The 53,496-nt window shown below is 37.3% G+C and overlaps 1 protein-coding gene across 1 annotated transcript; it reads right to left on the bottom strand.

Annotated features, from left to right (window-relative positions):
- Positions 1-17,022: 17,022 nt before the first annotated feature.
- DVR1 (SpBMP-5-8 protein) lies at positions 17,023-52,252 on the bottom strand (the record flags this gene model as incomplete). The annotated part of the gene is given in 11 exon segments (NM_214655.1): positions 17,023-17,028; positions 17,031-17,189; positions 18,863-19,007; positions 19,010-19,021; positions 19,023-19,046; positions 51,356-51,553; positions 51,556-51,562; position 51,565; positions 51,568-51,574; positions 51,576-51,582; positions 51,585-52,252. Coding segments are annotated over 11 exon segments (839 nt in total), but the record flags the coding sequence as incomplete, so codon positions are not given.
- Between the last annotated feature and the right edge of the window lie 1,244 nt (positions 52,253-53,496).

The raw sequence follows: 53,496 nt of genomic DNA, 5'->3' as shown, positions 1-53,496 counted from the left end.
GTGCACAGTACATGCGAATACATGTACATTTCGTATGGGAAGTAGCAGAGAAATCACAAGTCCACGCGCATGCGCACATGGGGTATTTGCCCTCTCGAGTACGGAAAAAAAATTCGCGGGTGCGTCTTATTTTCAAACGCTCCGATATACAAAATCGATGGGAAACTTTCTTTTCTTCTTTCTTTCAAGTGTTCTCTTTGCAAATCCACCTCTAGATCTTTATCTCCCATACCCTCTCTCAATTTTGCTAACCCTTTTTAGTTAGGATTTAGCGCATGACGGGGGAGGGAGGGTGTGTGTGTGTGTGTGTGGGGGGGGGGTGGATTTGCAAAGAGAACACTCGAAAGAAAGAAGGAAAAAAAGTTTCTCATTTTGTATGAGAGCGGGTGAAAATAACACCCAACTGAAGAAAAAGTGGGTATAATTGAGGGACAGTTGTTGATAAATCTCATTATAATCTTCAATATCACGGGCCTCGATGATGCAGTATCTCACATGTTCCTCACATCTCACATCTCAACGGAGGTGGATTCAGCGTTGGAGCATCCTCTATCTTTTCCGTAAATTTGTCTCTACCTTCAAGAGGAGGTGGCCCGATTTTGGGTTCGGCGACAACAGCTCTCATGCTTCATATCGTCAAAGATTGTGTTTCGGGTTGCAATCGGGTTTTAGTGTTGTGCGATCCTTGAACTGATTTTTCTCGGTTTTTTAAAACATTTTTTAAACAAGACGAATTTATAGTTTAATAGATCTATGAGCTTGGGATTCTCCGAACTCTCTCATGATAATAGATGAGGAGTACACCTTTTGATATAAATTATGGGTTAGCATAAAACTGTTCAAGGAGTCAGGATATAATAGTCATAATAAATTATGGAAGGCGCAATATAATTATGAATCAGAACACGGTTCTCTCGTCCATTAAAAATAATGAGTCTGAGGAGAGAGAAGGGAAGAGAGAGAGAGAGAGAGAGAGAGAGAGAGAAGGGAGGGGACTGAGAAAGGGACACAATTAAACTAATAATAGATGTACAGAAAGATAGATCGAGAGAGAGAGAGAGAGGGAGAGAGAGCGGTATTTTATGGGCTCCATTAGGAAGCCATTCAATGCATTGCCTTTATATCCTACATCCTCACTTATAATTATATTTAAAGATATGATTCTCTATTGAAAAACAAGATTTTAAAAAATACATCAATTAATCTACACTACAGCTTGAACATGTCTTTTTATAGATTGTTTACTGAATTACAGTGGCAGAGGCGGTCTTGATGGAGTGTAAGGGGGTAGCGACTATTTTCTTCGGGAGACCAGAATTTGAAATTTGGAATTCTTCCAAATGTATGATATTGCAAAAGATCCTTACAGAGAAAAACAATAAAGAAAAAAAAGAAAGTAAGTTCAATATATATTGGTTATATTTAAGTGATGGGGGGGGGGGGTCAATGTTTTGTATTATGCTTGAAGGGTAACAAATGGGTCACTATTTTGATTCACTCTCTTATTGACGATTTCTTTTTCTTTTTCGTTTGATTTTTTTTCTTCTTGAAAATTAACTTCAAGCATAATGTCGAACTTAAATTGAGAAAGGAAACAAAAGATGACTGTTGTCAACAACCACTTTGTTATAGCGACCCCAATGACAATGTATTATCATGCTCGTGAGCCAAAATATAACGCAATGACTGGCGTAACAAGACTTACTTCCTCACCTATAACTAGAGTTATAAATACATTGCAGAATATTCCTCGCGGCGTTTTTAATTGCGCGATGGCCTAATGAGATACTGCGCCTGTACCTGAAGAGTAAGAGCGTTTGATAAACATATTATACGAGGGCTTGCAGGCATGTTTCGCACTTTCGTACACATGTTGTCATCGTTTTCGTTATGTCATGCATTCCGAGAGGCAGGACATGAGCTCTAATGGCTGGGCGTAAACATAATGATTACTAGCAGTAATTAGATAACAGTCGCCTCGCATCGAGATTTGAATTTTCAATTCAGCGAGCTCGGAGTAGAGAATCTTCGAGTACGGACAAATGGCTTGTGATCAATTTTTTGTCGCCATCAACCTCCGCTTTGTGAAGATGCTTTACCTGAGAGTATTCTTTTGAGATGAATCCGTTTCCATAACTGCTGAACTTGTTTTGTATGCGATTTCCAGCGCATCGGTGGGCCATTCGTATTCTATTCGTATTATTTTTACTCGCGCGTTGTTGATTTAATTCCTCTCGACATTTTGACTTTCATGAACTTTCCTCTGTTATTTTACGTATATTTTGATGCTACTACTCTAACATGCACGACACGATGCGTCGTAGTTTAAAGTTAAAGAGCAAGATGGTTTGTAGCAACGATATGAACCAGGAGGCGACCACTGTGCGGCAAGGTGACATGATTAAAATTGGGAAGAAGAATCAAGCTGACGAGGTTTTCGTGGAGAAGTGTAACAACAAAAAACAACCTACATTGTCACCTTTGTCTCCGAAATCGTGGCCGAATGGGCGGCCGGTAACGCAGCTTCCACCGATATTCACTCCGATGCCTCATAAAGACGGGCCAAGAGGGCCACTATTTGTTACGCGCTCCATAGTTAACGAAAGGAAAAGCTCTTCCCATAAATGTGCGCCAATCATTCAAATACCGCCTGATTTGGGAACAACGGAAAACAATGGCGAAAACGCCTCACAAGTGCCGAAATTTCGCTTGAATGGTTCAAAAAAGGTATCGCTGTACATGACAAAAGACAGACTGTCTTTAGTAAACTCCACTCCAATATCCGAGCAAGGTGGACGTAAAATATCGGGAGATGGACCTAAAACGCCCCGTGTGAAGAATGGTAGGAGAAAACAAAGAGAGAATGGACATAGTATTCGAGATGAATCTGAAAAGCATCATCCTCAGAAATCAACGAAATTTCGGCTTGCTTATGCATCGCGTCCTTTCATTGAAGCTAGTAACGACGTCGCAAAAGATTTCGAGATGTTGCCCAATCCCGAAGCGGATCCGCATATTCGCATTCGAACACCAGAGAGTACTGTTAAGGATCCTCGTCTGTCTAGACATAGTCAACCACCGTTTCGTGTTCCTCCACTCCACCCCATCCTGCCGCCCATCGGCGGTCCTAAACCGGGAGACGACAAGCAACCAAAGAAGCGTGATAAGAAAAAATCTCGCGAGGCTCGACGACGGGAAAAGGAGAGAGAGTGGAAGTCGAAAGTCATGGAAGAAGACTCGAAACTGAAAGCGTTTTTCCAGTCGTCGGCGATGAATCGACGGAATGCGACATGCATCGAGGTCGACAAGCTCTTCAACGAGGGTATGCTCGTCGAATTCGCAGAGAGACTGGTTCTTCTGACAGCGATGCAATGGTGGTTATTCAACTAAAAGCACATTTTTGAAGATTACCAAAATGTAAATAACTATACTTTTTGTCAGCTGACTATTTTGTACTTATTTTCTTAAAATTTGGTTGACAAATACCAGATGTAAATAAACTATTTGTTTTTCTTTTCACTATAATTAATATTTTGTTTTTACTTTCTAAACATTGTGTCTTTGATGACTGTTCATATTATTTTCGTTATGTATAGGCAGCACAATCACACCCTCTCATTCAGTGTTGCTAGATCTGTGATGGAAATCCTTTGGCACCTCTAATGGATACATTTTGGACTTTTTTGTAATCGGATATCGAGGAAAAAATTATAAATGCGGACTGGATCTGAGGTCCTTTATTGCCTCTTATCGAATGTTACTTCTCCAACTGCAGATCTGTTCTGAGTCAGAACTTCTGACTCCCCTTATTGAACAGGTTTAGTGACACCCCTGATCCGTTTATTTCATATTAAGACTATTCGCCACAAATGAATTTAGTACTATATTGTCTCGAGTGAAATATGCAGTTGAAAATTTACATTGTTCAAAATTGTTAACCTTTTTCTTTTATAGGTTTTGGTAATCAAGTTAGAAACTCATTTGACTATACCGATTAAATACAATCCTAAATGTAATTTCATAATTTAACCTTGAAGTATTTTTTCCTTAAGACGTACATGTAATGCATAACACGATATATACCGTATGTATATTGTGTTTTGATTCAAAGATAGCATTGCAAGTACCATCGTGAAGGTTTGCTTGCAGTATCACTAGACTATAGCACTGGAAAGTCTTCAGGGTAAAATTGTTGTTATGCCTGAAACAGTAAAAACATCAAACATGCTTTTTAATTTTGATTAACCTTCGCGTAGCGAGGTTCCATTAAGGGGGGGGGGGGCAATATGTAAGTAGTCGTAAATCGTTATATTAGGGACTTTTAGATTTGCGTGGACAAGGCAGTGCATTAAAAGGACGTCGATCGTAGCAATCCCCAGTGTCTTCGTGCGAATCTAAAAGTCCCTTATACGGGGCCTAGATGGACGAAATAAGAGAGATGCAGCGCATTGCGAAAAAATATTTATTGCTTAACCTCATTCTCTCGTTTTATTTTTGTCACCCCAATTTTCTCTCACTTTCTCTCTGATTTATCTCTCTCTCTCTCTCTCTCTCTCTCAGATATCTCTCTCACTCTTTCTCTCCGTCTCTCACTATTTCTCTCTGAACTCTCTCTCTCTCTCTCTCTCTCTTTCCCTCCGATCTCTCTCCCTTTCTCTCAGATCTCTCTCGATCTTTGACTTCTCTTAATTCGCCATGTACCTTGCCCGGTCGTTGCTGCGTCATTGAATATGGTGTCAAAAACATGTTCCACAACATGAAAAGTAAATGTTGTAACGTCTTTACAATCCTTCTTGTGTTTTTATGGAGATAAATATTTTTTCATGTATTAAACTGATCTCCAAACTATCGTGACTATGTGATTACACGATGGATCAAAATTGTTTTCTAAAGTATCTTTCTTTTATAATCTCCTTTCATGATAATCAAAGCAACAACAACGGCAACACACATTTAACATCCCGTTTTGAATGTTTTTGTTTTTCTGATTTCAGTACATAGTATTAATTATATAAGTGATTTATCAGATGTAATTAATCATGGAGGGGGGGGGGCGTGAACTTGCATATGGGCCGCCCATGTAAAGTCTTCTGTTCTGTCTTGTAAAGACACATCACTGCGATTTAATATATTTTGAGCAGTATTATATTCCGCAACCAACATTCAAGGACCTCATAATCTAAGCTAAACTGCTTTTCCATTTTCGTTTATTATTACTGTGATGCAATGTTAGTTCGATGCACCAGAGGTATACCAAGAAATTGATAAGACTAGGCCGACAAAGATTAGATGATGTGTAGTATTCATGACAAACTGTTTTTTTTTAGAGGGAGGGCGTACATCGACCCCATTCTATGCTGGCTACGCCACTGCACGGTGATAAAAATAAAAAGTGCATAAACAGCAACACACCTAATGCTTCATGTAACCATGGATACCATTATGTCACCACGGTGTGTACAGACCACCTAATAACAAACGTGATAGACGATCACTGTGATTATTTATGAAGTGTAAGTAGAACGTTAGACAATACACTATTACGTAACTGCTAATTGGTTCGTAGGAGCTATATAGACCAGTGTTGAAGATAAAAAATAGTGAAGCCATCGTGTTACACCACAATGGTGTTTAATTTTGATTAAAGAATACGATCCTGGTAATCACATACAATCTTATTCTTACATACTACACTAAACATGCACTGAATAACCTTATTGGTACAACGAAGGAGAAAGTTTAAAATGAGCATTTAAAAGGATGACATTCAGATGACATCGTCCACAGCGCCACGAAAATGAAAGGTTTAAAATTTCCACGAGGTAAAGAAAGACTGAAACGAAGTAGAAAAAGTAGTATGAACAAAGAAATTCATAAATAAATATATTAAATAAGAAACATAAAAATCGAAGAAAATATCATGATCGTTAGAAAGAGAAATGATAATGAAAGCATACACACACTTAAGGATAGACATGGAAGATGATAGAAGCATTAAGGACAGAAATAACAGATGAAGATAGAGATAGTAGAGAAGTGAAAACAAAACACCCTTTTTTATAACTTTCACCTTAGATCTCAAAATACATGTACATTTCTCTCCATATCCCTGTCCTGGGTTCTATAACTGTGTGTCGTTCTCTGTGCCTCATTCATTCTCTGTGCCTTTTTGTTTACATCCTTATTTTTAAGTTTAAGATTTCAGTTCAAGATTAACTAACGCTAAACTGGGGTTCTGGTCTGGTCAAGACTGGAAATTTTATTCTCACTGAATCAAATGAAACGCATTTTGAATGTACAAGGCTACAGATTGATAACCATATGCTATAATAGTTCAACACCACATCTATTACGCAATAAAAGATTTGTTATTCAAGCCAGATTCTTTCGAGATAAAAATCAATTTCTAGGACTAAAGACTCGCTTTAAATGCAATTCGATGAGTAACAAACGTTTCTTCAATATGACTCGCATGTTCTTTCGGTCAATACCTGATATATTCTGGTCCAAGTTAATGCATGAGCTTTAAACGAATATAACACAAAATTCACTTCTTATCTTCATTGGTTACTCATGTTAATTATGTTTTCCTTTGTTTTGATTTGATTAGTTTATATTTTGATTTGATTTTGTTTTGTAATCTTTTGTTAGAGGCTTTTGTTTGTATTGAAATTCGTATATTTTCATTCAGTTCACTCGCACTTTCTGAAAAACGGCCATTTAGGCTGACAAAGTTACCGTGTTTAAATAAATAAAGGAAATTAAATTAAATGAAACACAAAATTCGCTATCATCATTTTGTACAAGGGCAAGTCTAAGCTATTCTGTCACACACGTTACAAACCACATCTAAGATTTCAGTATATCTGATGACTGTATCAAGCTGCTAGTCATTCTAGAGCTTGAATAAGACAAAACATCGTATAAAAAGATATTTTTATCAGTTTAAGTCGATTCGTGTACAAAGTTCCATAAGATAGTTCAGTAATACTTGGTAATGTTTGTGACATATAACTTGGGCTTGCCCACTAGTATATTATGCATCGGAGTGCAGACAGGAAGTCTACATTGTAATGTATACATGTATATATGCACGGATACAAGATCCGATACATTATATCGAAGACGTCTGTTCATTTTGACTTGATGGAAGGGAATTTGCAAATGAAATATAGACACGTATATACCTTTCACATAAAGAAAAATTCTATTAAGATATTGGGTAAACAAATATTTAACCAATTATTCGCCATATGTCATCTTCTTCTTTTTCACCCAAAAAATGCTTCGAGATGACATAGGATGATGATGATTATGAAACATTCGAATTAAACGTTCGTATCACAATTTTTTCTTCTTTAAATCCCCAGATTTTCATCGGTCTATTGTTACGATCTCCCTTTCTGTGTTCAATCTAAGTAAATTGACATGAATGTTATAAAAAGCTGGATGTAAATATTTATTTTATTTTTGTTGTTGTTGTGAGGGATGTCTTCGTTTTTATTTATATAAAAAGCATAAACATAAATCAACGTCCAATTTATGCATGAGATGATTGATATCCATACAGAGAGAAACTGAACGATAATTAAAAGAAAACCAATCTCTCTGAAATTAGCTCAATTTGCTCTTGATCTCGAATGCAAATTGAAAGATACAGGCATCCAATCTCTTCACTATGGGACATCAAACGAATTACCCTGGAGAAGAAATATCCGTATATACTTGTGGAGAAGCGGCTATTCTCCCGTTGCCAAGCAACGGTGATGCATTCGGATTCGTCTAGGGGTTTTCAATAAACTGGCTACTTACGATTGTTACGTCAACTGATATACATGAACTAACATACCATGATGGTTTTATGGATACTTACAAGACAAGTATAGGAGACATCATTGGAAAGAATAAGTATAAATAGGCAACAGGGGAAACAGCTCGCGGTCGTGACAACATTTTGCTTCGCTCTTGAACAGTAACATACGCACAAATCAAAATTGAAGAAGAAAAAAAAATGAAGAAGAAAATTCGTCAATTAATTTTCCCATTGTTTTATTGAATCTACATTGCGTATTATTATTTAACATACGACATAAAATATCTTACAAATCAAGACCATTTGTGAATTGTTATGCTGTATTTTAGAGAGAGCAAATTATTTAATATAAAACACGATATATTGGATGAATATTCACCCTGGACCTTTCAGATGACACAATAAAGTTGCACAGAAAAAATTGAAACAATTATTAAATGACTTCAACTATTTTCGTTTGATCATAAAGGAAGACTTTATATATTTTTTTATTGAGAAATAATTAATTCCATTGAAATTTCATGCATGCTTCAATTTGTTCAACTCATCGTCAGTGAATTATTTGATATACTAATCTCAAATCAAAGCAAAGCGATGCATACCAATATGCTTTTAAAATAGTATATAACTTTTAGCGACCAATATTTGAATTTAGGCCTACATGTAATTTGCTTAAAATTTAGTATTCTTGCAAATCAATAAGAGACCTTTTTAATCTTTCTATAAAACATACTCTTCATCATCACATTTAACCATTTTAAATGCACAAATGATCGCAAATAATCATGTTTAGAAATAAATTAAGACAGGGTATGCTTCAATCAAAGTGGCGATATCAAAATACAAACTTCGTTTTTAGAATTATCATTATTGCTTAACAACAACTAAATTGGGTAAAAAAGTATTTCGGCCAACAAATTAAAAATTCATGAATTGGTAAAAGTGAAATAGAATAAGATTTCCAAAATATATAAGACTTATCAACACTGGTGAACAGAACTACACAATACCCTTGACATTTTTGCATACAAATATACATACATCTAGACGCTTGGTAGGCCTAATCGTATTTTTATCTTATCTCTCCCTCTAAAACTGGGAGAAAAGGTCATTAATTGAAAAGTATATACAAGAGTATACGAGAGATATTATTATTCGAACGCACACTTGAATAAGTAGACCACATTGATAAGACTTTATCAATAACATTGTAACTTTTAAAAATGTTCTTCCGATATAGGTGCGCCTTGTCGAATGTCAAAAATGATAGATTATGAAATAACTATATACACAATAAATATCATTCTGTACGATAATTATACCAGACGAAAAAATATATACACGACGCCAATATCTGTATAGGGCGTATAACCCTGTGAGTAATTCATATAGGCCTATTGACAGAGATATTTTCGCCTCATGGTTAACAAAAAGGGTCAAGTAGGGGCGGCGCCACGGGAGGGGGGGGGGGTCGCCCATATAATTTACCAAATATGCCCCCGATTAAAGAAAATATAACCATTAGTGATACTGTAAGTTTCTTCAAGGAAAACGTGTTTTTGTTTTGTTTTCCTTTTTTTTTGGGGGGGGGGGGAACTGGGACCGGTTGAAACATTAATATGGCAGACAAGGCAATTAAATAAAATTAAAAAAAGTAACAATCTGGAAGACAAGATAATTTTCTTCATGAAATTAAACAGTGGTGAAAAGGTAGGTTTACTCTTAAAAATTGTCAGATTTAAAAACCTCTACATGCAGTGTCTTAAAAAAATATATACACACTAAAATATTTCCTTCGGTAATTACAGGATACAGAAGTACAACGATGACGCCATCAACATTTGTTATTTGTTTTCTTTTGTTCATTATGTTTTCTTTTTTTTGTAGTTCATCTGGGACCGGTCAAAACATTTTATATGGTAGACCATACAATAAAATAAAATTTAAAAAAGGTAACAATCTGTAGATACATAATCATTTAGATGGTAAAGACAATATGTTTTCTTCAGTTCATTAGGTCAAATCTTGACAGCGGGGCATAGGTGATTCTCTAAATGCGACATCAATATCCTACATATGGACATACTTTTGTAGAAAAATATATACATCAACAGTTGCTACAAAATTCTTACACGTTGAAATTTGTCACGGATAAACATAATTAAGAATATTTAACCCTTTTTTGTCTTTAACATGAGGAAGGATTATTTTAATCTGAACTGGTGTGAACCATCCACACAACTACAACTGCAATGGCGGATCGGGGTGGGGACTCCGGAATTCTTCTAATTTCTAATTTTTAAAGTAATTTTTTTTTGAGGGGGGAGGGGGCGGCAAAGCGAAGCTAAATGCGTTTTATCTGGGTTAAAAATCGTGAATCCACAATCTGCTAGTTATTTTAACATCACGTAAATGCACGCGATTTAAAAACGAAATCCAACATGGTTTTACATTCTTCTCACATAGACACAACGTTATTGAATATATTTTTTCTCACACTCACATCTATATACTAGTAGTTTATTCATATATTCATCCTAGCCAGTATTATTGCCGCCCACACAACTGTTTGCCCTTTTTTCTTTTTCCCATAGAAAATTATGTTTTCTGTCTCCGCGTCATGCATGCCGAATCAAGTCGTAATGCCTCATACTGATATTACATTCGCGTGCTTAATTATAGCAGAAAATTGCTATTGACTTGTTCGTCTTTGGCTAATAATTGAAATCTCTCCTGCTACTCAATAAGAAAATTAAGCAGAAATTACGATCGCCATATGAGAATTTGTCCTTAGTATAGTCACGTATACATCTTTATCCAATCCCGAGGGTAATTAACGTTTTTTTCCCATACAAATTTTCACGGATCTCAACAACTTTGATATAATCTTGTAGGCTTGATATAGCCTCGGTGTTAATGTTATATTCCCAGTTTTCTCTTGATGCGAGTATATATTCACGTACTGAATCGACAGCCGGGAACAAGTCAAATAAAATAATGTATTGCTAACTGGATCAAAGCAGCAATATGCTGCAAAAGTGATGCAGAAATAGAGAGACGAGAAGAGAGAGAGAGAGAGAGAGAGAGAGATCCATAATTTATACAAGTAAAATATCACCTATCCAAAAATGACAACCAAATTAAACATACTAAAGTAATGGGCATGAAGTGATGATGGTGTTATATATAACCTTTCGTTTTTCTAAATGATTTTTTTTTAAATATTGTATGTGGATCGGAAAACGATTTCAAGTTCGAAAAAAACAATATCAAAATCTCTCAAAAGTCTAATGTCATCGAGAAATTGATTATGGAATGGTCGTAATTCCACTAATAAAATACTTACGTACATGACATTTCCTCCATTTCTGTTTATATAAATACACATTATTTTCCCTACAAAGTTAAATCATAATCTCAGCAACTTTCGGTCATTGTCATTGTCATTGTAATTATATTTCCAACACAAGATGAATATACGGCAAAAAAGCAACAACACTTGTATATTGATAGTGGGTTGAATTATAAAATATGATTGAAAACCGATTGAAAAAGCCACCTTTGTTAAAAAAAATATTTGTCAAAGCCCTGCAGAATACTTGATCAAAAAACATTATTAAAACAAATTAACAATTATCTCTTACAACGTGTGGACGCTGGTCTTTCTTTCTTCTGATTTTATACTCCGATTAAATCAGTCCAATTGTCTGGTAGCCTCTTAAAGCCGTACTCGACGAATACAAAATCAAAGAAGAAAACATCAATCTGATGCATCTTCCGTTGCTAGAGGCAACCACATGCACGGACCACCATATTCTTGTACTTCTTAAGAACCACGTTGCGACTGTCATCGTAATAGAGTACGGTGATTGGACTGAGTTTGGTCGGGGCACAGCATGGCTGTGGTACGGTACTAGGGCTCATGTGGTGGACGAGTGTCTGCACGATAGCGTGGTTGGTGGCATTGGCGTGCCCATTGAGGGGGAAGGCGCACTCACCCTGGCAGTAGAAGGCCACGTACCCAAGGGGTGCGATGATCCATTCCTGTTTTAAAAAAAGAGGGGGGGGGGGTGAGTTAAATCATAGTTAAATGGTACATTCGAATACACTAGTTCGCAAGGGTATAATGCAAATGAAGAAACATGCAATCGACCCACAGCCCAGGAGATCGACAGCTCGGGAGACGATATTAATTTCGGTCTCAGGAACCTTCAGAAAAGTTGGGCGACAAGACCGCCACGTCAGTCTTTGGGCTGTTGGTCTCGAGGGTTACTATATTTGATAAGAATAACAGTTTATTAATATAAATTTTGATCTATTTTACATTTTGCACAACAAGTTTTGATTTTGGGCCTTTATTTGACTGGCAAGATAAGGATAATTGTCCCATGTGCCACTAATACATCCTACGACCGAGTTCACAAATCATGATACAGATCTCGGATTTAAAAATAGACATGTTTAGGTTTCTATGTCAACATCAAATCTCTCATAGCTGAATCTTTGTTTGAAATAATGAAAAACTTCAAAATTCCCCCTAAGAAGATAATGATAATAATATATCAAACTTCCAACTTAAAATGGAGGTTTAGTCAATCGTTTCGATCTTAAACTTGTACATGTTGTCAGTCATTGAGGACCTTTCTCTGATAATTGAAGAAAACACAACTAAATGCAATTTAACTTTCAGGATTCAAATTTTTAGTCGATTTGTTTGTGAACGTAAATCTTCACAATATTTTATGATTACGATCAATTTTGTGCAAATCATAAAAAGCGTGAAATTAATGTTAATGGATCTGAGCTCAATTAACAATAAAAGTAAATAAATATGAAGGCTAAACGCTCCCATTGATATCGTCCATATTATTAAACATCGAATCCACAAATCTGAAGTACATAGATATAACAACAATAATCATAGTTATTTAAAAATTAGAGGGATAAAGACGCTAGAGGGAGGGGAGGGAAAGAGAGAAACAGAGAGAGTGGGAGAGAGGGAGAGAGACAGACAGATGAGATGGAGAGTGAGGGATGAGACAGTAATGAAGGGAAGAAGAGAAGGTGGGGTGGGGGTTGTAGGTACAGTACCGGAAAAGCTTGTTTGTGTATGTGTGTGTGTGTGGAGGGGGGGGGGGGAGAGGGGTAAGGTTATCGAACATACGAAAGCTCTCAAGGTAAGGATAAAGAGATCAAGGTACTGTACACACTGGATACGACATAGAAGACAAGGGATACTATTGGGTCCCGTTAGAAGAAATGAGAAGAGATATTAAGAGAAAAACGATACCAATAAGAATGCAAAAATAACGATAAGTACTTCCTACCAAGTGAAAAAGAAGGACAAACAAAATTGTCTTTGGGGCGATTATCAATTAATTGATCACTCGATCACTCATTTTGATTCGTGCGAACTAAACAAGGTGACAACAATTAATAACCGGATGTTACCCGCGACAAAAAAATATCTATCACATCAAAGCGAATAATCCTTGCTATGTATACGAGTAAAAGTGAAAAATCCCATCTGCGATTGAGACCTAATTTCTCCTACGCAATTATTTTCTCCCACTGAGAATGAGATAACCCATCATCTTGTACAATCTTCTCATGTGAGAGAGATCGGGTGGGGGTGTTTATTCATACACCATAATTATTACTTTGTTAAAATATATGCGTATTTTTATTGTTTCTTTTGGACAGAGTCGCTGACCAGCTAAAAACTGCCTTTTTACAGATAATACTTTTCCATTTTTTCTTTATCATCACAGCATATCATACCTTATGCCAATGTTTTTCTTAAAAATGTATTTATGTTATGACTGTATACGTGTGGTTATGCGTGTATACAATTAAGACTCTCTTTATTGAAATGCGAATGGCATATTGGGAAGAAGTAAGTATGTATTATCGTGTGCCTGGCTTAAAGTATTAATATCTTAATGGAAGATGATAATCAAATTCATATTTTCTTCTTCGTTGCCATGTTCCCCAAGATCTTTCATTGAGATAATTGATCTAACTTTATGAGGCTGGCATTTTAACATAAGGTTTCACGAGAAAGCATCATGACGGCTCTCGACAGCAACAGCCCATGTGACACGTCCGTCTCACGGACCTTCTAATACCTTTTCAGAATGCTAACGAGACCGAAATTCTCGGTCCATGGGATATCGGTCTATTGGAATGTTCCCAAAATAGATTTAAGAAATCTTTGCGTCACTAACAATACTAGAAATACTTTAAGAAAACAAATTTGGCATGAATTCAAACAACCTTTTTGACGCTAACGGTCGAAAAGATTAATGACAAATGACCATGTGAGGTGTCAAATCTATGACCCGGTAGTCTTTGCTAATAACCCTTACCACATGACCTCGTATCGATCACTGTAAAAGAACGTTCTACTAACAGGCAACTAATTCATTCTACTACTTTTACCTGCCAATCTAGATCTTCGAAATTCACGAACATGGATTTGCGTTTGCAAAGACGCTTCCTTTTTCGAAGTCGAGAGTTAAAGTCTGAAAAAGGGGAAAACAAAAAAGTGCACACGAATACAAACAGAGAAATTGGTTAGTCTACCACATCGACAAAAAAATACACAAATATGGGTAAAGATCCCAAAGTGTTACCTGCCAGTCTAGGTCTTCGAAATTGACGAACAAATTCTTTCGTTTACATTGCCAATCGCTATTTAGAGATGATGCACTATCTGCATTTGAAAGGGTGAAACACAAAGATGAAATGGAAAAAAGAAATAAATAGGTGAAATGAGTTGGGGTAAATACATCAGCATACTAAATACTACGAAGGGGGAGAAATGGTTAAAATGTTCTAATAAAATCATAAATAAATGAAGGTCAAAAAACATCAGGATAACTACAGATTTGAATGATGTTGTAAACATGCGGAGAAAAATAAATAATATTTCTGAAAAAATAAGAAAAATTCAATGACTATCATGACTATACTAAGAAATGAGGTATTGTGATATAATTGGCAATAATGCATCGAAATATAGGTGAGCAATGGAAATGATTAAGATTCAATGAAAATAGACGATTTGCAACCAGTCTACATGAAAATAGCTGATATATCCATTATATGGCATAATCTTTAAAATGTAACTCAATTTCCTTGAATATGATATGCAATATCTATATAAAATTACACAGTTACAGAGATGTACGCTAAATTGTATATACAATTAATCATACTTATCATGGGAGGGGCTAAAACAAATTCATATCGTACAACAACTGAACACATTCATAAAAAACTTTGTCAATTATAGCAGGAAATTTATGTGATCATTGGTTACCTCGTGTGCTTTCTAACCTTGGACTCAATTTTATGAAAGAAGATTTTGATTTTACCTGGAAGTTTTATTCCTGAGATCAAATGACATTTCTCAAATCATTAGCTAAGGTGAATCAATAATTGATAAGGCAGGGGGGTGCAGAATCTTCGTAGGAGGGGTTTGTTGTCTTTAAAGGGGGAGGTGGTGAAACACAATCATTAAGGAGACAACGTAACAAATTCCATTCGCAATTAAATCTGAAGTTGGCCTACTAAAATTCAATGTGAAAATGATCTGGACACGTTTCTGGACTTCTCCTTATAATAGAAAATTTGTTATTTATTTATTGCAAACTTAAAATGTAAAGGCTGAAACTTTTAAAGTTTTTTACTTTCTTTTGAAAGAGAGCGGTGGTGTTTTAGGTGACATAAAAAAAACCTACCCCTGGAAGCGATGTCGTTATCTGTATCTGGTTTTCTTGGTCTCTTTCCGCCTTTCTTTTGTCGAGTCGCTGCTCGACGATTACGCCGGAGATGGGAGTTTGTCGCGATGACCTCCTCGTTGCGTTGGAAGAAGACCACCATGAAAGGCTCTCGACCCTCGTTATTGCCGACACCAACCACCCCTGCGTCCGTGGGATCGATGTTCAGACCTAACAACAGATGGGGAATGAGGTTGGGTGAAATGAGGATAAGTTGGATTAGTCATTTTCAAACAATGGCTTTCTGGCGTGGCGTGTGTCTATTTATTGTAGGGGCAAAACCTAGTGGTAGCGGTGACGACGACGACGACGATGATGATGGTGGTGATTATAATGATGATGATGATGATGATAATTAATGAATGATCGTAATGAATGATAGTAATTATGATGATGGTGATGACGATAAATGATGATGATTATGCCAACTGTGATGATGACTGATGATTATGGTGATGATGATGATGATGATGTTGAGAATGATAATAGACAGATGTTCAAAATTATGATTTGGTTGTTGATGATACTGATGATAAAGATGATGATGACTTTTATAATGAAAGTGTTGTTGTCGGTGGAATATAATAAAATAGTTTCAATGTCGCCGTTCATTACCAATGCACAATGAAATTATATAAAAACCTGCACTTCCATTGCAATGAAAGAAAAACATTTCTAAAAACAAACTTTAACGAGGTCGTATATGGCTTCCATCAGAGCAGATGTATTATCCCTAATTACAGTAACACATCAGAGGATATTACCTTGTTAACATGGCAGTGAAAAAACAAACAAGATAAAAAGCCGATCTATTAATAGGCAGTTATTGTCGGTCCTTCAATTTTTCGTTTAGGCGAAATATGAGTTTTCCATGAGAAACTTCATATCTTTATTTAAAAAAATATTTTTTAGGGGGCCACACCCGGCCCGTGCCCATTTATGAAACCATTGACATAAATTAGATACACAAGAAGAAACAAAATCCTTATTTATTATGCAGTTTTCTCGGCAGTGTGCACCCCTATTTATAAAATCGTGGATCCGTCACTGAAATATGAAGAAATCGTTCAAACCCAGTCCTAATTTTTGGAATTTAATATTAAGTTGTAAATTGTTTAAACCAGGGGCGGATCCAGGATTTGCCGATAGGGGGGGGGGGGGGGGGGGCCTAAAATGTGAAAATCGCGCCGACCAATATCTCGCTGAGTGGGGGGGGGGGGGGGTGGTAGTGAAATGTGAAAATCGAGCCTACCGATATCTCGCTCAGTGGGGGTGGGGTAGTATGCATAATTTTTTTTTTGGTATTTGACCCTGAAAACTTTTTTTTTTTTGTATTAAAAAAAAAAAAAAAAAAAAGGCCAGGGGGGGGGCGGGCCCGTCGGCCCCCCCCCCGTGGATCCGCGCCTGGTCTAAACAGCTACTACCGAATCGTTATAAGCATACCTTGTAAAGACTCAACACGGAGCTGAAGACCAACATTAGCCCCTGGGTAGGACCTCCATGTACTCGTAGCTGACGTCATATCAAAGACCAACCAGCCATGATCCCCTGCGCCAACAATGGTACTATCCAAATACACGGGTGACCTGGAACTACGACAGGAAACATAGAATAAAACGAGTTTAAGGTAAATGACTTCCTTCCTCTAAACATTATTATGAATTATATACCTCACTTAAGTAATCCAGCAATCTGATTGGTCGAAATTGCATTCATAAACTTTAACTGTTCCGAAAATTCCCGGTAACCATGGTTAAAAAACAGTTCAAAATCCCAATAACCATGGTTATTAGGAAAATAGGTCAGTCTCCATGGTTACCCCATAGGTTTACATGTTAAAAAATGGTCTGAGCGATCGAGGATACCGTACGTGTGCGAAGAATTGGTCGGTAATTTCAATACAATTGAATCTCGATCGATCTTACTGACAATTTTATCTTGCATTGTTGACATGAAGACGAAAATAAACTTCCAAAAACAAAAAAACAACGTCTGCCGATAGATCTTGATCTAAGTTCGTGCCAATATGCATTGCAAAAGTAAAAGAAGGGCCCGTTTAATGGAGCAGCGGCGAAGCATCGACCACGCGAAGCCGTTTTCAATTCATTTTAATGTATATATTAAAGAAAACTACTTTACATGGTGACAGAGCGCGCTGGCCGAGCGGATTAAGGCGCTGACTTTAGTAACTTCACCTTTGATACGCAAAAGTTCGAATCCCATCTTCGACAAAAGTTTTTTTTTTTTCGGCATATAAAAGTATTAATGACTACTTTAATATTCGAGAAATAGTTGTTTTTATACGCTCTCGGGAAGGTTACAATTGGGCTATTCCCTCGGCACGCCTCGGGTAATAGCACAATTCTAACCTTCCCTTGAGCGTATAAAAACAACTATTTCTCTCAAAGCAGTCATTAATACTATACTATATCATTCAAATTGATTTAGTATCTTAAAGTAACATTAATTTGGCTCAGAGTATTATCCATCGAAGCAGAAGCGGCGATCCGGGGGGAGGGGGGCACGCCCCCCTCAATTTTTTTGTATCGTCCCCCTCCCCCCGGAAAACACACTTTTAAGCTCTGGAGGCCGCAAGAGGTGTAGCATTTAAACTAATAAAAATGCAAAAATCTTCATTTTAAGAAAATCTTGCATTTCGCCCCCCCCCCTGTCATTAAAAGAAATCGCCGCCCCTGCACCGAAGGAACACTATAAAACATTAATTTTTTAATAACCACTTTATATTATTTAAATCAAGGGACCCCCACCCCCGGACATTTTTTTTTATCAAAGTTAACTTTAGTCATAGTTGTAAGTCAGTAACTGTACGATTGCAAACGGAAACGCATGGAATATAGATACATTCTCAATAGAATTTGCATTTCTTCATAAATAAGTCACATTGGGCGATAACCTCCCTCTATCCTCGTACGTAAACCAGGGTCCCGAATATGGATTGCAGAAACAGAGAATTTGGCCTCGTCATTGAATAGCCGAATTCGAAACTGCTAAAGACCTCGTCTTACAAGGAGTTACGAATAATCGGATAGTAATCCATCGCAAAGTTACAATCTCTAATTATGAGGCTGACAAAGATTGGTTCTAGATCTTTCAAAACAGGTCTTTCAATAATATTCTTTATAAAATCGTTATAAGAAATATGTAGTAACATAAAACACCCCTATAGACAAGTGTGGTAGTTAATTGTCGGTCACTATAAACAGATAATTGGTCTAATGAACGCGGGGGACATTCGAATGCTTACCCATCACTGCCTCGTTCTCTCAGCAGCAGAACATCGATTCGATACAAGGAGCTGCCTTGCCCCCGCGCGTCACGGAAGACGCGCAGCTCAGCTGACGTCACCGTCTCACCTTGGGGTATCCTGCCGATATCGAATCGGTACCGATGCGCTCCGTGTCTTGCGATTGCCGCGTCTTTGTAGTGGACTGCAGGAAAAAGATGAGACAGAAAAATGTTTTTATTCGTTTCATTCGATTTCATATACATGAAGTTTCACTGAAGGAAACACAGGACAAAGTATCTTTGTATTGGACTGTCGAAAGAAGAGAAAAGTGAGATGATATGAGAGAGAGAGAGAGAGAGAGAGAGAGAAGGCGGGGGGGGGGGGGAGAAAGAAAGAGAGAGGGAGAGAGAGATAGACATAGAAAGGGGATAGGGGATGGACAAACTAAAATATAGAAAAGGGGGAAGAGGACGATAAGGTAAAAATTTACATGATAAGGAAGAGCATTGGGGAAAAAGTTTCAAAAAAGTTTCAAAAAAGTTCTACTCTAATAAACGATAAATCAAAACTCAAATAGAAAAATTCGCATCAGATAATGCTACCAAAAATAGGTCTGACATTTCTAACGAAGGTAAAACCTCTCATGGGTGGACCTCGTCAGTGATTCTGCGTCCTTGTAAAGTTGGTGGCGCTATTTATGTCCCAGTGTCCTTTAAAAATGTAATAACTGCGCTGAAGTAACATCACATGTTGGCAAACAAAGTTTAGAGGTAAATATTAGAAATACATTAATGAACCATATACCTATGCTTTTCCTTCCGGTCATTTAAAAGTACATAATAATTATTTCAACTTTCCTTTCTCCACATTGAGTACCAATCATCAGTGATGTTTTTGCTTGTAATAAGATTATTTCAGTGATTATATTGCTATTGCTGAAAGCTACAACAGGTCCTGTCATCATGTTAAGGAAAGTACAAACATGATGTGATATGACCCGGATTGGTCCATTATTTGCAAACTGCTCGCACGAAACATTCAATGTGTGCATTTTAACAACCAACTTAAGTATGGGCATATCATTTGCCAGTGTCCTTCTGTGTGAATGTCGCAATAGTAAACATGACATTAAAAGATTGAGGTATCTTTGTTCGACTCACACTGTTCAATGCTACATGAAATTGCCTTTGAGCTGCTCTGCTTACATAACTACACTCAAGGCCCATCATGCCCATTATAGCTTTAAGCACAAGTTGTTATTGTTTGTCCATCCTGTTCGACGCATCATTCCAATCAGATAGAAATACATTGAGCAGCAAAGCCCTACATTTATCAAACTCTATTATGGGATGTTAAATTGGAATGTGAATCTGTATGGCAAATTGCCTTTCCGAATGCAATAACAGCCTCTTCCTCCGTCTCCCTAGTTACCAACTTCAACCCCTTAGCAACATAAATTCAATATGGCGGCATCCATCCTTAGATTACATGGTGTGGGAAGAAACAGTGGGGATGTGAAGATCTTTTTTTCATTCAAGACAAATTTTTCAGAACTTCTTTGATGGTCAGCTTTATTCAAATCGTAAATTGTATCCGGAGCTAATTATAGGTTTGCTTTCAAGCACACAAACGTGCTAATCAGAAAGTAAATTATAACATAACCGACTATTGTCTCGCATTCGAAGCTCATTATTCAATTACATTATTATCATATGCGCTAATTTGTTATCGATAATTTCACTTCAATCTGAGTTCGCCCCCAAATTGGTTCAATAGGTCTATCATGGTTAATATTATGCTAGCTTTAGATATAATTGGCGTTCTTTTCCCCTTCCTCTTTCTCTTTCTTTGCCTGCAGTTGATTTCAAACTTTCTTCCTGTCTGTTTGTCTTTCTGACTTTCTCTAAGGTCTTATATAATTCTATCTAAATTACATGTATTTATTCATCTCTCCCTCTTCTTTCTCTCTTCTCTAGCATTCCATCTTTCTGTCTCTCATCTATCTAGCTAGTTAGCTATCTGGACGTTATCTACAATTGTCTATCAATTTATCTCACCCTCTTGATCATTGTCGATCTCTTTTATTATCTCTTCCCTCCCTCCCTCTCTCCTCGCTCTATCTTCCTCCCAATCCCACTTTCCTTTCGATTCGGCTAAACCCTCTTGCTCCTCCTTTCACCAAGTCAGAAGCTATCGGTTTCATCCCATGAGGTCAACCGGCCCGGGCCCCGGTCTCTAATGATGAAATGGATACCCACTCAATAATATCCGACGAAATCCCAAGCTGTTTCAAAGCGTCTTTTTCTCGTGTCCGAACGAATTTTGATTTACCTCAAGTTCAAGAATAGCCCATAAACTTTTCAACTCCCATTTCTATCCAATTCTATCCTGGTATGTTTTTCGCTTTACATTTAATACCTGTAGGCAGCGCAATCACTGTGCAATCGTATAGGCCTAGATCCAAAATATAAACCGGTAAAATTTGATAGCATCGTCCTCTTCGAGCATGCGTTCTTGGCGACAAAATCGAGCTGTTATGTCGATGTAGAACTAGAAGGTATTGTTGAATAAACGAACAGGGATATCCCCCAAACACAAGACTTTAATTTGAGAGATCGATATATAACAAAGGAATAATTTATTTTCACATTTTCATAGGCTTTAGGTCTATTTTGTAAGTTGTAAAAGGGGGCGGGGGCGGAATGTATTTCGGCAGGTGAAGACGCACTGCAAGTAAAACGATTTGTATGTTAAGGGAGGAGGGGGTGGGGCATTTATCGGCTACATTATATTATGGATACACCATACTATCTATTAAATTCGAAATGTTAACAGACAATGACATCATCAGTCGATGGACAACAGTACGTATAGATTCCCACTTGAAATCCCAAACAGCCGATCAGACCATGGAGTTAAAAGCTAATTTAGAAACTCCATGATCAGACTCAAAGAAAGAGAGTACAATTTTATGCTGCCTATTTGTTTGCTCCATGATCTTTTGTGTTTTAATATCAAAATGTCGAGCGAGCAAAAGTTTCGGTTATCAATCTCTTTTCATATAGCCTTCTCCATTCTCAATCCTGTATTTCTTCTTCCTCATCTTTTTCATAGTTTGATTCTTCGTGAAATATTCCAATCAATATGTAAACAAAGGCCTATCAGATTCCACTTTTTTCTCTCTATTGTGACATATTTTTATCATCTTGAATATTTTAATTCTGTAGTTTCTTCATCATTCCATCTTCTATTTCTTTCATTTCGTTCTGATCAATCTTCATTAAAACCTTGTGCGACTAATAATCCCTTTTTTCTTTCTTCTACATATTATCCATGAAAAATAGAGGACGCTGACCCACAGTTACGTAATCCTCTCACTGTGATCGCGTACATTATGACCCTGACTCTTGCAAGTTATCAAAATATTTACGTCTCTCCCTCAAGCATTGGCTGAAAAATGAAAAGAAAAACCTTAGCAAGTTCTCCCCGTCTAGAAGCCTCCATTGTTACCCGATTTTGAACAGCATCCATGGATGAAAAAGGGAAACCTAACTGTGCCTGAAGCGAGTGATTCGGTTACCCTGCACCGGTGAGAGCGATTTGGTTACAATTGTAACGTCTGTTATCCAACGGGTAGATAAAGGAAACCTAGCAAAGACCTTGCCTTGGAGAAAACCGAGGAATAACAGTTTATGGAACGGAAGGAATCCGCAAGAATCCGCTGTTTGAATATTTTCTTGAGGCTCTAAAGAGTCGCAGTGGGACTTCACATGAGTATGATTCTTGAAAGTACATGTCTGGAAACGCAGGTATCCCCTGGTACTACAGGGGTGTTTCACAAAGATCCTAAGTCGAACTTAACTCTAAGCTGGACTTTAAACTTATGGAGAGCCATTTGTAGCCTTAAAAGAAATATATTCAAAAGCGAAAAATTGAAGAATTTTAGACTTTTTATAAATTTCCAAATCAAGAACATGAAATTTCCTTGATAATAGAAATTGTGAAAGATTTGAACCAACATTTTTTGCCTTTTGAAATAACTCTTACACGATGTTTTCATAGATGGCAACGGCTTTCCATAATTATTAAGTCCAACTTAGAGATAAGTTAAACTTAGGATCTTTGTGAAACACCCCTGGACTGGTATGGCTTAAAGAGCTCATATCGCTTTTACTTTGAGACTGGAAATGTTTAACCGAGTTCACCTTTCGTTCAAAATAATAATAAATCGTTGAATTTAATATATAGTAAATTAACTAAGTAAATACCATTAACAATTTCCTTATGGAGAACACCCCCATCCAGACATACCAGACTCGTTGCTCTTGCTTTGTACGCCCCTCCTCATCGGTAAGTTGATATGCCACTGTCACTTTGTTAATAATAAGACTGTAAATGCCATATTCAATGAACGGTGTCTTTGCAGTGAAGAATACCTCTCAATGACCACGCCCATAAACCACAAATGGTGATAAAGTACTTCTTAGTCAACATGATTCTTGGTCAAATTTAATATTTCCTTCCATATATACCAACCCTGACAACTTCACTCAGACTAAGCATTTGTCCGAAGGTGACGGGGACAACAATTTTCGAGGGCAGTTGTCCGGGGGGGGGGGTTCCTTGGATATAATTGTCCTGGATAGATGTCCGGACGACATTCCAAACTGAAGGCGCCTGGGTACACATCAATAGTCAATGATTACGATATGGAGAACTGCATGTACATGCTCACTACAAATAGGGGAGTGGAGACACCTTTGTTCAAATCCTACAACTGATACTGTTTCTTACTTTTTCATATGATTTTTTTTTTTAATTTAAATTTTTAATATCATGTTTTATATGAACTGACGCCTAGATAATAATAATTGAGCTGTACTCATAAGAAGTTATGAACTAAACACAACTCCTTGAAATACTTGAAGCATCAAGTGGTGTGGACGCGGCTAGGTGGAGAATGAAGGTGCATTATTGCAGTAGACAGTGTCTAATTGCAAGTGCCTGGGGCAAGTTTCACATGTGCCTTTACAGCATGTCTCAGCTGCACGAATCGAATGATGTCTTCATCATCACTTCGATGACACAGGTGAGGGGGGCTGGGGGCTGTATCATACCTGCTGTCAGGAGTGGTGATCCCGGGGGCACACGTTTAGGGGGACACGTTCCCCCTAAAAAAAATCGTCCCCCAGAGAAATTGAAAAAGTACACCAAAAAATGTATAGCAAATACTGACTAAAGAATGCTACACACTTATAGGCTCTGGCGGGACCAAGAGTGCAGCGTTTAGACTAATAGAACTTCAAAAATCTTCTCGCTCGGTCGCTACGCTCCCTCGCATAATATTCTTAAAAATGTACAAGGAAATATTGTAGAAATCTGTATTCCGTTGGTATCACCGTGTGCAACAGGCATGACACGATTAGATACCGCCATGTAATGCTGATATAAGGATCATGAGACCGAAGGTTGACCGAAGCTACGGTTTGGTCTCGCAGTCCTTCTACTCTTCCCAGCAGTGTCAACGAGATCGAGTGTGTCCTGAAGCTATCTAGAAGGTCCGTGAGACCAAACACCGTGAATAATGAGCAGTAAATTTCAGTCTCGTTTTTTTCGGCCTAGTGAATCATTTTTGTACTGTAGGTCTCGTATGCCTTAATTTTATCGGGCTTTCTGTCAAAAGGGATTTCGTCTGATCGGAGCCAGAATGCCATTAGATACAAACAAAAAAACAATTTGTAATTTATTTATTTATTTTATTTATTAACAGGATAACATTTATCAGCTCGCAGGCTGTATTACATAATGGTCCTGCATAAGGATGGAAAATACAAATACAAACTGACATTAAGAGTAGTTACAAACAAAATAAAAGTTTTATACAAATGGTAAAAAACAAAAACAACACTGAGTAGTAAAAATAAGATTAGGGAAAACGAAAAGAGGAGAAAAAAGATAAAATAATGCAATATGACATTTACATTATGACATTTTACATTAGAATTATATATAACAATGAAGTTAATAAACATTTTATGTCGAGATTAAGCCCAATGAATTGTGAATATGGTTTATATTGCATAATTATAAAGATAAATATCAAATTTAGGACGTAATGTAGGTATTTAAAATTTCTAGGTAATTGGGTTAGCACTCATTATAGTTATTGCATATAATGTTGTAGTAGTGAGGAGAAACGGCAGTGAACAAATTTTATCCATTAAAGGAATATTTTTTATATTGATATTTAAAACTCTCTACTGAATTGGCATTTTGGATATCATTGGGAAGCTTATTCCAATTAACCGCTCCAGCATACTTAAAAGATTGTTTGAATAAGGTTACGTTGGGTTTTGGCAATACTACATTAAGGGAGTTTGCATTTCTTGTGTTTAGGCCATGGCGGTCGAAATACATTTCTATTTTATTTGATAAACGAGGTGGAGCAATGCCCCTTATGCATTTAAACATAAGCATAGCCACAAAATAATCACGGCGCTGATCAATTGTTTGCCAGGACAGTTTTTTTAACAATGTGTTGCCGCTTGTAATCATGATCATAGAGGTAGCGCCTTTGTAAATCTTGTTCCCAATAGACGCTTTCCATTTATTTGAGTTACCGGTATACCTTAACTATATATTGAATTTGGAAAAGCGACAATTTAACATGATCCTCATTTTGATCGAAACACACGACTCATACATTCATGAGATGTAGATTGTATTTCAACCGTTGACAAATCCCAAGCACACATTTATCGGTGGTTTTGTAGAGATAAATACCATCACTTATCTACCTGAAGGTTAAGGTAAGAAACATCAAATGTCTTGTAATTCCATAGCTTGATGTAATCCAATCTTCCCTTCGCTCCAATTTGCTATCAAGGGACTGTGATTTTGATACAAATATGCCGATGACAGTCTAATATTTTGTTTCATATCTGGGTGTTAGTCTACAAGTACAGACCAGGCTATGACTTATCAATTCTCTGGTAATGTTAGTGATAAGTGATCATTGTCGTTTTGGTGTGAGGATGAAGAACGTTATAATAGTTAGTTACCATTGATTTGATTTGATTTGATTTATTGGTTTCTGCATCTTTTTTCTCTTTTTTCATCATACATTTTCATGAACATAATATGGTTTGATACAATATTTTAAGTGGATATAATTGTATACAGCTAATAAACACTAAATACGTTGATGCTGATTGTGGTATACACTGATGAAGAATAATGATAGCGATGATGATATTGACGATGACGATAACGATCATCATCATTATCATGATCATGAAGGCGATGTTAACTATGGGGATGACAACAATGATCATGGTTATGAAGAATGTATCATTGCGATGATGATAATGATGGTGATGAGGCAGCATTATGGTGAAGGGTGGTGGAGCCGTATTGGGCTGGGAGTTATTTTAAAGAAAAAAATGCTGGTCATAAACGTTTGGATACAACAGTGTTTTATCAAGGATCGAGTGGAGGAGGTATTAACTCATTTCAACCCCCCCCCCCGTTCGGAATCCCACAAAAAAATAATAAATTTCATATAAAAGGCTTCCAGTGAGTAAGATTGAACGTAAATAGCTTTAAACTTCAGAAATGTAATGTAGAAGCTCACTACAGACACCTCTTTCTCCACAGCCCATCAGCATTCTGCCCCTGTCCCCTCATCATAAACTGTTGATTATTGTTTTCAACAAGCCATGATAGAAAGAAAGGTGGTATTAATAAGTGGAAGCCCTTGGTGATATCGGGGTAGGTGACAATAATAATCAAAATGATTTTGTAACCAGGGAAACGAGGCCATCATCAAGAAATGATAAGCATAATAATAACACGTGAAAGATGTGTAATTATAAAGAATACTGAAGGAACATTCAATAAATCTCATTTGCAAATATACTTGTCATTATTAAGTGTATACGTCAGTATTGAAGATTATGGTTGAAGCGTCGCCGACGGGGATGGTGACCTTCGAGACAGCAGTAACCATGGTAACTAAGATGAAAGGAATTACAATAGGTGTATAAGACGTGCGTAAAAGAAATTCTATTAAAGTGTTCAGTTTGTATACGTTGCTATGATTACTAGGTGTTGCTGATCACACCTTTGATGAAATGAAAATGTATGGAGCAGCACCATTTCATCTGGGGAGTACGCCCAATTACTATTTCTTCCCACCGGTAACTAAAAAGCAGCAAGCGCACGAACAAATCTTATGTGAGTTTTATTCTATGATGAAATTTAAATGGTATCCATTTATAAAGTTGTAATGTTTCTCGATCAGGATAGGGTTTACATGTTACGAAGAAAAAAGATGATAACCAGACCAGCTCGCTGCCTGAATATTAAGTATAAATGGCTGCAAAAACATATGGAGGCTAACATTGGCAGGGGCTGCCGGGGAAAGGGAGGGGGAGCATCATGCGTTAAACAAATCATTGAATATTCAATTTAAAGTGACGGTGGCTGAAGTACCAGCCTACCTGCCCACATGTGGTAGATATACAGTGGACCTGGAAGTACTACGAACCCGCAGCGGGTAGGTAGCCCGTACTTTCGGCAAGGGACTTTGGGATATCCTAGAAGAGCAATTTCCAAAGTTCCCGCTTTCTCCCGGTAAGAAATTGAATTGTATCGGCCTTAGACTGCCATAAATTACGAATTTTAAATTCGATTATCAAATCCTATCTATATTCATTCAGCAAACGAAAAGGGGTTGGTTGTGTAGGCAACCCTATACAGTTGTGACAGCCGTTCCTTTGCTTCTTATAACATGTATTTACCATTCTCTACAAAACACGCTTATGTCCCTGCCATCCCTGGGCGTTCCTCAAATGTAAAGAAATATAAATATCATTGTAGTGTTTTGTTTACAGATGCCGCTTATAAATAATTTTAATTTCCATCACAAAACAGTCGGAAAGGTGATTTGTTTAATTATTTATAACATATTCAGTGGTCTTTCTATGATTTATCACACACGTCCAGGGAAACTTTGTAATGATCTCCATAAAGGGAGATTGACCTTCTAATAGGGTCATGACACTGACCCCTAGAATGACATCTATAATTTCTTTCAAATCGGAATCAAAATGGAGGTATTTCATAAAATGAATTTTGATTTGCATTTGGGCTTGATATTCCATTCAAAATACATTATGTATCAAATATGCCAATCCAACGAGTGCGCCTTGAAAATATCCTTATCTATTAAACAGAGTGGTAGTGCTGATAGAGTTGTAGAAGTATAGTGAGTAATCCCGTGGACTCTGAATCAGATGGCTCACGGTTCGAACCCCACCGCGGCACTAATGTCCTTTGGCACGACATTAATCTACATGTCCCACTCTCCACCCAGGTGTGTAATGGGTATACCTTAAAAAAAATCCTTGAATAACCTATGAAGTGTGCGCGTGCACAAACTGTTTTCGCAAAACTTTCAGCTTGATCAGCGAGGGAATTCGATATTACAGAACCCGCAAAGGGTAAAAGAACTAAACCGTGTCGCATCGAGATACACAGCGCCGGGTGTGTATATGACTTGTCAAAATAACCTTTTAAACAGATTTACTGCCAGTGTGATGTGTTTATCTGAGCCCGTCAAGCAACCATTAATGGCCGATAAAGAGTTGAATATTTACATGACTTGTCACGACCGAATCTTCCCAGCCATAATTTCTCCACGGTGAATCATGACAGAAAAACAAGAAGAAAAATGCAACGTAGTTTAATTTCTGTCACTCTTCCCGTTGACATTTGATCGGTGAATGGGTATTGAAACTTGGACTTGAAATCGGATACAATTGGAGAAACCCGAGAATAAGAGTATCCGATGACAATTAAGACACAGGTCGGTCACAGGTGTCGCTGTGTGGTGAATATCCGTTTACAAACCTTACTCAAATATTTTGTACAGGTATATCACAATAATGTACAGAACAAGCAGTAACATGTACTTTACTTTCCTATAACTGACGAATAAGGGAACTTGAATTGGTGCTTCGTGGAATAACATCGTACGTAAACGTGAATGTGAAATCCGATCAACCCCCTCCCCCCCCCCCCCCCCGAGAATAACGGTTTGCGCATGACAATTAAGACACAGGTCGGTCACAGGTGTCGCTGTGTGGTGAATATCCGTTTACAAACCTTACTCAAATATTTTGTACAGGTATATCACAATAATGTACAGAACAAGCAGTAACATGTACTTTACTTTCCTGTAACTGACGACTAAGGGAACTTGAATTGGTGCTTCGTGGAATAACATCGTATGTAAACGTGAATGTGAAATCCGATCAACCCCCCCCCCCCCCGAGAATAACGGTTTGCGCATGACAATGAAGATACAGGTCGGTCGCAGGTGTCTGTATCTACCGTTCTTGTTCCTGCCAGTACTCAGGTGGCCAATATCCGTTCACAAGCCTAACTAAAAAAGTACAAAGTATCACAGTCATATACAGACTAGCATGCAATTAAGAACTGACGTAACATTGCCAAAAAATGGAGGAAATTGACATGACATTTCGTAGAATCCCCTCGACCAATATCTAGATTGTTTCTAATTTCTGAAATAATGACAGGTGGAACAACGTAGATTCTCATGATTCTGGGAAGAAATAAAACTTGAAGATCGTTTGTTGATCATCGTACCCTGTGACGGTCTTGATACATTCTTAGTCATCCATCGCTACTTGAGTGCCTGGTAACAAAGATTTATCCCACAATAATGACAATCCCTGCGATAGAGGGCAAAGGCAGGGCCAAGAAAGGATGGGGAGGAGTGAGGATGAGGGTGAAATCTGATGGTGTCCTCGAGTGTTTACGCGGTAAGGTCACACGGTTTTCAGGCAATTACCATGTATTGCTACGTTATCGCGAGATTGGAACTTGCTTGATAATACCAGGGAGGTAAGAGAACCTAATCCCAGCGACAGAGCGATAAGGGCGGCCAAGAAGGTGGAGGTGGGGGGGGGGGGGGTGAGAGTGAACTCTGATGGTGTCCTCAAGTGTTTACACAGTAAGGTCAAGCTACATTCCCAGTCAATTACCATGATGTGATTCTCATTGCTATGTTATCGTGACTTGATAACAGCGAGACCTCGTAGCCCGAGGCGCAGTTCAGGGTTTACCACCCAGTCCACATTTGGTCTATCGATACAGACCCTATTCTGTGCTCGATAACTATGAATTTGGAACTGACGTGGTGTTATTGTCTAACTCTATTTCTGTGCCCAACGTAACATTATCTATATTCTAATTTTCTTTGACTACCTTTGAGTCAAATTTTGTGGAGCATTATCCAGAGTTGATTTAAGAAGTGTATTCATTTAGTCTGCAAATGTATAGACTAGCTCAGACTATGACCATGAGTATGCGCAAAGCATGGACCTACATCACAAAGCAAGTACAGAACGGTAGTAGGTCTAGGCACATACATCAAGGAGTGACTCTCAAGGATCATCCTATCCAGTGAAAACAATTCTGGATTGTGTTTTATTCAGAAGATTCAGGATTCGGACGGTGTATTGATCTATGAGCCTGTTTAAAGTTGAGCAGGGTTCTACTAGTACATGTATTAAACAATCGTTCTCCCATACCCCCACCATCTCTCTCTCTCCCTCTGTCTCCCAGATCCCAGTCTCTCCCTCTATATCTCTATTGCACGTATAAAAGGGTGAATGGTATATGAATAAATGAATAATTGCGAAAACAATGGAGAAAGGAAAACCTAAAAATAATGAGCGTAATATTATCTTTTTGTTCAAGAAGAAAAAAAAAGACATAACGGGACAAGCAGAGAGGAAGGGAAGGTAAAAACATAATGACATAATGACAATAATAAAACAGAGAGAGAGAGAGAGAGAGAGAGAAAGAGAGAATAGAATATTTTTGTTCTCCATCATTACTTGAATTGACAGTATGACTTCAGGTCACTGTAAGTATAACTGAAGTTTTAAAAGAAATTTCTTACGATTGAAAGCTTCGTATCCGGTTTTCATTCATAACGAGAAATATTGCGCCCTCATAGTTTCCCACCATGCAAAAAAAAAAGAGCCCCCTCTCCCTCAATGCGCATTCATTTCTCCAGCATCTTTGGCTATACACCTGCGCATAAATCAATCGGCTCAAGGAAACAGGTCATTAGAAATATCAGATGGAAATTTCTGCAATCCTGCGAAGACATTTATGAAGGGCTTTTGGGTTCGACATTGAACTTTCTTGAAGATTTACGAGTCTGCGGAGATTACTAACTGTAGCGTAAGCACATGGAACAAACTAATCATACTAGTACTAGGTGCAGTATTATAACAGCACGGTAGATTTCAAGGATATGCAGGTCTGAAAGTGTATTGGACTATTATGACTTATACAAAATACATGCGTTAAAAAGGTACATAAATATATGTACTCTCATTACGTCATAGACCATGAAAGAAATTGTGAAATAAGTTAGAAATGTATAATTATTCAATTAATTTCCATGCCACACTTCATCCCGGGCTAATTTTCATCCCTTTATTCTGACCTTCAATACATCAGTCAGGGGCTAATTGACCATCCTATACATATTCAAATATCTCAGAGAGAAAAGGGCAATCATTTTTAAATTGACCACAGAATCTTCTTTACACAGAGTAAGGCCTACCTGTCTTTATTTGGACTCCTTGCCCAACATAGCAACATTCGCCATTTTGGTTTGTGTCCAACTAGGAACGCGTTGGGCAGAGATGGCTCTCTCTCTCTCTCTCTCTCTCTCTGATGAGATTATAGGGCCCACTGTCTCTTTCTATGGCACAGACTTACTCCATGGAGGCAAGAGTAATGGTATTACTTCTCCACCTGAATCGAAGAGACCAACAACCAAATGAGAAGTTTCATATTCGTTTCAGCCTTTCAGGCCAGTGAAATCCATCTTTGATAAGATTAACGAAGTTTTTAATGGGATTTTCTGTACATTCTGGAAGGTTTTGTCATTCTCTATGAATAATATTGGTCAGGCCTATAGCGGTGGGGCACCCAATGGAGTTAATGGTTGACACAGCAGCGTCCAGTGTGTGGCAAAATACAACCCAGTTCACTCCCACACACCGGGGTGTTTCCCCTATCTCATAAACCAACCATCACAGCATGAAAACCTGAAATAACTTGACCTCCATAAACCAGATGTGATATTATTGGTAGTAACGTCTCACATTAACGAATTACGCAGAAGAGGCAGAGGTTGGTATATTAAAGGGGAAATAGAATAATAATTGGCAGAAAGCCCAGTGAGATAGAGATAGGAAAAGAGGAAAATGTAACGGATAGAGTACTAATCGTTCCTGCATCTAACGATTAATCCCTTGAGTTCCACCAAATTTTTAAAGTAATCATTTTAATTTAGAATTTCGACACGTCCACGTTGCCGTTTTTGTTATTGTTAAATTGGGTATAGACTACATCCCATAGGGATAAAACTTTGACATTGGGACAACCGTTTCTGCTTCTTCAAGAATACAGATATTTTAGTTTCAGCGTCAAGCACATTGTTCAACATCCAATTTCTTGGGCTTGATTGCCGTCCGCGTAACGTATGTTTTTGTTGTTATTTCGTGACATACTTGGCTAACTGTAGGTCAAGTAGCTAAATAATCTTTTCTTTCACGTGGAACAGAGCCCTATTCAGCCCAAACGAGCCAGCCACAACAAGGCTAGCGCCTACAGACCTGAGAGAGAAATACCTGAAGCAGAAGATAGCCTGATCTAATCATCGCCAGCTCCCTAGTGCGGTCATTGATCGGGTGTAAATTAAATTTGGGACATTCATGGTGCATCCATCAATTTAAAATGAAAGAATTTCCGGTTGTCAATGGATCTGTGTTGCAAAGGGTGTGTAATATAAGGGGTGTACAGGCCAGATGTGTAGAAGGGGAGGGGTAGGACTCACGAAATAAGATTTAATGACAAGGCTTCAGTAAAAGGCCCAACTCTGCTATTGACATGTTTAACATGTAAGTGGAGTGATTTAAAATATCAGATTTAACTTCTCGATCACGTTATTGCATCGTACGTGCATGAACAAACAAAATGGAAAGAAGAAGCTTCTAGGCGATGATACAATTTATCAATCCTGATGAACTAATTAGGGAAAGATGTAGGTAGAAACAAAAAGTCGGTTGACACGACAGACACAGAAGGGACAAGATAGAAAAGATGATGACCCTGTGCATTTAGCTCTGAATGTGTTATTTGTATTGTTTTCACCTTGATGAAACTCGGCAGAATATTAGTACATCAAGCAAAGCCCAAATGATAATATTTCATATATTACCGACCAGTGGCGGATCCAGCCGGCGGGAAGAGGGGGGGGGGGGGCCCAATCCGTGAAAAAATATTAGTTGCGAATCAGCCACCGGTGAATAAGCGGGGGGGGGGGGGGGGGGGTATGAGGCACTTTTTTTGGTCCAATTTTCAGGAAATATTTTGCGCCTACTCAGTCAGCCGGTGAATAAGCGGGGAGGGGGGGGGGGGGGGGTAGAGACCACCTTTTTTATTTCCACCTAATTCGTGAGAATTTTTTTTTCTAAATTCTTTTTTGTTGACCCGTCAGCCCCCCCCCCCCCCCCGTGGATCCGCGCAGAGGATCCAGACGGCGTCAAGGGGGGGGGGGGTAGCCACATCTAAATACAAAATTTAGTGCCGACTTAGCCGGCCGGCGAATAAGTGGGGGGGGGCGCTTTTGTTTTTTGTTTTATAAAGGTTAACTTTACGTTATTACCCTTTTTTATCGTTTTGGGGGGCTAGGGGGGGGGGGCCATGCCGGAATAATCGCTACGTGGATCCGCCCCTGTTACCGACACTAAAACAAAGACGCACTTTCCAAGTCACTTGCCAAGTTAAAAAAAAATAAAGTGAGGATTATCATCTTCATCATTTATTGGCCAAAATGGAACAGAAGTGAAACCCGTGCGGTAGTCCAAGCCATGATTCAGCCCTTGAATCACCCGGGAAGTCTGGGCAGAAAGTCCTTGCCATACATGTGTTGCGCATATGTACTCGCCTACCCGGTATCGTAGTTTTGTTCCCATGTAACTCCTTATACTACAATATAGTTAATCATCTCGGGTATACATATTGAGTTTCAGCTCATAGCCAGAGGCAAGCTACCATGGTTAATAATACATGTTGATATATCTATCTATTAGCCCGTCGATAAACGAAGGAGTTTATATTTATCCCCTCTTTAAATTGGGCGGAAAATCGCAAAAACGATATCGTCATGAGTAACAGAGAGCTCAAAGGTTCTTTTGCCACTGACAAGTCATATTTTTGTGACAATGAAAAGTTTGTGAAATATTATTTTAAAATCGTCCAATCGTCTTTCATGGGGTAAGAAATGCTTGAGCCATGAGTTGTTAGGTATTATCTCAAGAAATATCGTCTACGATTCTGTATTTAAATATAATAACTGATAGGAGTAAGAAATTTATATACTAACATAAACTTTTACATCAAATGATTATTATCCTATAGTAGATTGCTAGAGACAATTTTGTACATTTAGGAACCGAATCCCATGACTGTAGAATGTAGTTGATTCTACTTTACTGATTCTACCAACATAAAAATAAAGCAGTACGTGTTTTTGGCTCCAATACTTTTGCGACGCGTGAAGTGTGTGTGGGTACGCAGTTTGCGTGCGTGTTCGTGCGTGTTTGTGCGTTTGCGTGCGTATGTGAACAGTTGTGAACTTGAAATAGTTATATCCGCCTTGCTGCACGTGCTAGAAGTGCCATTGGGTCATTAATGATCCTCAGGACATAAACTTGATAATGTGGAGTGCCTGTTCCCATTTAGGCGACACATAGTCATCCCACTAACCTTGCTCTTTAATATAGAAACTATTAACCATCAACAGGTTGCGCAGTCATGGGGGCAATTTACCAAAGTACACATTCCCTTTTTTGCTCTCCCGCGGTCACTGCCCTAGTGACTGCTTAACTCAGAACGTGAGAATAATATTTAATTTCCCCCGCCACCTCGTAAATGGCCCACCACTATCCCCGTTTTTCGTCTAAAGAATGAAGATCTTACGACATGACTTGTCATCAAAAGACACTGGATCATTCGAGATTTGCATGACGGAGAGATAAATTTCTGAAACAATTTGTGGGAATTCATCAACTTGATACCTCTTGCAACTCACCGCACGATTTTTTTATGGAATGCCACTTCTGACATTGCGGATTTTCGTCGGCTCCCGCGGGATTGTTTCTAGTCACGCATGGCTTTCGATAGTTTCCTCTTTTTAGAGAAACGAGTACTTGACTGACCCAATATATTTCATTTTTTAAATCTCTCCCCTTTTCTCTATTCCTCTCTCCTTTTGTATTCTCTAGTTTGTCCATATTTTTTTTTTATTTTCTGTATTTCCTATCGTGTTAGAAACCATTCCAATATTTTGCTCATTCCTTCCATCGACGTCTTTCGTTTCTATTGTATTTCTTTAGATTTCATATTATCGCAAAACTTTCGAAAATCATCACAAGGTAATTCCAATACCATACTGTATAGCCTATGCCAAAGAAGGCACAGAAATCACATTCGGATTATGTAACATGTCATTGTAATCTTGGCACATTTATCAAGTTGATGCGAGTGACATCTCACTAAATGTGAATGCAAAATGGACATTTGTGTAGGCTACATTCCCTAATCACCTAGTTTGCAAACACAAATTGTTGTCTGTCGTATTGTGTCATAGAGTGGCTGAGCTACGAGATTACGTTTACTTCCCAGACTGCTGTCGTCTGTAGCTATTCTGACCATGTTAGGTCCATGTTCTGACAACACAGCCAGAATCGTGTTGAAGTGTCAAATACGAGTCTGTGTCTAGAGACTACTAATTGCCTATATAGGCTTGATTAACGTTGGTAATGACGCAATCTGAATAACGCCTCGTGTGCACCTGCTTTAATGATGAGATGTTGATACTGCCAAACATCTTGGTCAGATGGAAAAAGATCAAGGAATAGCAGAAGTGTATTTAGAACGTGCTTTCTCGGTGTTTTAATGAGCCGTCCGACCATGAAACGTCTTGCAAGATTCTGGAGTATTCTGGGTTCGAGGAAAGGGCACATAATTATAGTTTATACACCATAGTATCAGCATGGGCCTACTTCGTAGTAGGTCCACAGTATCAGGCATGGTCCAAAGTATTTTATTCTCAAAATGTTTCACATCCATAGTCCACAAGCCTTCATTGTAAATTTACTAACGGCATTGTTAGTAACCGTGGTAACACAATAGTTAGTTTTCCCGCCGTACTTAAATGTAACAATTTCAATGGAATTCATTCAAACTTATGAATATGTAACTCAAATTAAGAGGGAATATATTTTACCAAATTCTCTTTGAAAATCTCCCGACTAAATAATGCTGTTTTCATGTACATTGGCGGAGTAATTACGCAAACTACAAGCTGTCTAATTTTGAATTAAGGATGTTCTGATGTGATTTACTATGTCGCCATATTGTCGAAGTGCAATTAATACCAAAAATTATTAAAACCTTACCATTTAGGCGAGGCGTCAAAAATATCGATACCAGCAGGCTGCCGCCTCACGTATTGGCGCATCGAGGCTGCAATTACGGCCGAAGCCTGGCTGGGGCAATTATTTTTCACTTATTAGCCCAGCCGGCTTGCGCCAGGCTGGGATCTGAGGCTCGGTTTCCATTCGAAAGGCGGCAGCCGGCGCATGCTTTTGAATGCCATTGTCTACCGCCAGCGGTAGCCGGCTGAGCTAATTTTTAAAAATGCAGCCAGGACGCACAAGTGCAGTTAGCTGCCGCTGGCTGGTATATTTATTTTTGACGCCTCGCCTTAATAAATAATAATAATAATAATAACAACATTTATAATGCGCACATATCCACCCCAAGAGATGCTCAAGGCGCCTAACAAGGTAAGTACAATGTACATTGAACGAAAATAATTTAACATAATTAAATATAATTCAACAACGTTAATTACATCAGATTGTGAAATACACTACGTCTTAACTAAGGAATTCAGACATAAGATAGGTTTTCAGTTGTTTTTAACAGTTTAATGACACTAGATATATACAAATAGAACATTTATTAGGAATAGAAAAGAGTAATAGTTTCAGAAAAGGGGCTGCAACCGTAAATATTAGTTTTTTGTTTTTGTTGCAATCTGTAATACTAAAACGCAACAGCTTTGTGTTGTAGTAGTCATCCAGCGGTCACAGAAGTCGAAGTGAATTAGTCAATAGGAAGCAGATCTAGGTTAATGAAGGTTCGGTTTTGTCTTCATCAACTCTCAAAGGAATGCCGCCCTTTCTCTTTACATCTGATCCCATTCTTTCTCTGACTGTCTCCTTTCCTCTGGTTTGGTCAATGTACATGTACTTTATATCGTATGATTTTTAAATTGAAAAAAAAGAGAAAACACGTGACGGACCTGTAGTGTTAATTGGGATAAGGCTATAAGTTGATAAACATCAGATAACCGACAGTTTTAATAGGTTGTAAAATCGTTTGGCTGTATTTTCGTATATCTTTTTTTCTATTAATTTATAAATTTATTTTAAAAGTTGTATTGCATTTTTTTTTTGGGGGGGGGGGAGGAGGGGGGGGGGCTCCTATCAAATAAATGCTCCAATTGGGAAGAGAAAGAGACGAGAAGAGAGACGTATAGATGTTCAATATTTTACGAAACACTTCAAGCTTCGACTGCACGTAGCGAAACATAACCATCACACAGACTGAGAAGAAAATCACATATACAGAGGTGATTTGCACGTTATCAAATATGCCTTTACAATACTGTAGGCTTAGTTTTCATCACTATGATTTATTTCATGTAAGTTGTGTGTTTCTGTCATTTAAAATATTCACCATTTTCGTAGAAAAACTGCGACCATCTATTCTATTTCCAACATAATTCGTTTCTTCTTTCCACCAGAGCTTGCCAGAAATAGCTAAATACGCTATGGAGACGGGGTGCCAGTGGCTCATTCAAATTCAATAGTATGTAGTGTGTTCCATTTCATATCATACCTGTAGGTGTGAAGCATAACTTTGTAAGAATTTTTTTCAGTTTTGTGTTATCATTTACGAAGAAACGACATCCCACTTTCTGGTCAACTCTGTTGGAGTTTGGGGCAAAAATGCTCTCACGAAATGTGAAAATTGAGCTCAGTGCGACCCGCTGAGAAACAATTCAATTTGGCTAGGTTTGGAATCATATTTTCACAGGGCCACTAATTTTAGCTAAACATCATGCTGGGCAATCCTGGGTAAGCGTGTTGCGATCACAACGCAATGAAGAAGGGGTGAAGGAGATTCAGCATGATGATGATCACAAAAAATCATGGTTTCTACGAATCGACGAAGGTGATTCATACATTGTCTGAGTAATGGGAGATAAATGTCAGAGTTATGAACGCAGAATTTCTTGAAGCGACGTCTTTGTTTTGTACAACATACACCCAAATAATTAGAAAGGCATGATTTACGTTAAATAAGATAAGTTTCTAAATCTGGGAAATTCTTTTCTCCAATAATCAAATTACAAGGAGATGTACATAAACTAAATAGCGAACGTAATAAGAAATTTCGAACAACGATGCTTTAAATTAATTGCATCGATATTAAAAAAAAAGATATAATGATGATCATATCTCCTTACATTAAAGGCCTAAATATTCCATTCTGAAGTAAGGATGAAAAAAAAATACCTGAATAAGAGTTAAGTATGATGACAGCTCTGAAGAAGAAAAAAGATTCGATCAATTCTTGACAGGGACATGCCAACAAAACCCTACAGAAGACGATGGAAGGAAAAGGAATTTAAGAATATTTAGAATAAATTAAGCGACGAATGAAAAGCAGATAAGAGCAAATAAATTGGCAAAAGGGAAATAATTTAGAATCGATGGAGATAGCTGTCTGATTTGGATTTGGAGGATGAGCAATGGATATAATTTGCGATCTTGCTGACATGTTTATGACTAGACTTCAAATGAACGAAATTTCTCGTGCCTCTACAACGGATGTCTTCAGTATGTTTTATAGTCTTTGACGAACAGCCTTTCGATTATTTGTTGAAGATTAAGAATCGCACAATATTATTGAAAATAATTTTAAATATTTTAGGAAGGATGGAAACTGAAACTTATTTGTTTATATCTTTACCATCCTGACTATTTTTCTTCAGCAGGAGGCCTTACCGCGCAACGGGCTATTACACGCGAATAATTATTTCTTCAAATCACATGACTGCATGTAATCAGTAAAGACAACAACAGAGGAGTTGGGGGTAAATATTCATGTTCATATAAATAAGTTTGCAATTTGTATCATTGTAAACAATAAAAAGCCCACATGACGGCTGCATTTTAAGCTAAAGATATGACAAGCAAGACTAAATTTTGTCATCGGAGAGGACTTGAAGCCGTCGTTCCAAGGACGGAATATATACCATATAGCTCGTGCCATAACTGTTCATTATTTTGATATGTTGTAATGGAACCAATGTGAAAGGTGATTTTATTTTTCGAACAATCGTCGTTTTCAACCGAAAACCGAGCATTAAGTCACAGACTACACATCTGACATAATGAATAATATGTTGACCTGAACTTGTATTTTGGACAAGTCCAATGGTTTCCGGTCAAGCTTGTGGATCGAGTGGTTGACTTTAAGAAAATATGAATGAAAGGTCGTCAAGATTTAAGAGGACGCATTAGATTCCACAAGAAGTTACACTAGTATTATGCCGATCATTACCAAGGGGAGGAAGAAACGGGAGTCAGAGAGAGAGAGAGAGAGAGAGGAATCAGGGGGGGGGGGGAATTGTAAGGATTGCGGTATTGACGGTAGGGGCATACATATTAACTGGAGATGGTGCACAACGATATGCGCCGCATGGAAGGTCTGTGACCATACGCAAGTCATTGTACATTTAAATTATTCATCTGCCCAACTTTAAACAGGAGTACATTCATAATCTCTCAGGGTTACTACTTAGTTCGGATAAATAGGGGGCGCTTTAGAAAAGGTTTGGCATCGTTAGGGGGTTAGGGTGAGGCACAGCACCCCTTAACTCATGACATATATCGAAAAGATCTTCGTTGCGTTCATCAAATTTAGATACAAATATTATACACTTGTCTACAACTTTATCCATTTGACATGTTCAATGACTTTTATATTTCTTGGTTGAAAACTTGGTTGTCTCACTTGCCGGCAAGTTTGCCCCCTCCTTTGATAAATACTGATATATTTTTGAGATCATGTGCACGTATGTCTGTAACAATACCTGAGGATTATTAATTGTGACGTTTCAAGGGAAGTGTGTTGGTTGCACGGGCTTCCTTTATTTCATTTACAGTATTTATCAACGTGACAATCAGTCTATCTCGGAAAAAACATCTCCCAGCTGAAATCAACACGTGATGCATTTAAGTATGATAATATATATAATCTGGAAGAATGATGAAAAGTCATGATTCCATGTAGATATGGATTGCAGGATAGCAAAAACCACAATACATTACCTGCTGCCTACACCTTGAGCACATTTTGATATCCTTCTTCCACTGCAGGTAGATTATGCAGAAATTGTTATCTACATTGTACTACACTGCAAGATCATCGTGTACAATTTAATTGACTGTTATTTGAACATTTACCCTGAAAAAGATCGTTTGAGAAAGAATATAGTTCACGGAGAGGGATATCCATTTATATTTTGAATTAGTATACCACACGGCAGCACATACAATCATGTAAATAAGAATAAGACTCGTGTACAAGAAAAGGTTGATAATTTGTTTCCTACTGAGTGAATTTTCATCATGCAAGACATACATGTATCAAATTTTGTTGGTATAGTTTTGGCCTTTGAAATAATTTAGACAAAAGACAGGTAAAGAAATCACGGCAGCGAGCACGGGTTGTGATACAAAATACCCCCCCCCCCCCCCCCCTCTCCTCCGGCTTGCATGAATAGCGGGAAAGGAGAAAATCGAGCTCTCGGACAGAACAGAAAAAATTGGTCTGAGTTTTGAAGAATAGTCTATCCATCGTCGAGCGTTGATATAAAGATAAACGACACTATTATATGGATTCGATAATGATGGCGAATGAATCTGACTTGAATTACAACATCAACAAACAGAGATTGACCCGCTAGAAAGCCAAAGGCGTCCGGGTCACAATAACAGCTCAGTTTTGGATATTCACAGTGTAGCATGCACCATGAGCTTGACCGAGTCAGCGGAGATGTGGTTACACTGACAGGAACAATCGTCCGGCGTCTGAACGAATGTTCTTCAGTGTAGGTTCATTATCTATCATGTCTTTACCTGTTTCACCAAACGTTGATAATGACTGCTCTAACCATGCTTTAAGAGGTATAGCTCCTTTAATCATGTTAATTGGAACTGAATTTCGATTTCCACCCATTTAATCATTTATTGCTTAGTCGTTAAATACATGTACATGATTGTATGTGAGGATTTGTTAAAGCCTATATGCGATTTCCTTCGCTATCGGCATTCGTGCACGTGAATGATGCAAATTATGGCATGAATACTCTTCGACGAGTGGAGATGGTGCACACTTGTTTCCTGTCTTGAAATCACGTGACTATGAATTTGTCAAATGCACTGAACTATTCTCGTACTGCACCGTGCAAACTTGCAAAGAATACAAGGCTGAAACGAACAGACCGTTGTCTGTCGGAAGGGCGCCGAAGTCGTCAGTCCCTTCATATTGAAGTACATGTACATGACTATAGGACGTTATTCCTCATCGGACATATATTTCTCTTACACTTGGCCACCTACAAGTACACATCATCCTAAAGATGAAGAAGCTGAATGCGGAATTGAAAGTAATAACTGTCACACCCATCTTTTTCAGTCCTACGTCTCGGAAACACCTTTCACAATTTATTGTCGATACATTTTGAAGTCGAGAGAAAACCAAGTGTTGACAGAATTGAGCTGGATGAGACGTTGACTTCTAAATTTTCTTTGTCGAATCGCGATTTCGAAACGTTCCATACCAAAGATAACAAGTACGTGAAATTAAAGAGACGTTATATGAAATAAGATAAAGAAAATCAAATCACAATCTGACGTTCAAGACAATCCTTCTGTTCTCCTCCTTCCTCTAATGATTGTTATTTTGTGTATAAAATATTTGATACTTTTTCGTTTGAAGTTTGTATATCTGTTAACGGGTCATTTCTAAAAGGCCTTTTTGTGATTTGTATGACCCCGTCCCTCTCATTTACAAAAATAAATTGTCATTGATTTTTACAGTGGAAAATGAATGATTTGATCATTAAACGGCAGTGATACCTGGAAAATGGAAATGAAAGTAGCTATAACTTTTATTTTTAACTTTTATGTTTCACTTGAAAAGTGAAAGAAGCATAGGACCTGAAATCACATTATGAAACCCATCTATTTGCAGCACATTCGCAATATTCACTATGACATGACAAACAAAACAGGAAGCAAACAGCGACCACATTATCACGGCTATAATTAGAAGACGGTTTCGACCTAATTATATTTTCTAGGCATGGAGAACTGGGCGCTACCCATTTCCCTAAATTTATTTACCCCTCATTGAAATCGTCTAATCGGTTCAGATGAATCATGGGTATGTACAGTAATGTGTTGTATCTCCCCGTTAAAGGTACAAATCAAATTTAATTTAGCCATTTTTTAAAGGGTGTAAAAAAGTTTAGAGAAACGTATAATATTTAAATGTGTTATTAAAGGACCATTGGTTGTCATCTTGTAATAGTCCACGTGCCCTGGCTCACCGGCATATCGACAATTAAATTTTAAACCTTTATAGGAATGCTAGGAACAGTTGATGACCCCCCCCCCCCCCCCCATTAAAAAACAAACAAACTATAATTTAAACAAATAAAATAATCATACTAATGAAGAAAAAGAAGAAATCTGACTTTTTCTTGGCAATCAGAGTTCAAGCAAGCATGTACGTATACCTTGATTTGCACTCAGAAAGTGAGAATTCCGATTGGCTACTACCAAATAGTCTCTAGCCAATCACGATCAATGGATCGGTTTCATATAGTAAATGGTTTCAAATCTGATTTCCTATTGGCTGCTATGTTGAAGTCTCTAGCCAATATATAGTTCTTGGTTTAAATGGTGGTTTATGCGTGGCTAAATTTTGAAAAGCTTTGCAGAATACCCCAGCCCCAATGCAACTCTGTCAAATGTCCCATGTGATTTAAACTTTCAGAAATAGGTTCCATGCCTCTGGTAGCATAATAACAGTTCCCATTCTAGATCCAAAGATAAAGGAACCCCAGTGGTTGAACCCTTCCAACTTTTAGAGACAACTCTCATTTTAATTCGACAGGAGACAGGGAAGGGCGTTCGGTCAGGATGACGGAAAGGTTGGTTCCTTTGGTCTTAATCAACGCCAGACACCACTAATTAAAATACAAAGTATGGCGTTTATAACCTAACCATTTTCTTTTTCTTACTAGCCTTTCTTCCTATGCTACTTGGAATGACCTCGGGTATCATGACTCTGCTTATTTCACTGTTGCAATATTTAGGTTGTTTTATTAATGAAATGACAAAATAAGATAAGCATATCATCAGCTTCAAGGTCTGAGGGCTGCTAATGGTTATTACGATGTAATAAGATAAAAAGCTGTGCACTGTGCAGGTTATTACTATTATAGCAAGGCTGCACATGCATGGGTAACATTGTCTGGGATATTGTGTAATCATTAGCACAATTTGTTTTTATGTAAATCTGTATTTAGTTCACAATGTCTATATGCACAAACATGAATACTACATGTACATGTATATTGAAATAATTGAGAAGAGTCGGTTACAAATCCAAAACTTAATTGAAACCAGACGTCATAGCGTTTTCACAAAATAGATGTAAGGTGCTGGTAACTGTTACAGAAAGACATCAAAGGTAGAAGACCCGTCAATATGAGAACTCGGTCCAAAGTTATTTGTACGGACCTTATGATACTGACGTCTTTGGTTCCGTTACCATTCTTCTTTCGTCATTACGTCATGATATTTTGCTCGGTTTCATATTTATATATATGTATTTATTTAATTACTTAATGGTCGGAGACTACATTTGTACACCCCTGCGATGATGAAGTTCGTTGGCTTTGTTGATGCATATAGCAAGCCATATGTGTTTCCATGACAGGCTACATGCATGGAGCACCCCGTTAGAACAACGTGCGTCGCACCACGACATTTGGCGAACAGAAGTAGAGAGAGTTTGACAGAGTTATTAGAGAACCATAAACAAATCAGGACTACCCTTTTAAACTGGAGCAATAAAATAAGCTAACCTTAACTTCCGGAAGGTCGAAGAGAGAGAGAGAGGGGTCGACCAAAGTCAAGTTGGTCTTTTTCTTCTTCAAGGGATCGGTATCGGTATGCGAGCTATCTTTGGAATTGGTGTGGCATTGAGCGGGAATGGAATTGGGTCTAATTATTGGGTTAGTCATTTGTAGACAAAAGAAATGATACATAACAAAGCAGTGATTGGCTATAGTACACGGATGCATAACCAGATAATGGATAGTCTGTTTCTGCTGGAAAAATCTAACATATTTGGCTTCTTTTTTGTCTTCTTTGTGCATTGTGTTTCAATTTCAATTTCAAGATCTCTATGTTCTTTTAACAAAAATTCATGAACAAAAACCCATAATACGTCCAAAATCGACGTAAATCAGTAAATTATTCATATTTGTCAATATGAAAAGTAAAAACAAGAATAGTTTAATGATGTATCATTATACGCTGGAAATAAACAAATTGAAACAAAACAATAAACAAACAAGGTCGATTGTCGCAAACAATCGATGTGACCTCTTCTGGAGGTTTTGTCACCACAGCAAAGCCTTCACAAATCGAAACGGTTTACATCATAACAAATATAATCTATGTACATTATATCCATTCCAACTCCCTGATTAATTGTTTATACACAACGTTTTCCCATATCATACATTTATTTCTTTTCCTGAATGACCTCCCCAAATCACGATTCATAGTATTCAACAAATTATAATTTACAACAGATAAAACAAATAAAAAATAAGAGAAAAAAATTGATCGGAAATATTCATCTAATATTAGGAATAATATCATAATGCCGGTAAATTATTGTGATGTGGATTAGACTTATTGATAATAGTTTATTGTAAAAGAATTTTCAATTCGAACTTAAGCTTTTTCATATGATTCTGGCATAAATATATATTCTGAATAATGTGAAGATGTTTGAAAACGGAAGTAATAAAATAATCTTTATAAGATAAACAGCAAATCAACTAATAAGTGGGAAAAAAAAATCGGTAAGTGCGTAATTTCTCCAGACATGGGAAGTTGCAAATAGTTGCTTTGATAAGGACCATTCTCAACATGCCTTTTATTCTACGGACATACAATCAGAAGACAGAATAAAAACTAATATAATTAAATTCTCTTTAACTGTTGACGATGATGATGGTGATTCGCATCATTTATAATGCCGATATATTTTGTTAGACATTCAAAGTCGCGATTAACAGAGTATAAAATAAACAATTAACTTGAAGCACTCTAATCGTTTTAAAGCATTGTAGAATACTCTTCTTTTTTCCCCTTTCTAAAATACTTGGTTCGCCCCTTAGTCAATTATCCAAGGATAGCAGGCCCCTTCTCGTATCAATCTACACGGAAGTATTGCCATTGAGATATCTCTCATTAATTATCAGGTGCATTTAATTAATTAGGGGGTACTCGATTAAACTGGGTGGGGCGGTAAAACAATTCTAGTTAATTTTGAAAGAATGTATTATCATACAATCACATTGAATATGTTTATGTAATGACCTAAATAAAAGTATTCTCAGTTATTTCTAAGAGAAAGGACAATACTTGAAACGTGCATTCTCAACTTTGCACATAATTATGATACATGTACACTCTATCATGCCCAGAGTCTAATAATAATAATATCGAATAAAATGAAAAATAACATTCTGTAGTAGTATGGGAGCTGTATTAGTCATGTTCACAACGTATTGACTATAATTTGCGGACCTTAATTGAGGCAGATATACCTTGTGCTAAACAAGGTATCCAATAAAGTATAATACTATTACTTCTATTTCTACTACCTCTTCTACTATAACACTACTATTAATCCTATCACTACTACTACTACTACTTCTGCTACTACAACTACTAACGACAGCAATCATGATTGGAACAAATGGAAATAGTCAAAAGAAAATGCATGTCAGATTGTAGCTTTAATTTTGTTTCTTCTTCAAAAGCAAGTTTACAACATAAAAATATACACCACGTGGGGTCTTAACAATTCCTTCACCTTAACAACTAGTTCGTAACCAAATCCCGAAATAAGCAACCATTCTTTTTGACATGAAAAAAGGCGGGAAAAACATTGCAACTTCACAATCAATAGTCTGCAGTATATTGAGTATCAAAAGGCGACAGGGCCATAAAATGCCAGTTTCCTATCCTCTCCGAAACAAATAAGAGAGTAACGACAAGAAAAGGAGAGTCGGAGAAAAAAACGCATAAACACCCATCCTTTTCCATCAATTTTACTCAATGTTGACACGATGTTATGCGCTGGAGTTGTCATATGTGCGTCGGATTGACACAAGTACACCAGTCGTTTGCTGCCTGGGATTATCTCTTTAGCCGCACACGAAAGCCCCCCAAACATCGAGAATATCCTTTCAACAAAAAAGAAAACTACAACTGCATCCAGGTAAATACAGTGTAACTATACGCATATACTTGTTTATTTCACATCTTTCTCTGTTCATGTTGAAATGAAACTGGGATAAACATAAATAATCACCTCATTTTGGAATTAGCCTTTTATATGTCATGTCAACAGTGTCTACTCGACAAACTTTTTTTTTTGTTGGGGGGGGGGGGGTGGGGGGAGGAGGGTCAATAAGTTTTAAATAATTATATATGTAGTAAAACAACCACGGGTATTTTATGGGTTCGTTCATTTCATGTTCGCTTCCATTATCGGTTCCGACTGCTGACTGATTAAACTGATAGTTTAATTGTTCGTTATACCAGCATTCTGGCATAATGCACTTAAAGAATATTATTGGGATACTTTGTCCGATTTTTCCAAAATGTTACCATTTTTTCTCTGTTACAAAAACAAAGTATCGGGGCAAATACCTTTTGAGAGGTTGATATCCCCCTCCTTTCAAGACAGACCATGCTATAATAATATAGAGCCCCCTCCCCCTCCACCTCAAGGTCTCTATCAGGACCGTCGGGGGGGGGGGGGGGGTAGTCACTATTATACGATACAATAGTTGGTAGTATCATTCCCGCGTACCAGACATCTGAGGCTATCAGTCATCCAGACGATAGCTTAAAGAGAACACTGGTTGCCATGGTTACCTTAATAGTTGATTGATGACATCACTTCTCCAATGTTACACTCGTTCCAGTCACAATAGAACCTTTGTGGTACACGGAGCATTGTGCCAGGGAATATTTTTGAGCTTAAACGCCTCTAATGCATGCATGCAAGGACCATATACACCTTAACCTCCAATAAATTCAATCCATGCATTGTATACAGGTTTTCTTTTCTTCATTCCTGTAAAGATTCGTCAGTGTTATACATCAATCCCAGTAAGATTTAACAATAACACTTTTCTACCCCGAAGGGATCTAAAATTATGGGATTTGGTTAGGCGCAAATAATATGTCCAAGCCTTAGAAAAATGTGGTGTACTTCGAAATGAGAAACACCTGAATGCGGTGTAGACATATAATTCAACTTAATTTTTTGTTAAATGAGGCGGATAGAAAAAACCGTTTCACTGAGTGAATTACTCATATGGAATGAACTATTAAGTGAATTAATTAATTGCCTTATTGTCTCTTTGTTAGTTATTAAAGTATCATTAACTAAATACCTTTAATTACACAACACTTGAAAAAAACGTGGAAATTACTTATTAAAGTGCTCTTGATTTTATACTGGAAACACATCCATCTACTTTTAATAAAGTAGGCTATCAACTACTTCAATATTTTGAATTGAATTGACTGAGATCTCAGTAACTGATTTTCTTGAAGTCAGTGTACAGTAATCGCCGTTCGTGTTTAAATGTTTTTTTTCCTCCTAAAATAACGTATTATAATTTATCAATTACAATTGAAAGACCACGCAAAATTGGTCTTGCAAAGAAGATTGTCACTGAAAAAATAGTAACAGTTTCTCTATTTTTAAACCTTAAGATTAACAAAAAGATTATGATTATCATATTCTTTATAACATTACTAACAATAATCAATATTATTAAGGTTGAAATCCCACCTAAAGGAGATGCATGTTTTCTCGCGAATACACTTCTTAAGTCCTAATATAAAACTCGACGTTGTAAGTTACATGTAGAGCAAATCAGATGGGACATACCGAAAATCAAGTTTCTCTGTAGTTGTAAGAAGTGAGTAAGTGTAAAGTGCATTATAAATGTTTGGATCTACGAAAATGTATGACTATTAGAAATATTCTATACATCTTGATATATTTTCAAAATGCATCTAGAAATATGCATACTACATAAACTTCACCAAAAATGCATAGTTTTAGAACTTAATCAAGAATATACTTTGAGGTCGGTCATTGATAAAGATCTACTACATGATGTCTATTGTCATGCTTGTTGGGTTTCAAGTCAATAACCTGAAGATATTTGAAATGTGTAATAGAACGATGAGAAATGTATAATAGTTTTGAGTAAATTGAATTCTTTCGTTTATGAATCCAATCATCCATGCTAACTGTTGCCAACTGCACAATGACTGAGATTGATTATCTCATCACACTATCTTACCAATCGATCTCTCTCTCTTTCACTCGTTCTTCTTGTTTCTTTATCTCATCTAGACCACCTCTCCTCTCTTTATAGGAAGGTAGGATATGATTACCGGTATATTCATGGTTTAATTATATTCCAAAAATATAACCCTACTCGTCGTTTGTCCGCACATAGACAAGTTCTTTGAAGTTCACCAAGTAAATTGTATTATTGAGAACCACAAACAGAATTCGGAAGTTGATAAAGATGGCGATCAGGGGCAAGATTTAAATAGATTAACTGTGCTGTGTCTATCGTCGAGTACAAAGTGCTCAATTATAGAACTAAATAACATTACTAATGAACATGATAATATAGTGTCGATAACAATACTATCACTATTAATGAAGAGTGTTTTCAAACTGATAATAGGAACGACAAAATACGATTATAATAACTGAGATGATGCATTACTAACAGCAATAATCATAATAACGATGGTATCACAATGATTTTAATATTTTGAAGTCACCATTTCATGCACAGTCCTAATTTCATTGGAAGTAACTTACTACTAAAAAGAAATGTTGTTTTAAAAAGACAGATGTTAGCACTATTAATGTGTGTATAAGGAAAACAAAATCTATTCTTCTCACTTCATGTTGTTGTAATATAATGTTAAGTCTTTCTTTTCCTATAATTGTCTACAACTTATTCTATGTAAGAAACGTTTTAGGAAGTTTGAATACTTCTTGGATCCAAATAAATTCACCCTTTTAACCCATTGCTTAAAGTGACAAGAGTTTTCCATCTATATTCCCATGGAAAGGATATAATAAGCTGAATAAAAGTCATGTTTCCTTGGAAGACTCCAGCAAATGTTGACCCCAATGTGTCAAACAGTCATTTTTTGTTTGTGAATCGAGAGGTTTCCACACGTAAACAACTCAACCCAACGACAGGTGGTAAACAAATACGACTGACTTTGACACGAGTCCTTGTCCATGCATGGGAAGCAAAAACGATATGCTGATAAAAATATCTGGTGAAATAACTTATTTTTTTTTGTTTTTCCCAGAGACAAGGAATATTTATAACGAACTGGTTTATAATGGAGTAATTCTGTGAACTGAACAGAATCTTATAGAATCACATTTCGGCGCAAGTTTGGCACTTTTCGAGTATAATTGTAATGATCAAGTGACAAACCTTTATACAGATGTAATCGAAAACTTGGAAATATTTAAAGATAAAGACCAGTATTGGAAACGCCCCAATTTCAAAAAATGAAATGGAAGCTCTTATTACCAATCATGTGAACGAATATGTTTTGACTAATACATGATAATAAAAAATTTGCCGGGAAACCGCCTACTAATTGATATATTTGGTAAATTAGTTTATCTACATGGTCTGTGAGAGATAAACACAGTCATGTGTGCGTATAGTCCGATATACATCTTTCTGTGTACAGTGCTTGTAACTTTACGAAGACTGGGCCATATTTCTTATCATTTTGATGATTCCAGAACCTTGCAGTATACACACCAATACTTATATGCTAGATGATCAACCTTTTCTGATCGATTCCACAACGTTTCTTTCACAATGCAATCGCAATACCATAACTGGTCTTTACCTTTAATAAAGGTACTTTTCCTTCAAGTTTTAATTTTATCATAATAATATTGTCCATGCCCAAAAACTTTACATCGGCAAGTTCTTTAAGAGGCATTTGAAGAGAATTAAAAACACCTTTTTTCGTCATCCAAAATTCAAATTAAAAAAATAGAAACATTAAGCTTGTTGCTCGTACAAATTAAGTTTTTGTTTCAGCTTATACTGTACTCAAAATGTGCAGCAATTTCTTTCTTACTTTTTTGGCTTAATTTTAACTAAACTTTTGGGAAGTTTGATTTGTTCTGCTAAAATAATGGTAATGATGAAGGCTACAATTTTAAGAAAGTACTGTATCTATCTCTCGATAGAATGAAGATATTTTTAATTTATATCCACATGCCTTTTGTAATTTAGTTTATATGATGTATTTCCCATTTATATCGGGTGAAAATATATCACATAATTAACAATGATAATCTAGAGCTTAACTATTCATTTCGTGTGTTTAGTTGATTAAACATAACATTTTTAGAATACTTAACATATCATTGTACCCTGTTTTAGATTTTTACAATTTCGTTGGCGTCGTCATGAAATAGATGTAGACCTGTACATAGTTTTTAAATGTGTTGAATAGTGCAGAAGTGGTATAACATTAACTTGTAAGATAATTTGTTTTCTCTAATTATTCACAACTCAATGTTAGATACGAAATGCAGTTTGGGCCTGGTAATGTGATATGCTTCAAGTCAAAATACAAAGTTTAGATAACATGAAAAGTTAAAATGTTTTACGCTGCATTTGGAATCATTTCATCCAGATATTAGTTAATGGTTTACTTACTTTAGGGTTACTTAAGGTTTACTTATGGACGAATATGGTAATGTTGTACTCCGGTTAGTATAGGTGGGGTCTATGGTTTATGATTAGTTACAGAAGCTGCATAAAGAAGGTTCACTTACCAGGTAAACTCATAATGGTATCGGCTTGACTGACGGCTTGTACTTCATTTCTTGTATAGTTAAACACTGTGCCAGACATAACACTCCCGATCCCCGACGAATCGGGCGAGTTGTAGATGGCATTGGACGCCAAACCTCCGGGCTGGGGCTCAGTTTCACTAGGGTGTCCAGACTGCTCGTCGATATTCAAAGTACGATATAACTCCATCATAAACTGAGGCGCAGAATGGTTCTGGCCACCCCGAAGGGACGGGGGCCTAGGCCGGTGTTGAAGGCCTAGAATGTTCAGGATTTCTTGCTGGATTTCGTTTCTTTCCCACGTACTCATATGGGGTGAAGGGTTGTAATTTGCCGCCCGTCGCTCCCGGGCTAAGCTGAGTTGGTCCTCGTCTCCAGAGTAGAAAACGTCCCAACTTAGTCCTGGTCCAAAAAAGAGACTCAGGATCAATATATACTTCGCCATTGTGTTTAAATCCAAGTAAGTTTTCCTGGAGTATTCCATAGTTATCACCGAAGGAAAAATATGCATATTCCTGATATTGGTGAAGATAAATGCGGGAGCACGAACATGCGCGACCTTTCCAGTTTGCGTTTCGGACGAACTATTTCACGAACTTGGCTTTCTGCGTTCGCAGGCGACACTGTCCGATAATAGGGCAGTGGATTAGTTGTGTTATCGAGTTTGACTCGCGCGAAAATCGTTGAGGCTAAACTCCTCGCCTATCCTTTTCACGCAACCAGGAACATTTCAAAGGATTCTCCCCTATTCGTAAGGCACTTGTCACTCTTCTTTTATCTCCTTCTTTCTGCTTGATTACACTAGCTTGTTTTCTTCCCAACTTTTAAAGACAAAATTACTCCGAAGCACTCGGGAGTGACAAAAAGCGAAAGCCACACTCGCTTCACTCAACTATTCCTTTCTACGAAGTGTCGCTCCGTCCACCGGCGCAACGCACGAACCCCTATTCAACCCTCAAAACCTCTCACTCTTTTATTTTTTCCTCTCCTGTATCATGTAGAAAGAAAGCTCCCATTTGAATAGAAATGACCTGAAAAGGCTTGCGGATCAAGTCGGGTTTGGTAGTTTATGTAACAACTTCTTACGAAGCCATAGCAATGCGAATTCCCGTGTCGCCTTTTCACAGCACTGGTAATACCTCTCTTTATAATACCCTTTCCCTATAATACCCTCCTCCATGGGTTTCTGACTTCTGCGTAAAGTCCGCCAAAAGAGGAGAATAGGGGGGGGGGGGTATGACTCGGATATTTACTTTTTTAATGTTAATACCCAGAACTGGATAGGCATCTGAGGCATATATCCTTGTTTTTTTTTCCCCTTTCGTTTTATAATTTCTTGTCTGTTTCCCGACCGTAAATCCTTTCATTTGTCTTCTGAAAATATCAAACGATTATTATAAAAGACTGATAATGCCCATAGCGTGAAATGACGCTACGAGTAATTCCGGAAGCTGTACTTTGCTACCTTCATAGTAATATTGCCACATTCATATTAGTCTGGTTATACAGACTTGGAAAATGCTCAAAACTTGTAATTGATAAGTTAAAGGGAAAGTCCACCCCCAAAATAAGTTTGTTTCGATAGAGGCAGAATAATACGAAAATCAGGTGAGTGAAAGTTTGAGCAAATTCTGAATGAAAATAAGAAAGTTATGAATTATTGAAGTTGTGATCAACCAAACACAAATTGGCAACTCTATGACGTATCATGCGAGCTCAACTACCATTTGCTCAGTACTAAAAAAATCTAAAATTTTCATTTTCCCTCAAGAAAAATTTCAACCATACATGCACCCTAAATATAATAATTGCAAATATGTTTCTATACTCCCCCTGCAAGGAACAAATATATATTCCGTCATCAATAACGAAGAAAACATGATTTTATGGAATATTATGCACAAAGCAAATGAAGGAGAGCTCGTATATTAAGTCACAGAGTTGCCAATTTGTATTTGATTGATCACAACTTCAATAATTCATAACTTTCTTATTTTCATTCAGAATTTGCTCAAACTTTCACTCACCTGATTTTCTTATTATTCTGCCTCTATCGAAACAAACTTATTTTGGGGGTGGACTTTCCCTTTAAGGTTGGCTTCATGGCTTGCCTTACTTATTTT

Source organism: Strongylocentrotus purpuratus, unplaced genomic scaffold, assembly GCF_000002235.5.
Source record: "Strongylocentrotus purpuratus isolate Spur 01 unplaced genomic scaffold, Spur_5.0 spur5_scaffold_7, whole genome shotgun sequence".
Lineage (NCBI taxonomy): Eukaryota > Metazoa > Echinodermata > Echinoidea > Camarodonta > Strongylocentrotidae > Strongylocentrotus > Strongylocentrotus purpuratus.
Note: the sequence above shows the minus strand (reverse complement) of the source record. Positions and strands in the feature narration are given on the sequence as shown.